This window comes from Mustela nigripes, chromosome 7 (assembly GCF_022355385.1).
Source record: "Mustela nigripes isolate SB6536 chromosome 7, MUSNIG.SB6536, whole genome shotgun sequence".
In the NCBI taxonomy this organism is placed as follows: Eukaryota; Metazoa; Chordata; class Mammalia; order Carnivora; family Mustelidae; genus Mustela; species Mustela nigripes.
In genome coordinates this window covers 56,193,698-56,257,359 of record NC_081563.1, presented here as the reverse complement: position 1 = coordinate 56,257,359, position 63,662 = coordinate 56,193,698, and the positions used below count along the sequence as shown (strand labels likewise).

At 41.4% G+C, this 63,662-nt stretch overlaps 1 protein-coding gene and 1 long non-coding RNA gene across 2 annotated transcripts in view; both read left to right on the top strand.

Moving 5' to 3' along the window:
* MEIS1 (Meis homeobox 1) overlaps positions 1 to 1,205 on the top strand; it is a 133,471-nt gene extending 132,266 nt beyond the window's left edge. The window contains exon 12 of the mRNA XM_059405957.1: positions 1 to 1,205. This exon is cut by the window's left edge and continues 335 nt beyond it. The gene's annotated coding sequence lies outside the window, so the exon portion shown is untranslated.
* Positions 1,206 to 3,245: 2,040 nt separating this feature from the next.
* LOC132022531 (uncharacterized) lies at positions 3,246 to 37,982 on the top strand. The gene is made up of 3 exons (XR_009405606.1): positions 3,246 to 3,916; positions 20,890 to 21,084; positions 37,903 to 37,982. It is a non-coding gene; the product is annotated as an uncharacterized LOC132022531 (long non-coding RNA).
* Positions 37,983 to 63,662: the final 25,680 nt, after the last annotated feature.

Below are 63,662 nucleotides of genomic sequence, written 5' to 3'. Positions count from 1 at the left end.
TTTCTGCAATGACTGTGGAGTTCCATTCTTGGCATCTACTTTGGACCAAGGAGCATCCCTAATTCTTCATAGGGACTCTTAAAAAGCAGGAAAATACCAACCGAAGTCAATTTGGGGGACATGCTAAATAACTATATAAGACATTAAGAGAACAAAGAGTGAAATATTGTAAATGCTATTATACTGTTATCCATATTACGTTGTTTCTTATAGATTTTTTAAAAAAAATGTGAAATTTTTCCACACTATGTGTGTTGTTTCCATAGCTCTTCACTTCCTCCAGAAGCCTCCTTACATTAAAAAGCCTTACAGTTATCCTGCAAGGGACAGGAAGGTCTGATTTGCAGGATTTTTAGAGCATTAAAATAACTATCAGGCAGAAGAATCTTTCTTCTCGCCTAGGATTTCAGCCATGCGCGCTCTCTCTCTCTCTCTCTTTCTCTCTCTCTCTTTCTCTCTTTTCCTCTCTCTCCCTCTCTCTAGCCTGGGGCTTGAATTTGCATGTCTAATTCATTTACTCACCATATTTGAATTGGCCTGAACAGATGTAAATCGGGAAGGATGGGAAAAACTGCAGTCATCAACAATGATTAATCAGCTGTTGCAGGCAGTGTCTTAAGGAGACTGGTAGGAGGAGGCATGGAAACCAAAAGGCCGTGTGTTTAGAAGCCTAATTGTCACATCAAGCATCATTGTCCCCATGCAACAACCACCACCTTATACATCACTTCCTGTTTTATGCAGCTCAAAAACATAGACTGAAGATTTATTTTTAATATGTTGACTTTATTTCTGAGCAAAGCATCGGTCATGTGTGTATTTTTCCATAGTCCCACCTTGGAGCATTTATGTAGACATTGTAAATAAATTTTGTGCAAAAAGGACTGGAAAAATGAACTGTATTATTGCAATTTTTTTTGTAAAAGTAGCAGTTTGGTATGAGTTGGCATGCATACAAGATTTACTAAGTGGGATAAGCTAATTATACTTTTTGTTGTGGATAAACAAATGCTTGTTGATAGCCTTTTTCTATCAAGAAACCAAGGAGCTAATTATTAATAACAATCATTGCACACTGAGTCTTAGCGTTTCTGACGGAAACAGTTTGGATTGTATAATAACGCCAAGCCCAGTTGTAGTAACGTTTGAGTGCAGTAATGAAATCTGAATCTAAAATAAAAACAAGATTATTTTTGTCATGCTGACTCCACTGCTTGAAAAATTTGTTTACTACCCCCCAAATTTTAAGGATTAATGCAGTAAACAGGAAAATTAATTTTAGCTCCCTCAGACGTATTTTTATTGAAAAATTTAACCACAAAGTAAATTATTTGATAATAGTCTCTGATTTCTTTAAGCTGACTTAATGAACTCCTAATATCAGCAAATTTAAGGCCCGAGGGCACTAAACTATCTGTAGAGTCAGACTGCATCCAACAGAATTACTCACCTAATATCAGTGAAATTATTCTTGCGCATAATGGCAAACCTAAATACAGAGGTAAGTCTTTTACTGAGAATGTTACCTAGGATGAGCAGGAGATGTTTATTAGGAAATTAACTATGTGAATTGAAGAGACCAGTCTTCAAAATCTAATTTTTATAAATATACTCTATGTTCTCATTGGATAAAACTGGTTATTAACCAATTTTCCAGAACAGCTGTACAGAATTTCTGCATGGCAGCCAGCTAAATGGTACAAAATAACATGTTTAAGCTGAAATAGCTTATAATTTTATTTAAATAAAATTGCTGCTATAAAAAGTGCTTCCCAAAGCTAAGGGAAATATACAAATATTTTAATTAAGGCAAATTCTCGTTTAAAAAAAAAAATCATCCTTTTAGGAGTGATCGCTTTGTAAACAAAGGATGGGTCCGAGGAGAGCGCCTTAAACTCCAGTCGGACTTTCAGGCCCATGTCAACCTATAAACCCGCCCTGAACAATTCTATTTTCTATTTGAAAAGAGAAACCAGCTGTGGGCTGGGTTTACCAGGTGACGTGTGATTGACTGACTCACCTGCCGGAGCGCAGCGCGCGCGTTCTCACCTTTTGTTTATCGGGCCTTGTTTCTAAACACGTGGATGCGCAGACGGAGTGAAGCCCCGACCCTCCGCCGCCTCCACGCCGCAGCGCCCTCCGCCCCACCCCGCCCCCCACCCCATATATGGGATTGTTTAAATTTCAGATGTGGGCCCAGTGGCAATTCTTTGGCAACATAAATAGTCCGTGTTAGCGAAATCATTCCCTTTTGGTAGCTGGTTACTAGCAGTTAGCAACCATTTATTTACTTTAAAAATTAATAATAAACTTTATAAACTACCCATCCATTCGCCCCTCCTCCCCAGTACATGCCTGGGTGAGTAGGTTATTTTCAGCCTTTATTCTTGACGATGCTCTTGCCGGTTGGGGGAGGGAAAGAAAGGGGAGGAGACAGAGAGAGAGAGAGAGAGACGGGGGGGGGGGGGGGGGGGGGGGTGGAGAGGCACCGGGAGGAGGAGTAGGGTACAAATGAAGAAGAATCAGGAAATATGGAGACTATGAAGATTCAAGATCATTAGTGTCCAATGAATTAGAAAAAAATAAAACAAACTGTTTTCTTTTCGCTGTGTTCCCTGCTCTGTGTGGCGGTTTTGTGAGGGCCTTGCTCTCCTCAGATCCTTTCTCTCCTTGCCTGGACACCCCCACTCCCCCTTAACGCGATTTTAGCTTTTCCTCTTGTAAATTTCAGAGCCAGCTTGGAGGTTATTGAGGACACTTATCTGAAAGATAAAATAATAGAGGTGCTGAGGGTGCTTTTGATGTTTCTTAAAAGGCAAAACCCAAACGCCCTCTTCTAAACAAGGGCACACAATTGTACCTGCTTTTTATTTTTATGGAGGGAGGGCTGCTGGTTGAATGAGACTCTTTTTTAGCATGATTTAAATATTTTTTAAAAAATTAAAAATATTTGACCCTATCATATTTAATCAGCTGTAATTATAACACACTCGAAATGAATGATATGCCTTGACAGTATTTTTATTGTTATTGTTCATTGCATGATGTTCGACTGCTTTAGAAGCACAGGAAAGAGAAGTAAACGCGCTACAAATGGGGAATTACCCTCGTTTAGCATTAAAATTCATTTAGATAAAATTGCCACAAACATTTAAATGGGAAGATTAGTTCCCCCTCACGCCTTATTGCACTCGCTCAATGGTTCCGTTAAGAACATTTTACACGTTGGAAATTCCGTCTTCTCAGACGGCTTGCTGTTTCCTAGTTACCCACATTCAAAGCAAAGGCAGCAGCAAAGGCAGCCGCGGCAGCAGCAGCAGGAAAAAAAAAAAAAAAAAGTTTTGGCAACTGGTCTGCAATTCATGCGCTGCTGGCCCCAGCCTCCCCTCCGCCCACAGCAGTCCGCCCCCCACCCATCACCTTTCCCCAGCCCATCTCTTCTCTCCCCATTAAGTAATTTGCTGAGTCGTGCCCTTCAGAAAACAAGTTGCTTAGTTGTATCGTCTTTGAATATAATGTTAAAATACAAAGAAGCCCGTTTGTCTCTCTCCCGGCCTCCCCTCTCTCTCGCCTCTGCTCTGAGTTGGGGGTTTGGTTCGAAAGTGCTGAGTTTCTTACATCCCCTACTCCGAGGCCACTAGGCACGGTTTTTTTGGCTTTCTCTTCTGCCAGGACATTTCCAGGAAATTCGCCACTGTCTTTTGCTTGTATTAGAAACGTGTGCAAGAATTAGTTTGAAAAGTCCTTGCAACGTCTAGTTTCTCCCTCTCCTTTTCTTTTCTCTCTTCTTCTCTCTCCGCCCCCCCTTCCGCCCTCCCACCCTTCCTTCCTCCCTCTCCCTCCCTCCGCAGAGCCGCAGGAAAAGAAGAATGTCGGCTTCGACTGCCATCTTTTGGGGATTTGGAAAAACGACTCGGTAGGAAACGGAGGGAGGCGGAGGCGCGGGGGGTGGGGGGAACCCCCTTATTATCCTGTGTCGGAACTGGCTCCCTTAATCTGATGCTTAAATATTTGATGTGGAAAAATTACCCATAAAATTAGTTACTAACAATTTCAAATTGAAATCACTTATCGAATTATAAACGCATTAAAGCTGTATGGATGGTATTAGGAGTTCCTCGGGAGGCAGCGGGTGTCTTCTCACTGTACGCCCGGCCGGCGAGTTTCGCCCCGGGGACTGGCACCCCCACGGAGCCCGAGGAGGGCCGCGGAGAGGGAGGCGCGGCGCTCGGGTGCGGGGTCCGGGCCTGGGGGACCAAGCGCGGCCAGGCCCGGGCAGCGGCTCCGGCTGGCTTGGCCGGCGGGGGGGCGGGGAGGAGGGAGGGGAAGGAGCGGCGGTGGGAGGCTCCGACCCCCGGGCAGAGGCGCCTACCAGGAAACTTCGTAGTCAAGTCGAAAGCTTCTGAAAAGGAAAAACGCAAGCCCTACCCGCCCCCTCCCGCCCGCGTCTCCCACGCTGCACGCAGATTTTGCGCTCGGGGTCGGTTGCTGTGTGCAGCGCCTCTCCTCCCCGAGTCCGCCGGCCAGGGATGGAGGCGAGATGCCGGCGGCTGGCGGCTGGGCCGAACTCGGTGCGGGAGAGCAGCTCCCGCGGGCTGCCGCGGCGGCTGAGGATGCCGCTGCCCCGGTGTCCTACAGCGCACAGCGTCCTGGCCTGGACCCTGTGCCTGAGAGGACAGGTCTATGCTTAGAGCCCAAGGCACCTTGGGGGGGCGACTTCGGCATCTGCAGTAGCTTCCTATCTCCTCCCCACCGCAAGAGGAAAGTCAAGTGTAAGGGGACTACTGACTTTGTCTCTGGAGGCGAGGCGACCCCGGTTTGCGCACAAGGTTATGGAAAGACACCTCCTGGGGCACTCGGGGGGGGGGGGCTCCCTTAGAACAGCTCGGGTGTGCTTTGTGAAGCGCTATGGGTTTCTTGATGGATTCGATTTCCGAGTCTCACCGCGGCGCTGGCAGCGCGACTCCGAGAGCTTAGGGGCTCGGAGGGCACTTGGAACCCGGGCAGCGCCCGCCGGGCAGGTCGCGAGTGCCAGGATCGGGGGTCGTAGTAGGGGGGCCGTGGGCAGCACCCCGACGCCTTAGGAAGGAGCTCCTTGGGAACGCTTTAAAGCCTTTGCAAACTTTCCCTTGCCTTTTAGGATTTCAGCAGGCCCTTGGCCCATGTGAACGCTGTAAAAACATGACTTGATTCAAGCTCCCGGGTGGGCAATTGGACGCCGGGTGGAGCGGCGTGGAATTGGATAGTGGTGTGGCCCGCCTGACCGGGCATTTCCCCTCGTTTCATCCCCCTCTTCCGTGCCATCCCGCACCTCTTTGACTGTTAGGCGGTATGCAACACTCAGGGTGGCCAGGTGCAGTCTATAGGGCGTTGGGAATCCCAGAGCCAGGGAAAAGAGCAGTGAGGGAAAGAGAGCGGGGGATCGCCCCTTAAGGGAGACGGCTGATGGCGGGGAGCGGGGGTTGGGGGAGAGGTGTCACTTTTTGGCCCAGTTTGCCCGCCAACGCGTCTGTAACATTCTCTCCCAAGGCAGAGCTGAAAGGAAAAACAAACAACATATTGAGCAATCAGTTCGCCAACATTTGAATTTTCAAGAGCTTTTGCCCTAAAAACAGGTACCCCGGGGGTCTTGGCAGGGAGATGAAGGACATTTAGGGTCTCGGTTGTCGCGGGCCACACCCTGGGGTCGCCCCTCCGCGCGCTGCCCCCTGCCAGCCAGGCTCTCTCATCCCAGCGCGGGGAAAGCCAGGCGGTGAAGCCCTGGAGAAAAGGGATTTAGTTTTAAGCCAGTCTCCCATCGATCGGGTCGGTAATTCCTACCCCTGCCCACTCGCAGACACACTCACCTCTACCCTAAAGCATTAAGTTCATTACACGAGCAATGATCTTAATCTCCAGGCGGAAAACGAGTCCCGGGACCTCGACGATTCGGGATGCAGTGAATAAAGTCACCTGTTCACGCAGCCGCCCAGCCGGCTCCTCCGGGCGGGGGCCTCGAGCGCCAACGCGCGCTGCGCAGGGGTCCCTCCCTCCGCGGCCGGGCGTGCCCGACAGGGGTCAGGGACCCTGTGTCTGCTTTCTTCGGGTTGGCGACCTTCTCGAAGGGTGGGATTGTGCCCGCTCGCTTTCCCCCTCCCCTCCTTTCTGCTCTTTATCTTGGACTCCCTTCACACCTCTGCGCTTTCATCCCCCTCCCTTCTCCCAAAGTGGCAGGTCCCCTTCTCCACGGAAGGCCCCCAGGCTTTCACCTCCCACCCCACGACTCCCCGCAGCCCCAGGTCTCCGAACTGCAGTCTGGGTAACCTTTCACCTTTTCGTGCTCTCCTGCTTCACCCGGCAACCTAGACGTGGGTGGGTGGGGAAAGCTCAGCAGGACCCTCTTGAAGCCACTTGCCGAGGGTACCCCGGGGCTTTATACAACCAGATTCCGCGATCTAGGGGAGATCCCTGCGCGCATTGATAGTTCCACTTCAAAGAAACCCAGCAAAGCAAAGAAACCCACCCCAAAGAAACACCCCTCGCAGTCTCCTGGTCCCCACCGACTCCCTTCCCTCCCCCCACAACCTTTGGCTTTGAGCAGCGTCTGGCACCGCGGGGAGATGGAGGCGAGCCACGCGCCCCGTCCTTACTGGCCGACCCACGAGGCGCCAGCTTCTGCTGGAGACTCTTTCCCCTGGACAGTCGTGAAAGCGGGGAAAACACATTGCAATGGCTGTGTGAACCCATGTACCCTTACCCATACCCCACCCCAATCTGATTTTCAGGAGTTGTATATTCAGGTAGCCCTAAACTGTGAACAGCGAGCTTTGTGTGTTATCTAATGGAGGTGGGGATGGAGGAGAAGGAGACTCCCACCGCCCGCTGCAGTCTTTAATGTCTGAAATAACGAAATGCCTGTGTGGCAGCTGCTGCTGGAGCCAAAACTAACTCTTTGGAAGACGGAAAAGAGTGAAAGGCAAAGAAAGACTGTTCATTTTTTTTCCTTTGGTGCCGTTTGGGATGTCATCTGTTTCCTTGGCGACTGTGTTCAGCCCCCGGAGCCCCTGGGCTCCTGGATTGTTAGGGGGGAAAAAGCATGCTATTTCTGCACCGTCATTTATCACTGTCACCGCATAATGATTCCCCTTGCAGCCCCTTATTGATGTTTGTAATTGCATTATCTCATAAAGGAGGATGATCAATGAAACCGAGCCGTGCATTCTGGGGTCAGAGGAAGCCAAAGTACTGTTTGTCCCCTTTAATACAACAAGTACTCATTATCTTTAGGTCTGCATTCAAAAAATGATCTGATCTGGGGCTGACCCTGTCGGACATCCCAACACTTTTTAAAACGGGGTTTGTGTAACCTTTTGCTTAAATGCTAAATCAAGTACCTGTCTTGCATTTCAACGAAACAAGATGCTAAAACTAAATGGGAAAGGCGCTTCTTCCTTTCTTTTTCTTACTTTCTTTCTTTCTTTTTTTTTTTTTTTCCTGGGAGGGGTGCGATCGTCTGTAGCCTCCCGCGATTTTACACTGCAACTGCTTAGTGATACAATGTAGAAAAAGCAGCGCCCATAAACAAGGGACCCAAGTTATCTAATGAATGAAAAAATTTGGGTAAAAGGTATCTGGGAGCATTTAACTAGGTCGGTACTAAATGATCAGAATAAAACCACATCCGGTTTAATTAATAAGAGCTATAAACCGAGATAATTCCCCATGATTCTGCCCTTGCTTCTCCCTTTTACAGAGTCATATCTCTTCGGTTTAGATAAATGACTTTTGTGTCTGTTCGATTCTCACAACAACAATAACTAAATCAGTTGCACATTCTGTACCTAAAACCGTCTACAAACTCCAGCAAATAAAAAGAAGTTCATTTGTCTATTAAGGGAAGTATTTAGTTGAGCAGAAATGTCCCAGCAACATTGAATGGAGTTCATGTAATCCCATGAAAATCAAGTCATCTTGTTGCACTGAAGTAAATGAAAAAAACACAAAGGAGGAAGGGTCCAAGTGTAATTTTAAACTAAATGCATTATTGGACCGTCACAGTGAAAATGTGATTGTGTGGCTGGGAGGGAGTGGACATCAACTTAGCTCAAATTTAACTTAAAGGTTTTAGAAAGGAAACAAGCACCCCCAGTTTGGTTATCAATTTAATTTGTGGAAAGAGGAGAAATGGAGATAATTCTAGTTCATTACTTCAATAAATTAGGATGAATAACTCCTTCAAAGACAAAGTATAAACAAAGAGCTTATTTTAATCATTGCAAGGTGGTATTACCAAAAAGAAACGTTCCCAATCTTCTGGAGATGAATTCTCCCTATGTTAATGACTACCAAAATAAATAAATAAATAAATAAATAAATAAATAAATAAAATAAAGAAGGAAGGAAAGACTGAGCCCATGTGTTTGTTTTAAAAGTTCTAGAAATCATTTTAAAAACAGCAATATAAATCAACATTTTAAATAAAAAGATCTAAATGAAAAGCCTTCACCATGTGAGAAGATGAGTAGTTAATAAAATAGAGTGTGTTCTTATAATTTGACATCTTGACCTAAAACCTTACATCGAATGATAACAATAACAAAAGGCTGAAATATTTCCATTTGGAAAAATAACTTTAATGATAAAGCAAAGAGAAGTTTCAGTTGTGTCGAACTATCACTTAATTTTTCTCTAGAAGGTTCTCCTAAAAAGTAGTATTTTCCAGGAATTCTGTCAAATCACTTTGAAAAAATATATGTTTTGTATTATTTAAATATTCTGGCACGTTCGTTCTTTGAAAGTGCTCAAAGTGAAATGGATATGCAGCGGTGCATATATTTAATATAAATGGTATCTTGTCGTTAACATAAAATATTAAAGGGAAGATAAAACTTTGGGCTTTGTCAGTTGAGATAGAATTTTTTAGCATAATACTCTTTTTCAGAACACACAAATGAAACCCCTTGATTTTAACCAATCAACACAAGTCTTTCTCTTATTTGGTTGGGGATCTGGCATCGTGTACGTTTTCTATTTTTAATATTTAGTGTTATAGCCCACGGTTAAAATAATGAAAAATTAGTCTCGTTTCAGAAATTATTTATTTATGGAACGAACATGATTAAAACATAAACACACACACAAACTGCAGCTGCAACAGAAAAAAAACCTGATTTACGGTTATTAAATCTTTGATCGCCATGTTAATGTTTCTTTTTCTACCTTTCATTTGCATTTTAATCTATCGAATCTTTACAATTTTGCTGCCTCCTATTTCAATGATTGATTACAGATCTGAAATAAGAAAAACCAAGCCTAGCTTTTCTTTTTTCCTTTCTTTTCTTCGCTTTCTTTTTTTTCTTTTTTTCTCTCCCCCGCCCTTCCCCCGGGTGGATTTCTGAAACTTTCTCTCAATGCTAATGTAGACAGGACAAATTAATTCTGCTCTTTTAAATGTCAGAGATATAAATAAAAAATGTTTTCTGTCCCAAACGTGAATATTTTCCCAGCCGCTTGTTTTCGAGTCGTAAAAGATCATCCCAACAAAACGCAATTAACAGCGAACTACACACACTCGGCGGCGTGGGTTTTGTAAAGAACGTGCTGTTAGTGAGTAAAGAAAGGTGAGAAGTTCATCGTCCCCTCGCCATCAGTAGCCTGGCCGTGGCTCCACTCTCTCTCACACACACTCAGAGATTCGGTCCGGGGTTCTATCTGTGATCTGAGTCACACAAACAAAAACAAGCCTGGTGGGGGCTTGCTTGGTTAAGTTGATTTCTTGAGACAGGCAGTGTAAAGACAAAAGGGGAAGCGACGCAGGTCTGTTTGTTTTCTTTGCCCGGCTTACCCCGGCACCTTTGCCCCTTTTTCCCCCAAACCTCCCCCACCTCCCCCCCCCCTACCCCCCCCCCCGCGCCCCTCCTGATTTCCCCAACTCCGCGGATAAGACGGTCATTTGCTGGCCGCTTTGCCTGTACGCGTCACTTTTCGAGCGGGCGTGAAAGCAAGTGTGGCGGTACTTTGGGAAGGCGCCGGCCGGACGTAGGCTGCTCTCATTCTCCCAGCGGGACTGAGGGCCCCTGGGGCTCTGGAAGGCTCTGGCCCCAAACAGCGAGCGCCTCCCGCCCGGCTGGGGTCGGGGCTAGGCTGGGAGCCGGGTACCTAACTAGCGCGCGGAGGAGGCAGGTCCCAGGTGCGAGAGCGGAGGCCGGGTGGGCGTGCGCGCAGCTCCCACCAGCTCGCGCGACTGGGAACCCGAAAGGAGCGCCTCTCACTCCGCCACCTGGGGGGTCTGCTCCCCGGGCCGACCCCCCTTCGGTGGGGTCTTAACTCCCGCAGACGCATGGGGCCAGCCGCTGAGCGAAGACCGACTTCTCAGGCGGGTCTAGGCTGCGGGCGCTCGCCTCCGTTTGTAGAGCTCGGTGCCTGGGTGGAGGGCGAGCCGGGAGAAGTCTGAGGGATGGGACCCCCGCCCCCGAAATCCCCGAGTGGGCACACACACCAGCAGGAAATAGGGTGAGGGCTCTACGGGGTAGAACTGGCCCAGGCTCTCCAACTGGGCCCTGGGACTCTGTGCGCACCCAAGGGCGTGTCCAGGGCGGGGGCACAGACCATCTCCTCCGGACCCTGTCACCGCAGTTTGCGCTGCTCCCTCCCTCCTAGAGACCCCTTGGGTGGCTGCCGCAAGGCGGGGGGTGGGGGGGGATCTTTATTAACGGGGACGCACGGGGCGGTTAAAATAGAGGGGGTAGGGGAAGACATTTGATCCGGGCCGACCCTTTGTCTTGAAGCAGATTAGGCAGCCTAGAAATAGGAGGAAAAACAGAAAGTCTAGACAGGAAAACTTATTGTGTTCACAAAATATAAAAATGAACCGAGGGCTCTGGTACCTCAAGGGGAGAAGATAGATCCTTGTAGACAAGTGCGAAGACAAGACTGGGAAGATTTAAAGTGAAAGAAACGGCAGATTATTAAGAAAGTAATAGTAAGGTGTCCCATACACTACAGTTTTATTGTTGGGTAGTAACCACCCGATTTATTTATTGCCAGGGCTATATAATAGAGATAATGACCACAAACTCAAGATAAATTCTTAGGCGCCCAGCTGGACAATTCTTTTTTATTTAAGAGAGCGAGTCTGAAAGGTGAGCCTCATCTCCTCCCCTCCTCGAAGATCCGTCTTGCTTTCTACCATATTATAAGCATGACATGTAAATATATAACTGCTGCTGGGTTTGTGTGGGTAGGCCCTGCAGGATTTATTTCAGGTGAGAGAGGAACATACACGGAATATGAATTTCCACAGGAGCTGCGGAGTGATTCCTTTCCTCTCCTTCCCCGCAGAGCTCTCCCGCGGATCTCCCTCCCTTTCTGTGGGAGCAGAGAGCGTCCCCTGATAAAAACATTAATGTGTCATGTCTCAACTCCCTATTCCTTGACATATAGGTCTGGGGAGGGATGAAGGGCAATGAAAAATGCAAAATACATCCCCAAAGTAGGCTGACTTGCTGGGACTGCTTAAAGAGATTCCTGCCGACAAAGGGAAGGGTGAGTTTGTAATTATGATTTACAGGAGGGGGACAGTTTAGGAAGCATGTTAATATCATTTTGAAATCGGCAAAATGGTGCAAAAGTTTCCTGTCCCGGATCTGGTATGGGTCCTCACGAGCTGGAGAGATCCCAAGCGAAGCCACCTGGCTCTTGGGATTTGTCCGCCTTTCTTGGCCCTCAGTTTCTCTCCCTTGAGCGAGCAAACAATCGTACAGTCAGGTGATGGAATTACCGGTGACCTCGCTTGTGGACCGCCAAGGTCAGAAGGGAGCGGGTGGCCTCAGGTGTTGGCTCTCTCTGACGCAATGGCTGCAGGAACAGTCACCGGGCTGGCCTCTAAGAAGGTGGCCTCAGAGAGCTTCTCCCGCCCCACCTGCGCTCTGCCACAACTCAGGCAGACCCCGAGAGCCTGCCAACACGAAGTCAGCATCTTCTGATAGACATTTTTCTGCCTCATTTTGGGGCTAATATTCAGCCATATAGTGTTTCAACCTCACAATAACCACAATATTAAGAACTTCCTTTGATCTATGTTTGGTGGGGGACAGGGGGGACACAGGACAGGGAACCTCGACAACAAAAAGAGGTGCAGAGGAAGCGGGAGGGGTGGTGGTTGGGGCTGAGACAGAAAAGGTGTGCGGGTCTGGGTGGGTAGGGGGAGAGCCAGGCCTAAAGGCAGCGCAAAGTGTGTGTGGGGCCGGCAGGAGTGAGGAGGGACAGCAGAGAGTCGTCTTCGAGATGGAAGAGAAGAAGCTGTTTCTGTAATTTGGTGGTTTGTGTGAGGGATGATATTATAAGGCTGAGAAGGAGGACAGTCCTCGTCAATCTTTTACAATATTGGTGTCATTCAAGCACAACTTTATCTTTGAACGGGAATATCTGTTTCAATGATTTCCATAAGCACATAAATTATAATCTTCAGAGCCGTCAATATTCCTTTCTGTACTTTATTAAGTGTTATTGCAGAGGCCATTTATAAAGTGAATGATTCAACTTTTAATCTTTTGAACATTAAAGTGTATTCCACTGAGTTTCCTTTTCCAAATAATCTAAAATAACAAAAAGAAACTAAGCTCATTACATGAACAAGTGACAAGCGTTTTGCTCTCAGCCTGGCAAGCTGTCTTACTCACTTCAAAGGATGATAAACTAATTGTTTCCAGAGTTTATAAGTAATTAAGCTATTATTCAGGGAATTTATGTAACAGTTTTATTCATGATAGAACTTTCCAGTGAGAATAGCCAAAGACAAGTCTTCAAAAATACCGAAATTTTAACAATTAGAAAGCCTGTCCTTATTGATAATAATGAAAACTAGTTTTACTTTTAAAAGCATTGGAAAATGTAAACAAATGTAGTTTTCTTCCAGAGTATCTGATAGGTGGAGGTCATTATGTGTAATTAATGCTGAAAGGAAAATGAACACATAATGGTTTCCAAAGATTAGAACATCTGTAACCATCAAGTTTTAAAAAGTTAATTTTTAAAATCATTCAGCTTGATTCATCTAAGTACTCCTGGTAGGGGGAAAAAATGTCCTTTTAGGATTCCATATGGAAAGTTTAAAAACTTAAATAATTTGCGTATTTTAAATCAACTTTTGGTGCCTAGACAATAAGAATTAATGCCAAGGAATGTTATGTGCTTCGTGTGAGGGATGATATTATTTTTTAGTTTTTCTGATTTTGCCACAGAGAAATGTACTTATTCACCCTTAGATTAAAATAAAGAGACTACTTTAAAAATCTTTTCCAATATACTACATTCAAAAACTATTTCTGTAGTTCAACTCATGTTTGTCATTTTAAAATAATGTTTGCCCTTAATGAAACAGTGTTCAGTAAAGGAAAAGGTAAGGCTTTTAAAGGAACTGATGAATTATTTTGTAAACTTCAGCAAAATATATGACATTTTAGTTTAATAGACTTATTGTTTATATATGTAGCAATGTATTATTTTAATATATTGTTTTCCATCAAGATGCTTTTTTTATTTTTGGAAAAGCCCATTTTGTTGTCACATGAAGAATTTAGAAATTAACCAAATTTTCATGTTAGAAGGAAACATCCTTGAAGAATAGTACCAAGATAGGAATGTAAAAATCCAAGGATATGACTGTAGAAGCTTGTTTGAAGTAAGATACATTTTCTGGAAGTTATCTGCAAAAAATTAGAGTATGAGCTAGTTCAATATCCATTCCCCTCACCACAAAAAAGTGGGAATTGGCTGTAAGAATCATTACAAGGAGTGGAATCTCAGCATAGCAAAAAATATTTAAGTCATATTTACTTGTTTCAAGTAGAATTCCTCCCAAGCAAGTCTGGAGTTTGCTGGAAATTGTATATAAAATGCTCTGATTCAGGGTCAGGGTCATTTTGTGGAGTTTGTGTAAATTGTGGCAATTTAGATCTGTCATTGTGTCACGATGTCGAACTCAGTGTCTGCTATACTACATTTCTTTATTCTAATAGACTAACATTATTAAAAACAAAAACCCAAAGCAATTGTTAGTAGTAATGTGATCCCATGTCTAAGACCATGCAATAATTGACCTTCCGGATACAAGGCACACTTAGATTCACTTTAGGACACTTAGCTGTTGAAAATGAGTTCATTAAACAATGAATTCTGTTACGCTGAAAAGAAATAAATAAAAAAAAATGGAAAAAAAAAAGAAAATGAGTTCATTACAGAAAGACAATAGTGACTTACTTGCAACTGGCACTTGTGGTATTTCACACGACACATGGGCCATACCTTGCCAAGATAGCCACTACCATGATCCACACCAGAGCAGGAAGTCAACTCTAGGTACATCTTGTAATATGAAATACACTGTTCTGATCAAGGATGAATGATATTTTTTTTTGTACTTCCCTCCATAATCTTAAGGAGGTGATTAGAAGCCTCTTTCTGGTTCCTTTGTAGTAAAGATATTTATATAAACTTTATGTTAAATTTTAATGGTTGAGGACTTTATGGTATGCTACCGTCAAGATGTCCATAAACAATATAGTCTAGAAAAATGCTGTTGTTTCCTACCTATGGCCAGGTTGAAAAGGGTTCTCTAGTAGAAAGACTTAGTGGTGGTTGGGGTGAAGGTGGGGGGTGGTACCAAGGCTCTGTGACCATACTTCCTGGCACTCTGTTTAGTAATCCTGACTCTACCACTTGACCATGATGTAATTTATCTTCGATGGATCTTTTTCCTAATCTCTAAATGATATTAATATATTTCTGTCTTGTAGATCACTCTACATTGTATAGTGCGGTAAAGAATTGCTTTACATTCTATTGAATACAGCAATAAAGCCTGTCCCTCAAAGAGCCCCAGATTTTTCTCCAGAGGAGTCCTGACTCATAAGAGATATTTCTCTCTTCTCAAAGTTCTGAGGGCCTCTTAGAATTCTGAGATGCTTTCCTTTGGTTTCCCCTGTGTGGCCACCAGAGGTAAAATGACAGTCCCTTATTGTTCCAAAGAACTCGCTGAGAGGAATTAATACATCTATTGATTAAGTCGCTTCTCAGAAATAAAAGGTGACTTGTCCATCAATGATTAGATTGTGACCTAGTAGACAGAAAACAGCATGTCAGACTCCAAAGAGAAGGGTGTAGCCCAACTACGAGAGCCTTCCCCTTTTGTGAAAACAATGAATCCACAGATATACTAGTTTTCTTTTAAATTCTGTGGTATTCTGGCCTTACTTCATCATGTATTTCTAGCATAATACAGCAAATCCTTTTTAGGGATGATAAAGTGTGTGTGTGTGTGTGTGTGTGTGTGAGAGAGAGAGAGAGAGAGAGAGATAAAATCTTGAGCACCTAATATACCCAGAGCGGTGAGCAGGACACTGGGGGCACTGGGATTAAGAGGACATTGTCTCTGCCCTCAAAAGTTCATTGAAGCATGGAGCTGATAGGGAAGTCACAATCCCAACCCCGAGTAGTACACACAGGTGCTGGGGAACACAAAAGTTAAACCAACACCCTGGGAAAAGGGAGCCCCCAAAAGACTTTGTGACAGGCCAAGGTAAGGAGAAGTAGAGATCAGGACATGTTTTCATATCTGAGTTCAGTCAAGAAAACAGAAGCCACTCTGAGTGCGTACAAGGGAAAGAATTTAATGCAGGGAATTGGCTACCCAGGGGACAGAAGAGGCTGTGAAATCAACCAGGTGGCAATGAGGGACCGAACACTGAGCAGTCACAAGAAGCTGTTGTCCCACATTGACTAGAGGGACAGAGGGGACAGGTGAATTACCAGAGTCCAGGGTTGCCCGGTAGAAGATATAACTAGGGCAGGCATGCCTAGCAGGGCTGGAGCTATGGGGGGAGATAAGAGAGGGAGAAATAATTCTGGAGTCTTTTCTTTCACTCTTGAATCTGTCATCAGTACCTCCTTTTGGCTAAAGCCAGCAAGAAACCAGCTGACAAAGATCCTGGGAAATGCAAGATCAAGGTCTCCATCCTGCCACAGAGAGCAGAGCAAGGAATGGCTTTGAAGGCAAACAGATCCAGGAGCAACACAGCTTCCAGGCAGATGTTATGCTCCAGTGGTCTTCTTATTTTGTTTTTCCAAAGGAAGAGCACTATTGTTAATTTCTGGGTTTTTTTGTTTGGGACTGTTGATGGAGGAGAAGGATGTTCCAGACAAGGGCATTAAGTTGGGAGAGAAATGGGTTACGTAGAAAATGGCCAGTGTTTCTGCAGGAAAGGGGCGGGAGGAGGACATTGTAGGCCATGAGTTGAAAATCATAACAGTTAACTGCATGAAATAACCAGTGGCATCTATAACAGCTCAACTTGTTGGCAACCATTAAGCCCCAGAGGCCAGGGTAATATGGATTCTGGGGCTAACTCTGTGGAAATAAAGGCATAGTTAGGTCTCCATACAGGTGCGGCGCTGCCTATCAGCAAGTGGCTCTCCTATAAAGAAACACAGGAAGCCTCCCTGACTACCTTCAGTTAACTTATACTGTTACATCAGTCAGCCACGAAACCAGAGGGGGACATCCATCCAGTCATTTTCATGAATATGTTAGAAATCGTTCATCAACTCCAAGGACACATTCTTGTGACCACGTCAGTGTTCAGAGGGCTAACCCCAAGCTTTTCTCTACTCCCACATCATAGGAATAGCTTGCTCTGTGACCTCGCAGATGCCAACTTCACGAGTGACCGTGTGAAGCAGGTGGGAGAAGATTAGGGGGTAAGAGAGCAGCCAGGAGGCTGTTGTGGGGATGCTGGAGACCAAGGGCAAGAGTGGAGCGTAAGACAAGGCACTCAGGAGACAGGAGGCTGGTGTGGATGGAAGGGGGTGAGGCAAAAAGAGAAGATGAAGACAATGACATGATTTGTGGTCTGGAAGGTGAGGCAGATTGTGGTTTCATTTGCTGGGACAGTAAATTTAGAACGAGGGACATATTAGAAAGAGAGATGAAAACATTGCTTTTGGCATTATGTGTTTAAGATACTTTATGGGTTATCAAGGTAGAGTTGCTCCTTAGGAGGATGAAGACCTGGGTCTGGATTTTTAGTAGCGGGGTCTGGAGATACAAATTTGGGAGGAGCTGCTAGAGTAGATGAAGTCATTCAGAATCAGGTTCAAAAGTTTATGGTCACAATGAGGTATCAACTCACACCTGTTAGAACGGCTAGTCTCAAAAAGACTAGAAATAACAAGTGTTGGTGAGGATGCGGAGCAAAGGGAACCCTTGCGCACTATTTATGGGGACGTAAATTGGTGTGGCCACTAGGGAAAAGGGTGTGGAGATTTCTCAAAAAGTTAAGACTGGAATTACCATATGATCCAGCAGTTTCACTTCTGGATATTCATCCGAAGAAAATAAAAACACTCACTCAAAAGGATACTTGCATCCCCACCCTGTTCACTGCAGCCTTATTTACAATAGCCAAGACCTAGAAGCGACCCAAGTTTCCAGAGATGGACGAATGGATAAAGAAGTCTACAATAGAATATTACTCAGCCATAAAAAAGAATGGAATCCCACCATTTGCAACCACATGGGAGGGTATAATGCTAAGTGAAATAAGTCAGACAGAGAAAGGCAAATATTGTATGACCTCACTTACGTGTGAGATCTAAAAACAACAACAACAAAAAACCAAAACAATACCCCAAACTCACTGCTACAGAGCACTGATTGTCATTGCCAGAGGCAAGGGTTTGGGGATTTGCAAAATGGGTGAAGGGAGTTATAGGGAACAAACTTCTAGATCTTTATATCTGGAATAAAATGTGTAAGTCACAGGAACATAATGTACAGCGTGGTGGTGACTAGTTAATACTGGTGGGTTCTGTAACTATGTGCGGTGATGAACGTTAACTAGATTTATTGTGATCATTTCACAATGCATACACATATCAAATCATTATGTTGTGCCCCTGAAACTAACATAATATTGTATGTATGTATTATACTTCAGTTAAAAAAAAAAGGTTACGATGGTGGGAGAAGGGTAAGGAATAGGGCTGTCGATAAAGGGAACATGATGGGGGGAAGGATATGTGATTTTAAAGATGGGAAGGACTTGTACTTATTTGTATAATGAGGGGAAAGGCGAGGAAATGTTGAAATTGCAAGAAAGAGGTGTTAAACAATGGGGAGAGACATCATAAAGGTGGGGAATTGGGCTGCGGATCAGCAGTGGGATATCCTAGCCTCCGAGACTGAAGGCCAGTGGTGGGTACAGATGTTGGGTCCAGGTAAATGATGGTAGAAGAAGGCAAGGTGGCTCACACCTGATAGCCCTTGTTTTTTCTTTTTTTTTTTTTTAATTAGATTTTATTTATTTATTTGACAGAGAGAGAGATCACAAGTAGACAGAGAGGCAGGCAGAAAGAAAGGGGGAAGCAGGCTCCCCGCTGAGCAGAGAGCCTGATGCCGGGCTTGATCACAAGACCCTGAGACCATGATCTGGGCCGAAGGCAGAGGCTTAACCCACTGAGCCACCTAGGTGCCCTCCTTTAAAAAAAATTCTTGTATTTTTACTTTTATTTATTTATTTATTTATTTATTTATTTTTCTTACTTTTCATTTTGGAGATATGAGTCACAGTGTCATTAGATGAAGAGTAAAGAGATAGGACAGTAACCAGTTTTCTGCACGGAACGTCCCACATCCTGCCCAGGGATCCCCGTCTGTCCTGGACAAACCAAGAAGTCTGGTCACTCTCAGGGAAGGGGAAAGGAAGGGGCTTGAGGAGGAGAAGGTTAAATATTAACATCATGGTGGAAAATGGGAGATGGGACTGACCAGAAAGGCAAAGCTTGCTGCCAGGCATCAAAGACTCAAGTGGAACCAGAGACCAAGGGGCAGACTCTCGTACATGGCTGTGTGATGTTCATCTGCAATGCTAAAGAATTTTGAGTTGTCTCTCTAGGACAGAGTGTGTTAGTTCAGCCAGAAGTATGTTGGGAGGACCTTTTTGCAGTCCTAGGTATGTAGTATCGGGGGGGTCTCATTCTGGGGGCAGAAAAACAGTGAAACTCAGTGGCAAGGTTGTCAGAGAGCATCACCTGTTAGGTGGAAAGTGTTGTTGTCAGTGATGTACCATGTCACTCTTTCTTTCTTTTTACATAATTGACGAATGGCGGAGTGACAACATTCCACAATATCTTGAGGCACCTCTGAAAGACAGATAATACGTTATTATCTAAAGCAGTAACTTCGACTGCAGTCATTAAATAGTGTCTTGAGATACGAAGGGAGCTGAAGGTCATCATCCAGCATCAGCCTGTGCTGTTTAGTTGCAGGCTCTGTCCACATGCTCTGCGCAAGGCATGCCATGGGAATATTTTGCCTTTCATGGGCTAAATTATATGCTTTTATACCTGGTAGCTCTTGGACTTGTTGGTTACACAAAGACAAAGGTAAATATATGATTGTCTAGTTGGTAACAGGGCAAATTGGGCAATGAGTTCCAAAAAGCAGAGTCAAGGATGTATCTGGGGGAAAGCCTTTTCTTTCTGAACCAAATGAAATGAGATATCTCCCAAGTAGGTAAAGAGGTGCTTTCTCTAATTTTTGCTCTATAATTAGAGCAAACCACTGCCTCTAAATTTATAGGAGCAAGGGGAACTCAGATGACATGGGTTTGGTGAAAATCTGAAACTCAGCTTGGTTTGGGGAAGCCACTCAAATTTCATCTGAAGTTTGATGCAGCTTGGATCAAAACCTCCCCTTCAGGCAATGGGGGTGTTATGGGTTGAATTGAGTCTCCCTCCTTCTCCCACATCCATATGTCAAAACCCTTAACTCCTAGTATCTCTGGGAATGAGGCCTTTACTGAGACAATTAAGGTTAAATGAGGCCACAGGGATGGGTCTGAACCCAATATGACTGACATCCTTAAAAGAAGAAGAAATTCGGGGGCGCCTGGGTGGCTCAGTGGGTTAAGCCGCTGCCTTCGGCTCAGGTCATGATCTCAGAGTCCTGGGATCGAGTCCCGCATCGGGCTCTCTGCTGAGCAGAGAGCCTGCTTCCCTCTCTCTCTATGCCTGCCTCTCCATCTACTTGTGATTTCTCTCTGTCAAATAAATAAATAAAATATTTAAAAAAAAAAAAAAAAAGAAGAGGAAATTCGGACACAGAAGAGACATCAGAGAAGAAGGACCGTGTGAAAACCCAAGAACAAGGCAGCCATCTGCAAGCCAAGGAGAGTGGACTCAGAAGAAATCAAATCCACCAATAGCTTGATTTTGGACTTTAAGCCACCAGAACTGTGAGAGAATAAATTTCTGCATCTACTTCTCACCTCTACCCAGGCTGTGGCATTTTGTTTCGGCAGCTCTAGCAAATGAATACAGAAAGAATTCCTTTAGATCTCTCAACTGTTTGAGAAAGAGTAGACACATCAATTTTTTTTTTTTAAATATAAAAACAAACATAGGAGAGGTCTGCTAAGAAAATCCTGCATTTACTTCCATTTTATTTATTCATCAAATTTATCAAACACTTTTGCTGCGTTTACCGTGGGAAGTAACCTCATCCCTCTTCTCTGCTCTGGGCCGTGTCTCAACTTCATTCGCCTCCTAGTATGTCTGAACCTGCATGAACTCTATTGGAATCATTCTTAAAATACACCACATTTTAAATGACAGTGCTGCCTTTTTTATGAAGTTGGGTTATGAGGTTTGTAGACCGTGTTTTCATTATGTTTAATAGGAAATAGGCCTGCCTCTGAACACAAAGGTTAAGTTAATGGTTTTCCCTCCCTTCATTCCCGTGAAATGTAGGCCAGTTATCCTATCTGGTTCATTCTCCTTAGTATTTAGAGTATCTCAGATTGATTCTGATGTTTGGCACTTTTAATTAAAAATGATTGTCTAAAATTCTCCTAGGCACACGATGTTGACAAGAGACTCTCCCTGGCATCACGTTGTATGTCTCTGTGAATAACGTGTTGATATCAGATTCTGCCAGAAATGTTGCAGAAGACCAAAAACAGCTCTGGCTTTGTTTTGTGGATCTATCAGTAACTGTTGACTTAGAATAATCTGCCCTGATGGTCACGTCTGCTTTAGAGACAATGGCAGGTGAGTTACCGAACCCTCTAGAAGCAGGGGAAATGTTCATGAAGTGTTTATCTCCCGTGAATTTTCCTATCATTGCTCTTGGGAATAACACTGGGGATTGGGAGCTGGGAAACTTCAGGAACGAATCCTAGCTCCCTCTCTTACTTATTATGTGACTTTGCTGAAGTCAGTCATGGTAAGCATCCATTTATTCACTCATGAGAGAGGGACGAATGCTAGGTTTCAAGCCTGCTTCGCAGGTGCTTGTGAGCACAAAATTAAATAATGAATGTCCTTGTGGTGCTTTTTTAAACACAAGATACAATAGACTTGAATCTTATTGTAACTGCAGTTGCCACTAAATGGTTTCACTTAATGGCCCTTTTAGGTTGCTTTTCCCATTGTAAATGAAGTGGCTCCTGGGCTGCCTCTAGGAGGAAGATCATGGTCAGTGGGAGGATCCCTCCAGTGATGAGGGTTTGTGGCTGGACTCCTGGTTTCACTGTGTTTCAGGGGTGTCTGCTGAAGTTTGATGTCAACTTTTGCTTTCAGTCTTACATTAGGCAGTGATTTTTTTTCCTAGGTATTTCCCCAAGATTTAATTTCTGAAAGATGATATAAATGCTACCTCTGGTGGAAATCTTCTAGAACCTAATGTCAAGTTACATGCAGTGTATGGGGATGTGTCATCTCAAAGCGTGGTGAGAAATTCTCCTTCCCCTATGGCTGCCTTTCTGAAAGCTTGTCAGATTCCTAGGGCTTCTGATTCAAGCCACGCTGTAGGACATTTTTTCTGTTTCTACATAATGGGATAATTACTAAAATCAGGATTTAACATAGCTGCTCTACTATTCTCTAATCCACAGTCCATATTCAAATTTCGTCAATTGCTACAATGATATCCTTTATGTCATTTTTTCTGACCTAGAATCAGATCCAGGAGCATACATGATGTCTCACTTGTCATCTCTCTTTAGTCTCCTTAAATCTAGAACAAACGGTACCTTGGTCTTTCCTGACCTTTACATTTCTGAAGAGTACAGACCCGTTATCTTGTGGAATGTCCCTTAGTTGAGGTTTGACTGCTGTTTCTTAACCCTTGGCTTCAGGTTGTGTGTTTTTGGTGGGAGCACAGCAGATGGTATGGAGTGCCCTCTGTTCATCAGCCGCCCCCAAAGTCTGCCCCAGAAGTGGTGATGTGAACTTTGCTCCTTTGATCAAGGTGTTGTCTGCCAAGTGGAAGATAGTTGGAAGTTATTATGTAATATCCTGTGCCTTATAAAACCTTTATTCACTGGTTTCACATCCATTGATGATCTTCTAATTCCATCATTTAATACATTAGTTAGCATTCTTTTTTTTTTTTTTTTTTTTTTAAGAGAGAGAGAACATGCACTTGTTCCTGAATGCTGTGGTGGGGAGGGGCAGGGGGCAGAGAGAAAGGGAGAGGGGGAGAGAGAGAATCTTAAGCAGGCTGGCTCCTCAATCCCACAACCCTGAGATCATGACCTGAGCTGAGATCAAGAGTCTGTGGCTTAATGTAGGTGCCCCCAAAGTATTAGCTGGCATTGTATTCAAATGAAGGGCTTTTTCTTTTCTCCCTTTTATTTATTTATTCCTTTACTTATTTCTATCAATATGGATTTACAGATTCTTATTTAATGGGTTTGCCTTCATTACTGTGTTATGTCTTTTAATGTTCAAATTTCTCAGGTGTGGCCTGTGGGAGCTCCTCCCACTACCTTCTGTGTCTTTCTCAGGTGTCCTAGAGGAGGCTTAACCCAGTGCCTTCCGTGGTGGAATGGACACTGAGCTTGGTGATTCTGTTCACTTTCCAAGCGCAGGAACAATAGACTTTCCATCCAAATCCTCCCGGGTTCTATCATATCCCTGGACAGAGTCTGAGTTCAGGGATGAGGAGAATGGAGGAGACTTAGGTGTGCTCAGTTATAAGAAAACCCTGCTGAGAGCCTTTCATTTTGGATTCCCCATGGTGGTTTTTCCAGAAATGCTCCCCACAAGAAAGTGAAGCAATGGGTTTCCTAATTTCCGGCCTCTGTCTAAAACAGGTTTCTTGAGCCAGTTAATTGAACATAAATTACAATTGACCTTGGAGGGATTAACTTGCATTTTGGGGTCACTTAGCTGTATAGCTGTATGGGTGCTTTTGGACTGCCTGTGCTTTTATATACTTTTCAGCTAAGTTAGAGATGAAAATGTACCACTAAGGGACATTACAGGAATTGTTGACCTTCTCTGGTCAGTTTGAGGTCAAGGAATTAATGTAGAGAATTACCAGAAGATCTATAAATACACATATTTCTTACATGAGAGGTTTCATTAAATAATGTTCATCTTAACTTAACTATTTCAGGACCACGTATAATATTTGAATGAGAGTCATCCAAAGGAAACTTTAGTTTGGGGCACAATAAAAATAACATTTAAATTAAAATTTAATAACTACAGTCGCAGTAGGTTTTCTAAAATTCCATTGCATTTGAACCCTTTTGACATTGAAAATAAATTGGATGATAGAAAAAATAAATTGGATGATACAGCCCATATTTAAAAGGAGACTTCTTTATGTCGAAAGTGGAAAACATTCTCTTGAGGTCAATTTAGTGCTGAAAGTAATCATTATAGCCTTTGTCCTAAATTTTGCTCTGCCTCTTTGGTGTATCAAGAGGTTGAATTAGAAACTGGAATGCCAGCTTCCTTCTGGTGAATGAGTAGAAAGAGCATGACCTTCGGAAACACAGACCGGGGACCAAATAGCGTTGCTGTAATTGATTTGTTCTCTCTTTGGCAAGTGCTTTTGTGATTCCAAGCATCGGTTTCCTCCTCTGTATAGAAAGGTTCTTAACTCCAGGCACCTGGGTGGCTCAGTCAGTGAAGTGTCTGTCTTCAGCTCAGGTCATGATCCCAGGGTCGTGGGATCGAGACCTGCATCGGGCTCTCCGCTCAGCGGGGAGTCTGTTTCTCTCTCTTTCCCTCTGCCTGCTGTTCTGTCTACATGTGCACTCTCTTGCACATGCTCTCTCTCTCTCTCTCTAATAAATAAATAAAATCTTAAAAAAAAAAAAGAAAGGTTCATAATTTGTAGGATCAGTGGAAGGAGGAAAAGCGATATAAAATTTCAGTATAAAGCCAAGTGCCTGGCTTAGAGGAAGCCCAGGGAGTGTGACTTCTCTTCCCTCTCCTCCTTCCTCCTCACAGCAGAACAATCACCACCATTCATTGTGTACCATGTGCCAAACATTGACCTCAGTGCTCGACATGCACGACTTGTGAGAGAGGAATTATTTCCAGTTTTCAGATGAGAAAACTGAACCCTGAAGAAATTAAGGACCTTTGACCAAATGTTGGTGCAGGAGTTTCAGGTTTGATGCTGGAGTTCAAGATCTTTATCATGACGCTCTCCTTCTTCTTGTAACTACGATTCTTAGAGCATACACTTTTCATAAACTAGGAGTCTATATGGTATTATTTAGAGTTGAGAGCCCTAAGTTGTGGTAAGGGAGCATGAAAAACCTGGGCTAGAAACAGAAGGTAAGAATGCAGGAGAATAGGTAGGAAAAAGTTGAGACATACTTAGTAGGTGAACCACCACCCTCTGTATCTCTGTGCCATTTGGTTCCTTATCTTGTTCCAAATAGCTTTAAAATATGCATTATAATAGCTACTATTTACTGAACATATGTGCTTTGTGTACTTTAATATCATAAGTGACCGTATGAGGCATAACTCTTCCCTCATTTTGGAGGCAAAGAAGCCCAGGACAAAGGGTTAAGGAGTAAGGTAGACTTCCCATTCCAAACCAGGTCTGTGTGATGTCAAAGCCCCAAGCCCCTGTTGCTCTTCTGTGCTGTTTCCTGTGTGTAGCGCAGATGCCAACCGACTCTCTGGGTGTCTAGTGCTGCCACACCTCAATTTTCACCCCTGTAATGTCTCCAGCGAGCTGAAACAATTGGCAACAGATGTACAATTTCTTTTATGGTGTGGAAGTTGGTTTGTGCCAGACTCCAGTGAGGTCCAGCCCCTGAGACTTTTAGCACTCTATCCATCGCTACCCGTGTTCCACATTTGGCATTAGGGCTAGCCTTCAACCGCAAATCTCATCCCCCTTCTGAGGAAAAAAAAAAAAAAAAATGTGTTCTGGAATAGTCCTCGAAAAGTATTTCACACCCTCGTCATTTAAGCATTCCTGTCGCAGAGGCTGCTTCTTGTCTATTCCGGTGTCTACTTCCCCTCGCCTCCCCCGCCTGCCAAAGAGAACTTTAGTCGGGTCTCTTTGCACCCAGACTTAGAGATAGTTCCCAGCCTCCCCTGTAGCGAAGTGTGGTCACGTGACGGCGCTCTGGCCAAATTGCAGAAGGGCTCCGTGGGACTCTGGGAAAGCTGCTTAAAGGGAGTTGCCTCTGCCAGGAGGAAGCCCTGTTGTCCTTCTGTTAGTCTGTCCTTGTTAGTGCAGCAACTGAGCCGCAATAACTCAAGGGGTAGCAGCTGTCCTGAACCATGAGTGGACCTTGAGGATGAAAACCGCCTCAAGGGATGGTAGAGCAGAAAGACAGGAGGCTGAGGCTAGCTTGGAGTCACTGTACCAGTCCCGGGCAGCCGACCTTTATTTTTACACGAGAAGGAAATGAACTTCCCCCCATCCTCTCTCGCGTCCTCTCTTCCTTGGTTTCTTCCCCGTTTCCTTTCCTCCCCGTCGTCCTCCCTCTTTCCTCTCCTGTCCCGCCTCCTTTCTACTCCTTCCTTTCCCTTTTCTTCCCTCCCTGCCTCCCTCCCTTCCACCTTTCTTCCTTTCCTTGCTTTCCTTCTTTGTCACCTCTGTTTTGGGATTTTCTATTATATGCAACAAGGCAATTCTAATTACAGTTTCCAAAAATACGCTTAGGTTCCTTTGGGCACATTTTGATGTCCTGGGAAAGGCTGCAAAGCTCTGAGCCGACTGGCTCAGCGTTTAGTTGAATGTGCTTACCGTATGGATTCTTAAGGTATCGCGGAAATAGGCACAGCGGAATATTTGGGGCCTTTACATACTTTCGTATCTTTTAGAGCTAAAGCACTTTCAGCAGTTAAAACGCATTAACACGTATTCACAGTCTCTCCCCGCCCTTACTGTTTCATTCAGAGAAAGATGCATTTGGAAGAAATTAGGGTCTTCCTGCTCTAAAGCGGTTCCTATCAAGTTCACCAAAGATTGCACACCTTTCAAGGTCATGCTACAAACAGATTTGGAAGGAGTATGATGTTTTTGTGATAAAAATTATTGCATCGAACAAAACTCCAAATTTACTCCAGGTGGGGCTCCCTCTCCCCATTCTTATTTTAGCATCAGGTACAAAACTGCCTCAAGATAGTCCTGTCCCGCTAATGTACTGAGCTTTGGGCACAAATGGAAGGGGTGTTAGGAAGACATAGTTTTGTACTTAAGAACCAGAGTTGGTAGAAATGTGATTCATGTAAAGACAGCCAAATGTCATGGCCTCCTGGTTACCATATTTATAATTATTTTACCTTAGGAAAAGATATTGGTTTGGGGGAAAATATTTTAGGTACTCCTTTGTTGACTGCAAGAGTTTAAATAAATAGACCAAAACCAAAACCAAAACCATTCAATTTCACCCTCAAAGCCTTACAGAGATAAATACAGAGAGAATATTTAGACATCCTGGCAAAAGGAAGTAGAAATTTGAACAATCATCTGAATAAATCACACGAAAATGGGTGAAAATATTAATTCTGTTCTTAAGCCTTGTCTGGCCCTATCATCAATTAGATTGAACTGAATTTTCTAGACAAAAGCTGTACAGCTTCCCTTACGTTTGTGAGAACAGGATTTGTACGTACCAAGTAATCACTTTTGGTTATTAGTATTGAAAATACATCCTTTGCGTGGCAGTTACGTTAGCTTTGGAGTTAAAATTGTGTTCTCCATGGAGTTAAATGAGGACTGTTAATGGACTCGTAAGATCATGCAATTTCCGTATTTGCCAGGAATTTGAATATGATCTATTCCAATTCATTTCCGCTTGCCCTAGCACCATTTTAAAGATGAGGAAACTGGGGCACCTGGGTGGCTCAGTGGGTTAAGCCTCTGCCTTCAGCTCAGGTCATGATCCCAGAGTCCTGGGATCGAGCCCTGCATCGGACTCCCTGCTCAGCAGGGAGCCTACTTCTCCCCTCTCTCTCTGCCCGCCTCTCTGCCTACTTGTGATCGCTCTTTCTCCATCAAATAAATAAATAAAATCTTAAAAAAAAATAAAGACGAGGAAACTGAGACACAGAGCTTTTTCAAAGTCTCATAGCTTGCACAAAAATTCCACTATCAAAGGCATCATGGTTCACACTTTTTATGTTTTAAAATGATCTCATGGAGGAAAAGGAGCTTTTGCCCATCAGTTTGAATTTGGTCCTAATTGCATTTGGCATCATGATTTTCTTTCATAAAATACCCAATAAGAAGATTGTGATAAGAATGTTACAATGTTACAAATACAATATTACAATGTAATAAGAATGTTACAATAAGAAGATTGTAACATCACAACCTTCCAAGAATGAGTTCCCTTAACCTTGTTGAAAGTTACTGATAATACTATACCCACAAGAGACATGGGCTAAGTGAAAGACTTACACTGTTTTAAGCGAGAGCACACTATGCCTTGTAGGAAAACAGAAATAGCAAACTGCATATTGATTCCAAAGCAAATCAAGTTAAGTATCTTCTATGGACATCTAGTCAGATAATAAAACTCAGGAAAATAATGTATGCTCTTCTTTATTTTCCACAGAACTAGGGAATCTCCTTTCAACTTCACAAGCAGTATGGAAATCAGGTTTCTGAAGTAACCATTACAACATGTTTTCATGAGTGTTTATTAAGAAGCCCCAAACCTTTGTTAGTAATAAATCGGGTGACATATCTATAGGTTTAAATCTTTTATTGGGTACTGATTAACTTAACTGCTCTGCCTGACAAACCTTCATAATAAATAAGCCGACCAGCGAGCACTTCGCAATCAAACCAACTTTGTTTAAAGGACTATCACTAAAACATGATTTACGTGGTAATGAATTTTGCAATCAGCATGTGGTGGTGTACAAGTTTCAACATGAATCTAAAATGTAGAAATCCAAAGACACTGAAGTTATTAAAAATCACACCACAATACAACTACTTTTAATTAAAAAGAAATATATCACATTCATATTTAGCAGCGGCCTTGTGGCATATGAGAAGGATAACTCTAGGGCTACTTTTTAAACACATCCTCCCAAAACATGGCTATGCTTGCTTTGAAGGTTAACGATTCCTTTTTAAGATCAAGCTACTTGTCATAATCCCATCAAGAAAAAAATCAAAATAAACTATTTTACATATGCGTGTAAACCATGTAAACAGACAAGAAGATTGATGATGGTATGTCAGTAAGAAAAGTTAATTGTAGATTTTTTTTTTTTCCATTTGACCAAATTCTTCTTAGACAGCCTATATAAATCACCGGCTTCTCTGTCTGTTTCAAATAATTAAGTTGTTGACAGTGAAATTGTAACACAAAAGTAGGTTTGGTATAAAAAATGATTCCCAGATCTTTTTCTAGAAAACTTAAAAAACAAATCTTGAAGAACTTAAGTTTTAAACATCTGTCTGGACAGATGTCAAAATGCAGAGTGTTACACCATGATGCTGTGTAAGGAAGTATCTGTTATTATTACTCTTCAGTTAAATATTCACAGTGAGATTTTATGATCTTTTCAAAAGAAAACTTGCACAAGAGAACAACCTCATCTTGTAAACCATAATAAGCGCTTCAAATGAGGAATTCCAGAGCAAACAATGAAAAATAACTTACTGTGCTCGTTTTTAAATCTTATTTTAGTCACCTGGGATTTTTATATCAAGATTTTACAGATCATTCAATAACACGTAATGGTTGTGATTCTATTAAAAATTATATTATTAATTTTGAATATTTGCCTAGCAAGAGAATTTTAGTGGAAGTCTTACATATAAATAGTGAAGAGAATTACATCTGGAAAAAATTATGGCACTGCTGAATCCTACTTGTTGTGGAGTACATCTTATACAGCACAATAAACCATATTTTTCCAGAAATGAAAGTGAAAACTATCATTATAGCATGAAGGCAACAGAAATTTAGTTAAGTGGGGCTTCGCAGGAAGGAACATTTCGACCCAGGCACTGAGACGTTGAGATGGTACTTTATTCTGTGTTCTCCTCTGTCTCGAATCCTCTAGATTAGATACAATTACTTTACTCGATGAATATTTTCTCATTAGGATCATAATTGCCTGGAAAAAGTTTTTAATGGTTTTAAAGGGATTAAGAAAGCAACACCCCTCTTTTCTCCCCAGAGTTTACTAGCTCCCTTTGCACAAATACATCACACAAACAACCATTTCCTCGTATTGCTGGGAAGAATTCCTCAACCAAACAGTAAATTCTGTGTCAAAGAGACTAACCATGGCACGAACATCTCGCTGTTTACTTAATGAGAAGTGCATGGAAGTGTGAAGGTGCAAAGACAGGTTCTGGGTTAGAGGATGGTGAGAGGAGACGGCTTCTTTAGCACAAGGAAAAAAAATCTCTGGGATCGTCACGTCACGTCTGAAATAGAGTATTTTCCTGCACTACTTTCCTTCCGTTCTTTCCTTCCCTCCCCTTCCTTTTCCTTTCCTTGGGGACTCCTCCCCATTTGCCATAAAAATTCTGAGATGTATTCATTTGTTCTTGAAACTGTCAGATTTAATGTTGATGAATCTTAAGTGGTTTAGCTTTGGAAAACATCAGCTTATGTTTTAATTTCCTTCGTAGCAAATGCCTAGTGATACCTTGGTCTTCAGGTCATGCTGCGCAGTCTAGCTCGTGCCGATGTCCCCGGTGTTGTTTTCATCATTAAATGAAACTGAATGAAGTTGGTGATGAGTTGTCAAGAAATCTCGGGGACGACGACATGTCAGTGCCCCGTGTCTCCTAACTCCTTTGTGCCTATTCATAAAGATCAAATGAGATTATGTCTATGAACCGGCAGTAAACTGTAAAGCGCAAACGGAAGCAGATGATGCCAATGGTGATTATGATGCTGTCCGACAATGTTACTCATTTCTCGACTAGAAATTTGGTCACAGCCTTATGTTTTCTGATTATTTTATGGTCTCCAGTACTTAATTTGGACTGGTATGGACCAGATTTAGCCATTCACTGGGATTGGAAAGCATTATCTTATGTGATTCCTCTCTCACTATATAAAGAGTGAGTTAACACCCCTCCCCAAAAAAGATTTTTTTTAATGTTCTGAGTTTTCCAACCCACACTTCCCAGATTAATTAGGAAATTGTCCCCAGTATCTCTTCTCTCTTTTCTAGTATGTAGCCTTTGCAGAAAGAAAATGCTAATTTGATGCAGAAAGCTGCTTAAAATTAGTCAAAATAAACCCTTGTTCCAGACTTGTGTGCACTAAATAATTCCCCCGGATCAAAATGGGAGTGTGTCTGGGAGGAGGACAGAGAGGAAGTTTGCAGATGGACTTTCTCCCCCGTCTCATTTCCAACCAGGTAAAATGAAGTTCGAAAGGCCCAAATTCTCAGCAGATCTGCGCAGCACAGTAATAGCCTTTATGCTTGGAAATTTATGGGCCATGGACAGTTTATAAGAAACGATGTAGTTCATCAGAGAGCCAGACTGATGGAGCACATGGGAGCATTCTGCACAGGAAGTTGGGTTTTGGAATAATACTTACTTTGATAGAGTTGTTTTGTTAGCTAAGTAAAACAGTAGGGAAGCCAATGGCCACTTAGGCTTCAAACATAAATATATATTTATAAGTCACCCAGCTGCCTAATTGAGAGCTGTTGTGTTTCCACTAAGTATGTCTTCACCAGAAAGCAGTAACAACAACAGTATTATCAGCCCAGCCCCGTCTAGGCGTAGATTCTTTTAATCAGTTTCTGATAGTTTGGAGTAATTAAATGCAGTCTAAATGCTTCTGTCTTTGAGTCAGAGGGTGAGAAGATGGTTAGAAAGATGCTTTTGTATGGAAGGTGCAAAGGTAGACGTTACAGCCTTATATTACACTCTGGGTAGTGGAGGGCGATTATCCGAGATTTGAAATTGTGGTTCTGTGGACTCCTGATGGGGAGAGATGGAGGGTTCGGAGGAGCAAGGGTTGGGCATACAATTGTCTGATGCTTTCAGGTTTCACAGAAGAAGGTTAAGCAGGAGGTGGCTTGTTAAATTTGAGCAGAGAACTGGAAAATAAGATTTCACACTCCTGAGATGGGGAAAGCTGGGGAGTTTGGAGTTTGTCTGGGAGATTTGAAAAAGGTCGGATGTGCTATAGTGTTTCTCAAATTGTATTTCAGTGCCTATGAGCGGAAAGAAAGAGTAGGTGTTATGAAAAAAAGTGAAAGGTCCTTATATACATGCGCTCAAGTCAAGCGTCCTAGGTAAATGGGCATTTTAAAACTCAAATAATTATTTGGCATGTGGAAATAAAATGTGCAGCCTCTTCTGCTTGGCTGGACCTCCTTGAATTCTGGCCACACTAATGACATTTTGCTACTGTGTCTTCCACTCGTGTCCCCCCTTTCTGTCCCCAAACTCCTTTCTCCCCTTTATGGCCAAGAGTTTAATGATTTCTCTCTTTTGCTTTGAGACCTTGAACTAGAGTTGGATTGAAAGTGGCAGCATGGGAGCCCAAGACTTAGGTTCCAGTGTGAGGTCTGTTTCTCTGTGTGATCTTAAGGCAGAACAGTTTTCTTTCTTCCTGGAGGGAGCCGTAGGTCAGACCCCGAGGTCTCCCCTAGTTCAGACATTATGTTATCTCAGATGAGTTCTTCTTCTTTCAATTCTCCCCTCCTCTTCTGGGCCAGGTGCCGCCCTCCTTAGCAATCGCTTTTTATAAAAATGATTCATTTCTGCATTATGACTGGTTCTTTATATCTAATTCTCTTTTTCAATGGTTTCTCTATTTTATACTTGTAGTTTTACTTGTATCCTCTTTGCCTTTTGGTTCCCTCTTTTTGAGACCAGTTTTATCTTTATGTAGCAAGAATGTTCTTCCTCTTCAAGCATTTATTTCCCCCTTATCCTCAGTGTTTGATCTTTTCTTGTGTAACATAACACTAAACACATTCAGGCACTTTATAAGTATTTCTTGACTGATTGGTTTAATACGATTCCCCATGTTTCAGACCTCCTACCTCTCTCTTTTGACTTTGGACTCTGGGTCATCTCCTGTGTTTTTGGAATTGGAGTATAAGTCATTCTTCACCTATTCTAATATGAGTACTGGGTCAAGCAAGTAGCACCTGTGTAATTGCTAGTCTTAGATCCTCTGTTCTCAAGGGGGCGACTTAAGGGATGACTCAGTGTCATTTCCCCTGTCCCCATCCAAAATGAACAGGAAGCATAAAGGACATTCAAGATATTGGATAACAGTCAAACTTCTAATAGTTCGGTTGTGCTAGGAGAATTAAAACTTCCAGTGTCAGAAACTCTCAAACACTTCCTTTTGGTTCCAGCTTGCAGGAATATAAAATGAGAGGTTTCTCTACTAAGAGTTACAAATGTTCTATAGTAATTACTCACTGGAGAGCTCAAGATAAGAATGCTTAAAAGTATAACTTCACATTAGATCCACATTTTCTTGTACCATAGAACACTAAAAGAATTTAATAGGTTGAAGAAAATGTTACTCATTGCCTCTTCCTACTAATGTATGTATTTCTGTGAAGAAATGATAAATTTTGCACTATGTTAAACACATTTTCCCATATACTTAAATGGACTATTTTTTAAACCCAGGAAGGCAAATAATTGGTCTTTGTTAATTAACTTTTCTAAGAAAATGGAACTCACAATAGAGTAAAATAGAAAGCAATTGTTTTTCCCTAACTAGTATTATGGAATTTATTCGAAGATTCTCTAAGAAGCTTCGTGTCTTACAGTCTTACAGTCCACCATACTTTGGTTCTCAATTCTTCCATTTTCAATTTCCCTCAAAGGGTTGGTTGTTACTAGAGGCTAATGCCCTTGCCTTATGAGACCTCAAAAAACAGAAGTCAGAACTCTCTGATAAATTAGGGATTTGTAATTTATTAATAAAAGTTCATTATGACATTTCCATACCGAGTAATTTTCTCCAACATTAGCAATAAGATTTATTTGACTTGCATAAAACTACAGGAACATTTATGCTTGTTGAAAATGCCATGGGTAAATTATGACATCAGCAATATTTAAATAGTTTTTTGTTATTTATTCAATACTCCTGATACTAGGTTAAATCCTCCTCAAAATAAATAGAATAGTATAATCCAAAAGGTAGAGATATTCTAAAATTTGTGAATGGTGAAGAGTGATGAATGGAATTGCTTAAAAAACCCAACCATGGAGCATTACTTGTTTAGAGATATAGGCTTGAAGAAAAGGAACTGATTGAATTTTCCTTCAAGTTGGCTAATGTAGATGTCGATGTTTTAAAGTGCAAAACAAAATATTCCCCCCACCCCAAATCAGAAAACTGTTGCCCAGTTTTGATGCCTATGCATTATGCATTCATTCGCGAGAAGCTGCCACTTACAACAGTGAACCTCAAGTGGCATGAAATACCTTTTAGAGACAGGAGGCAGAATGATGGTTATTTTTGCTCTAGGTAAAAGGAGATTGTATTGTTCTTCAACCATTTTGTGATGAAGGTCTACATTGTGGCTCTTTCCCTTCTATTCAAGTTTGAAAGTACAATAACATTATAAGGCTTAATCATAAATAAATGCATTGCTTTAATGTAGTGCCCTGTTTAGCCTTGATATCTACAAACATTCCTTATGTTGCAGTGTTTTAAAGATACCTTAACAGCTTTTGTTAATATGTGTCCCAAAAAAAGCAATATATTTTTTTAAGATCTTATTCATTTATTTGAGAGAGAGAGAGAGAGAGAGAGAGAGCGCACAAGCAGAGGGAGGGGCAGAGGGAGAATCAGGCTCCCCCTGAGTGAGGAGCCCGAGATGGGACCCGAGATGGGACTCGATCCCAGGGCCCTGAGATCACAACCTGAGCCAAAGTCAGATGCTTGACCAACTGAACAACCCAGATACCTACTCCCTATCCCAAAGCAGTTATTAATGGTAATCTTGGATAAAGCTAGAAATCTTAAAAGGTGCCCTATCCATCAAAAGGGGAGTAGAAATGGTCCACCAGTCCAGGAAAGTGAATATGATCTTCTCATATGCTGGGGCTCCGTGTGAAAAAATATGGAAGAGTCATCTGATGGAAATCAAAACACCATGACCATGACCAGGCAAGAGGGTCTGAAAGTTTCCTGTTCACATGGTTTGGGGACTTGAAGTCAATAAATTTTCCTAAATTGAGTCACAAAATAGGCAATACTCTTAGGATCTTAGCAGGAGCAAATGAAAATTGCTCTGTTAATATACTTCCTTCCTGCCAGACCCCTCAGTAAAGGAACTCCTATAATGGATGACTTCACAAATGAAGATAGGAATCTCCCTGGGGAAGAATCAACAGCTATAACAAATAGGAGATCAGCAGCCTTGAAATTGGAAATTATAGAATAATCTAAATGAGTCCGTATATTCAAAATGTTAATTGACTATAGATAAAAGAAGAAATTGAAATCACAAAGAAACATGTAAAAATCATGGAAGAAAAAGAGTCATATTTGTAAAAAAAGCTGAATAGAAGTTGTAGAAGTAAAATATTGAAATTTAGAAACATCCAATGACTTATTGGAAAGCATATTAATTTAAATGTTCAATAAATAAGACAGTAGGACAGAGTAGGGAACCCTGAAACATACCTGAGCATGGATGGAAACTTGCCAATTGGCAGAGGAAGCATTACAGATGAGGTGGAAAGGACAGAGTACTTAGCAAATGCCACTGTGTCAAATGATAACCATATAGAAGAAAAAAAGTTTGGATCGCTGCTTTATACTAACCACAGAATCAAATTTATCTGGATTAAGGACCTAAAAGTATAAATAAAGATTCAAACTTTCAGGGAAATTTTTAGATAAATATTTTGTCAGGGTCTAGAAAAATTTCTTAGTCACAAAATAAAACCTTTAGGGATAGGGTAGCTAAATACCCGTACGCAAAAGAATGAAGATGGACCTCTACCTCACCCCACACACAAAAACTAACTAAGAAATGAATCATGGGTCTAAATAGAAGAGCTAAGACTATAAACTCTTAGAAGAAAAAACTAAGTACAAATTTTATTTTAAACTTGGGAGTTTAACGTTGGAGTTGGCAATGATTTCTTAGATATGACATCAAAAGCACAAGTAACAAAAGAAACAGATAAATTGGACTTCATCAAAATGAAAAACATCTGTGCCTTTATCAAAGGGTACTCTCAAGAAGGCAAAAAGAAAATTTACAGAATAGGAGAGAATATTTGCAAACATGTATCTAATAAAGTGCTAGTATCCAGGATATTTAATGAATTCTTGAAACTGAATAACAAGACAAATAACCTAATTTTTAAAATGGGCAAAGGATTTGGATAGATGTTTACCCAAAAAAGATACACAAGTGGCCAATAAGTACATGAAAAGATGCTCAACATTATTGGCCATCAGTGAAATGCAAATCAGAGCAACAATAAAATATTATGCCATTTCACACCCACTGACATGGCTACAATAAAAAAGATGACATTTGGAGTGTTGAGGAGTATGAAGAAAAATTGGAACCCTCATACCTGGCTGGTGAGAATACAAAATGGAACAGACACTTTGGAAAGCACTCTGGCAGCTCCTGAAAACAGACTTTCCAGAAGACTCAATAATTCCATACCTATGCACATGCCCAAGATAACTGAAAACATATGTGCACTGCAAACTTTTACTTGAACGTTCCGAGTTGCATTATTCATAAATGAAAACAAACTGAATTTCCATCAGTTGATGAATGGAAAAACAAAATGTGGTATATCTATGTAATTGAATATTATTCAGCCATAAAAATAAATGAAGGACTGATACATGCTACAACATGCATGAACCTTGAAACCAATAATCTCAGGAAAGGCAGCCCACTCACAAAAGGGCACATGTTGTATGGTTCCACTTATACAGGAAACATCCAGCATAGGTAAATCCAAAGAGACAGGAATAGATTAGTGGTTGCTGAGGGCTGGAGGGTGGGCTAGTGGGGAGTGATTGCTGATGGGTATGGGATTTCTTTTGAGGTGATGAAAATGTTCTGGAATTAAATAGTGATGTTGGTTGCATAACTTTGAATATACTAAAAACCATGGAATTCAGTGCTTTTAAAGGATGAATTTTATGTTATGTGAAATGTTTCTCGATTAATAAAGAAGAAAAACTCAGGAAAAGATGGATTAATTTTATGTTAAAATTCAAAGTAATGCCATGTAAAAGCGTAGATAACTACCTAAGAAACAAAATGTCCACCAGTTAATATGCATAAGTAAAAACCAAGAAATTCACAGAAGAGGAAAACCAAGTAACCAATAAACATATACTGATCAATGATATACAAATTAAAACAATAACGAGGGACTTTCCCATGTGTATTCAAGCATGTGTTAATGGCAAAAGTTAGAAAAATATGTGGGGCGCCTGGGTGGCTCAGTGAGTTAAAGGCTCTGCCTTCGGCTCAAGTCATGATCTCAGGGTCCTGGGATGGAGCCCCGCATTGGGCTCTCTGCTCAGTGGGGAGCCTGTTTCCCCCTCTCTCTCTGCCTGCTTCTCTGCCTACTTGTGATCTCTCTCTGTCAAATAAACAAATAAAATCTTAAAAAAAGAGAAAAAATGTATGTTTAACAAAGAAAGAATTGGTAAATAAATTATAGTATAATTGTGCAATGGAAGACAGTAGAATTATTAAAGTGAGTAAACTAGACATATGTATACATCTAGGTAAACCTCAAAATTATACCACTGAGTTAAAGACGCTATTTGTAAAAAGATATGGATGGAATTATAATATATGAATTTTAAAAATACATTAATGAGTAACTTGTTATACAGTGTATTTTTTTGCATGTACATATTTCTGTACTAAAAGTGTACAAATCTAGGTAAGGAGAATACAAGCATCATCAGGATATTGGCTAAATGTGGGGAGGAAGGGAAGTGAATGGATTCGGAAGAAGGAAAAGGAAGCTTCCAGTTTATCTGTTGTATTTTGTTTCTCTCAAAGACAGAAAAATACATAGCATAATAAAAATAATTGTTATGTTTTGTTGTTAAACACGGTGTTTTAGATATTATTCTCTGTACTTTATTGTCAACATGACAGTTAAACACGGTGTCGTGCTTTTATTTATATAATAATGATGATGTAATAAGTTTTGTCACAGACTTACATGACATTTGCTTTTGTTTGTTTGTTAAATTGCCAGTTTGCATCCTTTGCCTGTATTTCTATTGGCGTGGGCCTAGAATTGGTTGAAAATTCTGTTTGGCTGAGAATAATAGAAACTTGGAAATAGCAACTTAAGCAAATTGGAAGTTTTGTTTTTTCTCATGGAATGAAAGTCCAAGTCAGAAATTCAAGTTGGGTACATGGGCTCCATGATGCCAGGGGAGAGATGGACGCCCTGTATCTTTCCACCAGCCATCCTCAGCACATTCTTGTCACCCTTGGCGTCACAGGATAGCCCCTTTGCTTCCCGGTAGGAGGTGGTGTTCCAGGCAGGAAGTCGCGGAATAAGGAAGGACTTCACCCAAAGCCCCCCACCCCTGCAACTCACACCTTCTGCCCCTCTTGAAAATCTCAATCAGAAATGCCCCCTTTTTTTTTTTTCCTCAGTGACCAAAACTAGGTCAGATGACGACCTCCACTGAGGAACTCAGCAGTGTTTGCCTAACCCTTCCCCCAGACTGCGGTTCTCTAGACAGATACTGAGAAGAAGCTGGTAAGCCTTCACAGCTGATAAACAGGAATGTGAATGATGGTGACAATTGTAACAGGTACCATTTATTGAACAAGTGCTATGTGCCAGGTGTGTGAGCTCTGTACGCTTCACCTTGCTTAATCTTCACCGCAATCCTAAGAATTAAGAACCTGATTAATACTCATTTAAAGATGAAGAAATTGAGACTCATGAAGGTGGAGTAACACGTTGAAGGTCATATGGTGATGAAATGGGAACTTGAGTCCAGGTGTCCGATCTCTGGCTTGCCTGGGGCTGCCCCGGTTTTAGCACGGAAAGTCTCACGTCCCGGGACCCACATCAGTCCTGGATCAGTGGGGTCACCCGCTGAAGCTCCAGCAGTATTAGGGTAGGAGTTCAATTCAACTTTGTTGAACGGTTAATTGAAAAAATACTGTTTCGTACTGTTTCTCTTTTTTCATAAATGTTAAAGACTTGCAATATATCAAGAATATGCCTTTTGTATTATATATGTCTTTCTTTTGCCTTGTCGTGTGTAGGACTCTTTCTGATTTACGGCATTTTAAAGTTTTATGTGTCTATCTATTTTCCTTTATGGTTTCTTCCTTTGCTTTTCTGTTTAGACAGTCTTCCCCACTCTACCCAGAAGTTGTATTTTCTTCTGGTTCTTTGAGAGTTTACTTTGTAATTCAAAGTAAAATGGGGAGGTCTGGGAATGGGAAAGGGTTTCATACACATGTTCCATTTCCCAGGTTTGGGTGAGTGTTTTAGAACTTTACACTTAAATGTTTGAAACATTCGTCTCAGGAACTGATTTAAAATCCATAACTTAAAGGAATGAAAACCCTTCCCGATGCATTCCCGATGTGCGGTGCACATGTGTCTGATCTGCAGTCGGCAATCGTGTCAAAATGTGTCAGCTCATTTCATATTCTTTTTAACTAGCCTTTGATTAAGGGAGCGCTGTATCAACTTATGTAAGCCTGCAGTCAAATATACCTTCAAATTATTAGCACCTGGTGAGAAATGTCCTTCCCATTCTAAATACCAGTTCATCATGTCTTATTTGTAATTCACTTGATGATTTTGATATATCATTATAAATACTACATGTGACTAAGTCTTTATACTGAAGCTTTGTTCTTGTAAAAATGGCAGAAAAGGGGAATTGCATACTGTGTCCCTGATCCAGATGTGTGGATCTAGACCAAACAGGTGTGGTGCTAGGCTGAGATGATAAATCACCGGCCACACAAGTCTTTATGTTGGGCAACATGAGGTCATTAGTGTTTATCTTGCGCTGTTGGCTCTAACTTAGTGTTCTGGCCAACAGACTGGGAAAGTATTTGTGAAGTCACTCTTATTGACAAATAATTATTAGAAGTTACTTTATTATAAAGCAAAGTTAATGCTCTAGTCCAGACATTAGCAAACTTTTTGTAAAGAGGCAGACGGTAAATGTTTTAGGTTTTGTTGGTCGTAGGTCTCTTGTGCAACTGTTCACTCTGCCTTTGCGTGGCCGTAGACAGTGCATAAACAAGTGGGCGTGGCTGTGTTTCAATCAGTTATTTACAAAAGCAGCTGGTTTGCGTGGTTTGGCTGGTGGGCTATAGTTTTCCAGCTGCTGGATGGTCAACGGATTCATTTCTTCACAGCTGAGTTTTACCTGAAAGGTGGCAATCGGTTGCTGTTCTGAAAAATACCAAACAAGTGTTCCTATCATTGGTATTTGAAGACTTTGGCTTCAGTGTCTTCAGATAAAATTGGAAAACCCTTTGAACATTTTCTGAAGAGAAGAATCATGATGTAAATAAGAAATTGTTCTTTAGGATCGGTTATATCAATCTCGAGCAAAAAGGTAGTGTCTCAAAGTTTCTTTGCTTTAAGTGGCCTATAATATTCTTCTTCAACACATCTATCTTCTGCCAGAAAGCCGGACATAACTTTTAATTCCAGTGGGGTCTGGGCTGAGAGGCAGGAAAGCATGTGGGTACCATACATTTGTTTGAGTCTGTCTCTGTGTAATCACAAAAATCGAATACTCCGGAACTCTGTATTACAAATGTGGATGGTCTACTTTCATGCACAGTTTCTCTATCATACAGGCAGCAAAGGCAAGATTTTTCCCAAGTATCATTACTTCCTGCTTTACTAAATCAGGATGACTGACAAGAACTTGCTTCTGTTTTCATGGATTCTCTTCTAGTACAGACTGTATTCTGTGCATCAGTCTCTGATTGGATGTAATCACATTTCAAAGCTAAATATAATTATATAAGTATACATATAGCTATATACCTATATACAACCCTCTCTTCTCTCTCTATATATACTTAAATATATATATATTTGAATATGTATATGCATATATATTTAAATCAGTCTCTTATGGACTCCCAAATATCTGTGAATATTTATTCCTGCAAAATTATAATGTTATCAGTGTTTAAAGGAAGTTTCATTCTTTGAAAAACTTCCCAGTCTGTGATAGGGCTTTTGTGGTGGTGGTTCTTGAATTTTGTTTGTTTTTATTCTTTCAGCAAGTTGTTATTCTTTGGTGTTTGGCTTATTTTTGGAGGTACTCCCAAAGCAGCTGGAGATGATATATATAAAATAAATAAGGTAGATGTTCAAGCTGGGGATAGTATTTTTGTTCAAAATTATGGTGTAATATTAAAGAAATGGGACCGATTTTTTATTCTGTCTTAAAGGATTTTCAAATGTCTGGTGTGGCGGAAGCATCACTGGAATATGCTTTACCTCCTGACCTAAAGTTTTGAAGGACAATTTTCCTTTGGTCATGGAAGCCAAGATGTGTTTTAGAAGTCTCATTACTCTGTATTCATACCTTATCAAAATAGCCCTCTTAACTCTCCCCTGGAAAGAGAATTCAGACAAATGGAAGAAACGGTCAGCACATTTGTAATTTGTGTCTCCTTCAAGAAATCTAGTTAGCATTAGTAGCGTGCTTTGCTACTAATTCCCCTCAGCTGCCTGACATGATGAACTTTCATCACGGGAGTTTTCCTCTTGAGTAACTGAAACCTATGTTGTCCTTTATGGGTGGTATTCTGGGGGTAACCAGTGAGGGGGCAGGAAAAATAGTTCTTTATTTTTCTTATAATGGAGTCAAGTGTTGTAGGAGAGCAGGATGGGGCCCATGGTGGGGGCAGGGTGGTGGGGAGAGAGGCGTAGTCAGGATAGAGGGGACGTGTTCAAAGGGACAATACATGGAATTATTTTTATTTCAAATACATTTAACTTGAGAGGATAAAGCCTTGGAAATAGAAGCAACAACAAATATGTTTGGACTGAGACTATGGAACAAGTCTTCCTTTCCTGTTTCTCTTTCTCTCTGTTAAAATCCGTATGTGCCACCTTTATCCCACATAAATACAAAACATTATTTTTAATTTTCTAATTGCAGAATACATGCATTCTTAATGAAGAACACTTTTAAAACAAAGACACAAGCAATAAAAACTACCCATCATTGGCCAAGAGACACATACAAAGATGTTCAATATCACTCATCATCAGGGAAATGCGAATCAAAGCCACAATGAGAGGGCACCTCACACCTGTCAGAATGGCTAGTGTTAAAAATACAAGAAACAGGGGCGCCTGGGTGGCTCAGTGGTTTGGGCTGCTGCCTTCGGCTCGGGTCATGATCTCAGGGTCCTGGGATGGAGCCCCGCAGGAAGCCTGCTTCCCTCTCTCTCTCTCTCTGCCTGCCTCTCTGCCTACTTGTGATCTCTGTCTGTCAAATAAATGAATAAAATCTTTAAAAAAAAATACAAGAAACAACAAGGGTCAGTGAGGACGTGGAGAAAAGGGAACCCTCACGTGCTGTTGGTAGGAATGTAAATTGGTGCAACATGGGAAACAGTATAGAGGTTCCTCAAAAAACCAAGACCAGAAATGCCACATGACCTATATGATTCCTACTACTGGTTCTTTATCCAAAGAAGATGAAAACACTAATTCAACAAGATAGATGCACCCCTATGTTTATTGCAGCAGTATTTGCAATAGACATGAAAGCAACCCAATGGTCCATCAATTGGTGCGTGGATACTCAAGAAGACTGGTGTGTGTGTGTATAATATATATTGGAATATTACTCAGCCATGAAAAGAATGGAATGTGGCCATTTGTGACAACATGGATGGCTCTAGAGTGTATTATGCTAAGTGAAATAGGTCAGACGGAGAAAGATAAATACTGTATGATTTCACTTATATGTACAATCTAAAAAACAAAACATATGAACAGACAACACCCCCCCCCCAAAAAAAAACCACAGACTCTTAAATACAGAGAACAATCTGGTGGTTCCCAGAGGAGAGGTGGGGTGTGTGAAATAGTTTAAGGGGATTAAGAGGTACAAACTACCAGATTTAGAAAAGTAAGTCACAGGGGCACCTGGGTGGCTCAGTGGGTTAAAACCTCTGCCATCAGCTTAGGTCATGATCCCAGGGTCCTGGGATTGAGTCCCACATCGGGCTCTCTGCTTGGCGGGGAGCTTGTTTCCCCCCCTCTCTCTGCCTACTTGTGACTTCTGTCAAATAAACAAATTAAAAAATCTTAAAAAAATAAAAAAAAATAGAAAAGTGAGTCACAGAGAGGACTAGTACAGTGTAAGGAATATAGTCAGTATATTATAATAATATTATATAGTGACAGCTGGTGACTACTCATTTTGGTGAGCACGGAGTAATGTATACAATGGTAAGATCAATGTTGTGCACCTGAAACTGATATAACATGGTGTATCGATTATATTCCAATAATAGTTTTTTAAAAACCACAATGAGATGTCACCTCACATCAGTCAGAATGACTAGTATCGAAAAGACAAGAAATAACAAGTACTGGCAAAACAGTGGTTAAGAGTAAATGAAACGTTCAAGCATGTTGGTGGGAATGTTAATTGGTGTAAACACTACACAAAAAATTGCCTATCATTGATCACACAGAAATATTCACAGTAAAACTTGAGTGTTTGTGTCCTCCCAATTACATCCTTTCCCTCCTTCCTTCCTCCCCTTCTCTTTTTTCCCTTCTTTTTATTTATTTCTATTAATTTCTTGTGTTTATAAAAAGGAGGACCTGTCAATTAAATACGATGTTTCATAAAATGCCATGTTATATAGCAGTGTATCTTTTACTGTATCTCTGTCATTTTCCCCAACATAATTAAAAAATAATTTTAAATAGCTCTATTTTTTAATTATAAAATGATACATATTTGTTGCAAAATAATTTAGGAAATATACAAACATGTATACACACACACTTTATAGTTTAATTGACTCATATGTTGTCTTGTAAACATTAAATTCCTTTAAACCTAGAGATCTTAAAAAAAAAGCAACTAATGATCAACTGTTACCTATTATGCTTAATTTGACAACCATGATAAAAAGAAATACTGCTTATTTCTTTCCTGCAAAAAACCCCCAAAAAACAAAAAAACAAAAAAAACAACAAAGGTAAAAATCATCTTCAATACTACTGCCTAAGGTTGATGACGTTTGTTCTGAAGGGCGTTTAAAGGAACGTATTTAGGGGCGCCTGGGTGGCTCAGTCTGTTAAGCATCTGCCTTTAGCTCAGATCATGATCCCGGGGTCCTGGGATGGAGTCCCCCTTTTGGGCTTTCGGCTGGGGGAGGGAGGTAGGGTGGTGGAGGAGGGGGTCTACTGCTCTCTCCTTCTGCCCCTCCCCCCTACTTGTGTTCTCACTCACTCTGCTCTCTCTCTCTCAAATAAATAAAGGGAAAAAAGAGATCTTTATGCCAAATGAAGCTCGGAAAATTTTGGATTAAATGCATTTAAACAGGGTTTCTTTGCTGCGGGACTCCTCAAAGTTTTTTTTTTTTTTTTAAATTTTTTCAATTTATTTATTTTCAGAAAAACAGTATTCATTATTTTTTCACCACACCCAGTGCTCCATGCAATCCGTGCCCTCCACAATACCCACCACCTGGTACCCCAACCTCCCACCCCTCCGCCACTTCAACAGCTGAAGGGTGTTATGGTCCTCACAAAAAGATGAAGTGTAGAATTTCTCAAACTTATTTGACCCAAGAATGCTTTATTCCAAAAGTTTTTTTTCTTTGAAATATACTTTTATCAATGATATTCTTTACACATGCACACTCACATAGAGACACACACACATACAGAGGCATACTCAAAAATCCTCATTTACTGATTTCTAGGTGATTGTTTTAACAATTAGATAATGAGCTAAATTCTAGGTCGTTATTTTAATAATTAGACAATGAACTAAATATATCATGGGAATCTATTTACACCAATAAATGGGGACCCACATCATTGTTTTTGGTGCTATGAAGTATTCCACTGCTTTTATCGTAATGCTTTTATTTTTTATTTTTTAGTTTTTTAAAGGTTTCATTTATTTATTGGAGAGAGAGAGAGGGAGAGAGCCGAGCACATGCAATCAGGATCTGGGCTGAAGGCAGACGCTTAACCAACTGAGCCACCCAGGTGCCCCTACCCTAATGTTTTTAAACAGCTCCTTATTGGTGGATATTTAGTTGTTTTTTATCTTTTTTTTGCATTTGTAAGTGATGTGGAAATTAACATCCTTGTACATTTCTTTCTGTAGGTTTGCCCAATTATTTCCTTAGGACAAACTCTCAAAAAGAGTTAGCACAAGCCTTTTAATTAATCTATATTCCAAGATTAGTTTCTTTGCTCAGAAATGTAAGATTTTCATTAAAAAATAGTTAGGCTGAGGATTTAGTTCAAGTGTGTCTACTACTAAAGTATGAACTAGTAGCAGCAGAATAGGCTGTCAGAAATATAGTTTGCTGAATACTTGAAATTATTCATAAGATTAATATGCATTTATAAAAGAGTAGTTATCAAGATGTTTTTTCAGTGTGGAAACTGGGGGCTGCCCTCATTAGAAAATAAGGCAAAAAGGCAAATTCAAAATGCACTATTTCCTCGCCCCCCCATAGAGAATCAAAAAGCTTAAGGGGAGCAATACCTTCTGGTTTTAAATGAGAAGGAAACACATTCTAAATTCAAGTTAAGATGTAGAAATAGATGCCTACTATTTCTATAAGTGATTTGCCTCTTCTCAGTAAGTAAAGCCTGAAATACTCTATCTAGCGTTTCCTTGGAATTATGATTCCATTCTACCAGAGGTCCCATACGATATTTCACTGGACTTTAACATAGGCTGGGATCTCATCCTGCTTAGAATAAAAAGTAAAAAAGCACATCTGTTTGATAAGATTTTCTCCATCTGAAATCGGAGTCTGCATCGAAACTTTGAACAGTTATACACAGGATGGAGCAAAGGCTATTGTTTGCTTATGTGGTAGATTGAGATCAAGAATGTTAATGTTATCTCCAAGAACGCTTTTTAATTTATATCAAAATTGTATAAACAGGGTCACCAGGGCTAAATGGAATGTCAATGACCTATGAAGATCAGAAAGTAAACAAAAGATCTTAAAATAAGCATGTAACCTGAACACCTCGAGAGTTGTTGTATATTGAAGGGCAATTGTTTACAAAAAGAAAGGGAAAATTACTTAGTGCTAATTCTGTGTGTGACAAGCCCCTTCTTCCTCAGTCCATCAGCAGATTGGTGGTAGGTCGGAGTTCACGCTGCCTGTTTGGAAAGGCTGTGCAGAAAACCAACATGCGCTGTCCTTTAGGATCATGATGGTACTCAGAAGCCTACCCATTTCCTTTATGGGGTTGGCTAGCTTCAGGCTAAGTTCTTTCTTCACAATAGCTGTTGCTGAGGTAGGGGCTAGCCAGGGGATCTGGGTAAGATGAAAGGATTAAAATACGGCCGGCAGGAAGAGATGGGTAGATTCACTAAGGTACACGTTTGAGGATCTCTTTGAAGCCCAAACCTCCATCTTCAAAAGGAATTCCAGCCAGATGGGGAACAAATGGGAGGAGGTTTCTGGGTGGATAACCCACAGGGTTCGGGTTCAAGGGTGGAGGAGTGCTGAGTCCGGAAGAATCTCGTGAGAAAAAGACAGTGAATTAAGAAAAAGAAAGCAAATTTTTCATCATAGCTTAATAGACACGTATAATTCTGGGCCTAAAACTGAGGCAAATTAAAAACTCACCAGAGTAAATAGTTTTTCCTTAAGGAACAAAAGATATTTTAGCCCTCCAAGCTGGCCAGGCCGTGATTCAAGGGGCAGTAAGTATAGTCTAGTGATTACGTATATAACTCTGAGGTCACACCGTCTAGAATTGGAGCCAGACTCCTTGTTACACTGTGTGATCCAAGGGAAGTAATTTGATCTCTCTGTGCCTGAAAATGGGAGTAATAATTGTATCTACCTGCTAGGTTACTTGTGAAGATTAAATAACACGCAAAGTGTTCAGAACCGTGCTTGATATGGAGTAAGCACTCAATAAATGTTAACCATTAATTTCAATATTTAAAGGTGCACCAAGGTGGGTAAAACATAATTATTTCATGGCCTGTCATTTCACCTGATAGCTTAATTTATTTGGTTTTTAATGACTTTTTGAACATTTTTTTAAAAGGGGGGTAAGGGATAGAAGAAGAGGTAGAGAAGGAGAGGGAGAGAGAGAATCTTAAGCAGGTTCCATGCCCAGTGTGGAGCCCGATGCGGGGCTTGATGTGGGGCTCCATCTCATGACCCTGAGATCCTGTCCTGAGCCAAAATGAAGATTCAGATGCTCAACTGTCTGAGCCACCCAGATATCTGAGTCACCTTTCTAGGTGTAAATCATCCATGGAGTCCTGTCCAAAGCTGTTATCCCTTAATAATGGATAAAGATGTGGCACTTATATATATATATATATATATATATATATAAAATGATACATTACTCACCCATAAAAAATGAGATCTTGCTATTTGCAATGACATGGTTGGAGCTGGAGCGTATAACGCCAAGCAAAATAAGTCAGTCAGAAAAGAACAAATGTCCTATGATTTCACTCAAATGTGGATTTAAGAAACAAAACAAACAAGCAAAGGGGGAAAGAGAGAGAGAGAGAGAGAGGGGCAAACCGAAAAACAGACTCTTAACTACAGAGAACAAAAAGATGGTTACTAGAGGGGAGGTGGGCAGGGAGGGGGGATTGGAGAAAGGGATAGTGGGGATTAAGAGGGCACTTGTGATGAGTACCAGGTAACGTTTGGAGGTGTTGAATCACCATATTGTACACCTGAAACTAATATAACACTGTATGCTAATTGGAATTTAAATAAAAACTTAAAAAAAAAAATACTACAGGGGCGCCTGGGTGGCTCAGTGGTTTGGGCTGCTGCCTTTGGCTCGGGTCATGATCTCAGGGTCCTGGGATGGAGCCCCGCATTGGGCTCCCTGCTCTGCAGGAAGCCTGCTTCCCTCTCTCTCTCTCTCTCTCTCTCTCTCTGCCTGCCTCTCTGCCCACTTGTGATCTCTGTCTGTCAAATAAATGAATAAAATCTTTAAAAAAAAATACTACAGTAAAGGTTAATAGACCTCAATATTGCCTGGATAGGATAACACTTCAGGAAGAGGAAGAAGGCTGGGGCGCGGTGGGTAGCTCCTAGGACAAATGAAACCTACCCGTACTTTATACCAAACTCAATTACAATTTTGCTAATTGAAGTGGAATTCTCAAGCTTATAGAGCTTTGGTGGAAAGTACCAGGAAAAGAATGTGCCCATATCATTCTGGGAGACCAAACTGATGGCTGTGATAGCTTCCCTGGTTCCTTGCCTGAACCTGGTTCCTTCCCTGGTTCCTTGCCCTAGGAAAAGAAAGCATCCCATTCGAAGGAAGTCATGAAAGAGGAGGGATTCATGAGAGAGTTGTGCAGGTTGCTTGTGAAAAAGAGCACGTGGAGGAGTTCGGGAACCTTTGCTTTGGATGCAGGCTGTGGAAAGACAAGTCGGCACATGGCCGAAGCTGCAGGCTGGCCAAGCACATGCTTTAGGCATCAAAAGACAGGAGAGACAGGAAGGGAAGGAGACACAGACAGAAACACTCACACACAATCAAAGGAGAAGCTATTTGATAAACGCATCTTATTGAAATATCAAATTATATCTTATTATTTAGTATTTTTGCTTTTGAATTATATAGGACAGAGTAGGACATTATAATCTTCTCTTTGATCCGATCTTACAGTGCGGGTCTAATCCCAACTGTAAGATTTGTTCAGTGGACGAAGATGTGTGTCTTTAAAATCAAAGGCAGTTTTGAAGCATTGTTTTTCCAGAACAGTGGTTTTCAAACTTTTTATCTCAATATTGCTATACAGCTTAGAAGTGTGGACTTTCATTTTGTCATTATGTCCATCCATATTTACTGTAGTGGAAAATAAAGCTGAGAAAAAATTAACTATTAACTATTAATTCATCTAAATAATAATAATAAACCCATTTCATATTTCCATAAATAATATTCCTTTTTTTTAAATAAAAATACACTTCCAAAACAAAAAATATTAGTAAAAAGAGTGGCAAGGTGTTCAGCTTAAAGACCACAGTTCCTCATATCTGGTTTTGTGTTGAGTTTGTTGTGGTATTTCATGACATGTAGCCTCTGGAAAACTCCATTGTACTCTAAGGACTGAAGAAAAACCAGGCAAAATACATTTTAGTATTATTGTGAAAATAGGTTTGAATTCACAGACTTCCTGAAAAGATCTCTCAGGTCTCCAGACCACACTGACAAAATATTCTAGAATGATGTCGTGGGCCTGGTCAGGACTGCTTGACCTGATTGTATTGTTGTTTCATTACTATAGTTTATGGATTCTGTGAGGCCCATTTCTTCACACTCTGAATTTGGGATATGTCTTACATCGATAGTGTCCTACAATAGCTGTTGTGACATAGCTGTCATTGCCTGTGCAGGCATGAACTTGGGCATGGTTATTCATGTTGTCACCATTTTTTTGAATTATGTGCATTGTTGAGTTATGTGTTGAGTTTAATTGCTGTTTAAAATTTTTCTTTTCGGAACCTATGGTATTATTTGGTGTTGGAATAAGGAGTTACTGTAGAAAGTTACTGTAGAAAGGCAAAGATACAGAACAATGGGACATAAATTTGATATTAGAGAAGCAATTTTGGAAGGATGAATGGAATCAAGTATTATCTTGCACAAGACTGGGAGTGTTTTATGGTACACAGTCAGGGAATAAAACCACAAGTAGCTATGGCCGTATTGTATGTTGTTACTGAGAAATGTGCAAAGTGATTACCTATCACGTGCTAAGCAATGCTCTTGAAGACACAAGACATTGCCAAATCTCTTGGTACAGAGGGAAGATGTATCACATTGAGACGATGGTGTGGACAATTTATGCATCCTGCAGGGTTATCATTAAGGAGAAGGGGTCATAGTTTAACTAGCAGTATTTTTTCTTTCTCAGACATCCATGCAATAACTTCTGTCTTACTGATGATGTAATCTTAGATTCAGCAAAAATTTTGTAACAATGTTTCTTAGAGCTATCGTAATAAAGTTACACACATTAGGTGGCTTAAGATCAGGGAATTGTTTTCCTTCCTAATTCTGGAGACTAGGAGCCTGAAATCAAAGCCTGGCAGCAAAGGTCATGTGGCCTCTGAGGCTTCGGTAGAACTCCCCCTTGCCTCTTTCTGGTTCCTGGTCGTGGCCATCAATCGTTGGCATTTCTTGGCTTATAGCTAGCTACGTCATTCCAACCTCTGCCCCTGTAATCACAGGGTATTCTATGTGTCTCTTTTCACATGACACCAGTCGTATTGAATTAAGGGCTCCCCCTGCTCCTCCAGTATGCCATCATCTTAACCAATTACATCTACAATGACCCTATTTCTTAATAGAGTCAACATTTTGAGGCATTGGGGGTTAGCCCTATAGCATATCTTTTGCGGGGGTGGGGGGGGAGGTGGGGGACACACACTTCAACCCATAACAAGGGGGAAAGTATATACAAAGTCTATGGCAGAGAAAATTCTATGTGTTCACAAATTCTGTTTCATATTCTTCCCTCCTGGGTATAATACAATTTGGATTTTCTAGTCCCCCGGTGGCAACACAAGACCACGTGATTAATTGTGGACAATGAAATCTGTGAATGAGAGACATGTGTGACTCGGGCTGAAGCAGAGAGAACGGTGTTACTCACAGTACATGGCTGTCCTTCAGGGAAGCGAGCGTGAGAAAAGTGTGTTGGGACCAGTACAGCCAGGATCTGGGTCACCGCACGGATGGGGAACGCAGTCCGCGATGGAGGCTTGTCCCGCAGACAGCAATCTTTGTGTCAGTGAGAAACAAGCGCGTATGCATTAAACCACTATGATTTTGCAGTCATTTCACGGCAGCGTTATCTAGCCTATCCTGACGATTACAAGAGGACGGAGCAAGAGGTGGGAGATAATGAAACTGAATTTCCAAATCATTTTCTATAAATACCTCCGGTTCTTTCAAAGGATGAAACACTCCTTTCAATATCTAAACATCAATTAATATAACAAACCATATCAGTAGAGGGCAAAAAACCCCACATAATCATGTCAAGACATGCAGAGAAAGTTTTCAAAAAAAAAAAAAATTTGACACCCTTTTATGATAGAAACACTCAACAGATTAGAAGTGAACTTCTTCAATCTAATTAAGGGCATTTATGAAAAACTCATAATATGATAAAAATATGATTCAACCTGAGGTCCCGAAGGGTGAGGTATTTCTTTCCCTTTTTACTATTTTATCTCCATGGCCCAGAACAGTAACAGGCTCATTCACACTGCTTGTCAGAAGAGCAACATCTCTATTTTAAAGATTCATTTATTTATATTAGAGGGAAAAGGAGAGAAAGAATCTGCGACAGGCTCCCCGCTGAATGTGAAGCCGGATGCAGGGGTCAATCTCATGACCCTGAGATCATAACCTGAACCCAAATTAAGAGTCAGTGGTTTAAGTGACTGAGCCACCCAGGTGCCCCTCGGCATCTCTATTTTAAAGATAAAATTAGAAATGCTTACTTGTCCTGGTCAGGTTAAACTAGGTCATTCTTCATGAGCAGTTCCAAAATCTTTGAGGTTTATAAATAACAAAGTTTTATGTTTTTTTTTTTTTTTAAGATTTTATTTATTTATTTGACAGGGAGAGAGAAATCATGAGTAGGCAGAGAGACAGACAGAGGTGGGGGTGGGTGGGAAGCAGGCTCCCTGCTAAGCAGAGAGCCCGATGCGGGACTTGATCCCAGGACCTTGGGATCGTGACCTGAGCTGAAGGCAGAGGCTTAACCCACTGAGCCACCCAGGTGCCCCCAAAGTTTTATGTTTTGCTCTCATGTCATGCCCTGTGGGTTCACTGTTGGCTCCACCCACCACTTCTCATTTAGGACCTATGCTGAAGTCACTGTGCCAAATATTGCTGTTGTTTTTTTTTTAAATTTTATTTATTTATTTGACAGACAGAGATCAGAAGTAGGAGGAGAGGCAGGCAGAGAGATAGAGAGAGAGAGAGAGAGGGAAGCAGGCTTCTTGCTGAGCAAAGAGCCTGATGCGGGGCTTTATCCCAGGACCTGAGCCTCGGAGGCAGAGGCTTTAACCCACTGAGCTACCCAGGTGCCCCTTATTGCTGGGTTTTATGACAGAAGAAAAGAGCTCTGGAACAACTGGATGTTCCAGCCTGGAAGGACACACGCCATTTTTGCTTACAATTAATTAGACAGAGCCAATCCTATGGTACTACCCAACTACAAGGAGTCTGTGGGCTCCCAAGACCATGAACTTCAACTATGTGATGAAGGGATTAATGGATTAGTTTATTGTAAAAAAATTCGTATAGTAGAAAAGTGATACCCCATAGATAGCCACTGTTAGCAAGTTAAGTCAATATATACTTTCTAGACCCTTGTAGACATACACATATGTGTCCACACATACTTATAATTTAATTTAAAAGCATACCACTAGAAATTCTATATAATCTGGCTATTCTATAATCTGGTTCCCCCTGTCGTTAACCATACAGCAAGGTCGTACTTCTCCATGTCCAGACTTTAAGTCTACCCCACATCTTTTTTTCTTTTCTTTAAGATTTTTTTCATTTATTTGACAGAGAGAAAGAGAGAGAGAGAGAATAAGTAGAAAGAGTGGCAGGCAGAGGGAGAAGGAGAAGCAGGCTCCCCCAGTATGGGTCTCTTTCCCAGGACCCTGGGATCATGACCTGAGCCAAAGGCAGACGCTTAACCAGTTAAGCCACCCAGGCACCCCATCTCACGTCTTTCAACTGATGCATACTATTCCACTATATGGATGGACCATGGTTTGTTTAATTGACTCCCTGTGGGGAACATTAATGTTCTTTTTAGTTTTTGATGTTAGCGAACATTCTGTGATCAATATTAGAGTTTCTTTTGCAGTCAGTATTCTTGAATATACATCTTAGCTAGCAATAAATATTGTGACAACTGAATAAAGAAGACCAAAAAAAAAAAAAAAAAAAAAAAGAAGAAGAAGAAGAAAAAAAAGTAAATGAATGAAGATAACCAATCACTAGTGATTTAGGACTCCAAAATCATAGTGACTTAGGAAAAAAAAATATTAATCAAACCCTTTCACATAGTTCAGCCTATTTCAGAATGGCAAAAAGGCATAGGAATTCCTATAACTATGTTAAAGTTGCAGGTTATTCACATTAGCATTCCTTGAGTTCCCTTAAACTCCTGGATTCCTGTTCAAGTAAAACAATTCCTTGGTTATGAGTGTAACATCCCCTTTCTGAGTCTGTGGAAATTAGGGATTTGGCAGTGCTCTTGCCCTATGTGAGAAGTCTCTGGAGAAATGACCCTGAGGGTACTGTGTCTTCTCATTTATTTTTTGTCTTCCGATCCAATTCTTTAACCATGTATAGAGAATGACTAGTGATTTAAGTAAGAAATCTGAGTCTGAGGATAGTCAGGGTTTTAGCAGTTTAAACCAATCAAGAGGATGCTAGCTCGCAAGTCTTTCTGATTATGGAGGTGTTTACGATCCCAGGAGGAGAGTGGCTTTGGTCGGCTCTCAGTTTTGATGGGTTAAGTAGTTTGTAGTTGGTTGAGGGGGTGTGTGGGGGAGGGTCCCGCGGAAGATAAATGAGCTCCTCCATGTTTGAACTTACTCCCCAGGCTACTCAACTGGGCTCTGCTCTCCTGGCAGCTGCCTGCTGGGGTCCTCACTGTGAGACACTCAGCACCTCGCTTGGAGCCCTGCAGGAAAAACAAACCACACTGATCTAGCCCAAATAGTGGGGAGGGCTTGAGTAGTTTTAGTACCTTCTGAATCAGAGGAAGAAAGCAGAGGGGGGAGTATTGAAGATAGACTGCTGCCTGATGTTCATCATTATCCACATGAGCTTTATAAGGAATCCTAACAAAAGACGACTGAAAGCAACCAGAAAAAAAAAAAAATTATTCATGTGCAGGCCAAACTATTTCCTTTCTAGTTCAAGCTGCATAGGGTATGCACAGTGTATTTAAAAAATCTGTTCTATTTCAGCAATTTTGTTTATGTAGTTATTTTCTTAGTTTCTGTGTGTGTGTGTGTGTGTGTGTGTGTGTGTGTACAAAGAGAGAAAGGGGGGGGAAGGGAATGTTTTTAAAAAGCATTTATTTATTTATTTTAGAGAAAGAGTGAACATGAGCCAGGGGAAGGACAGAGGGACGGGGGGAGAGACTCCAGCAGACTCCCTGCTGAGCATGGAGCCAGACACGGGGCTTGATCTCTTGACCCCAAGATCATGACCTGAGCTGAAATCAAGAGTTAGATGCTCAGCTCACTGAGCCATCCAGGCATCCCTGGGGAAAGTTAATAGAATCAGGAATTAGAGCAAAAATTATTATTAAATATTATTTCTCAGAGCTCTAGAGCCTAGGAAGTCCAATATTAAGGTGCGCACCAAGTAGGTTTTCATTCTGAGTCTTCTTCTTTTGGCTGGTGTTAGACTGCCATCTTGTTGTTTGTTCACATGATCTTTTCTTTGTGTGTGCAGATGCAGAGAGAGAGCCAACATCTGGGGCCACTAACCCCATCACGAAGGCCACCCCTTCATGACCTCATCTAATTTAAATTACCTCCCAAAGGTGCCATCTCTACATACCATCACATTGGGGGTTAGGGTGTCAACAGATGAATTTGGGGAGGGACACAAACCTTCAGCCCATTTATAAGGGGTGTTAAATTCTTTGCTTGCTATTTAGTCCCCAGGAAGCTCCTGGAAAATTGAACGTAAAATTTCGATTTGGATATTCTCAAACCTAAACACCTCCATTCTAAAAGTGATGGACATGCATATGTTTCTTCTTTGCCCCTTCATTGAACACTGGGTAGAAGTTCTCTACCGTCAAAGCACCCTCATCCTTCGTATAAAATCCTTGCATCTATTTTTCTAAATGGTGGATTCCAGCAAAGATGAAAGGAAGAAGCAAGGAGAAGCAGTGAAAGACATACTTGTGCTGTGGATCCTACGGGCCAGCCACCGGATACCCTCCTGCTTGCCAAGTAGCCTCCTTCCTCTACTATCCAACTCTGTAATTCGACTTCATTTTGTTATCTACCTGAAATCCCGCAATTAAAGGGCCATTTGGGCAAATAAGTATTAGCTTTTACAATGCAAATGTGTGTGTGTGTGTGTCTGTTTTGGGAGAGAACACCATGTCAACCAACTATTCTTTATTCTGGCAAGAGAGGAATATTGGTCTATCCAAGTCTTTTCCTTCCTGGCAGATGGCCGATGCTAATTCCCACTGAAATTACAGAAGCTGTTTGAAGGGAGACGAGATCTAGTGTGGAGGAGTGGATGTGGGGAGAGATCAGACGTGGCACCAAGGTGTTCACCAGAGTATATCTAGCACCCTGAAAAGGACTTGTCCCATAATGGGCACTCTAACTATTTGTTGGTTGCGTGAAAGGCAGAAAGAAAGCCTCTTGAAATACCTTTGTAGAAGATACTAGAAGGCGAGTCTTGAGTCTTTAAAAGGATGCTAACATAGCCTAACAACTTCCTCTCACCTTTGCCACGATAACCGGAGTGTGACGTCATGTTTTTCTTTTCTTTGTCAGTCCTTGCTGGTCTCACTCCTGGAGCTGCTTAATCTGCTGCTATCACTGTAGATAAACCATTTTAAAATCGAACAAGGGGAAACCTCTTGAAGAAAAAGGATGTAATTTCAGGAATATAGGGAAGGCAACCCCTGACTGATGCCTGGAATCTTCCATAGATCTTCATTTCTTAGCTCAATGTTCATCATATCTGGAAATATAGCAAAAGAGCCCTAGATGCTTGGGCTCAAGCATCTACTTCGTCCTAAATTACTGAATAATGTCCTAAAGTACTTTTCATACCTTGCTTTTCTTTGAATATTCCGTTTGTCCCTTTTGAACCTAGCAACAGTCCTTTGTGTACAAAGCAGCTATTTGGAACCTTGAATTATCTTTATGCAGAAAGGTTTCAAGTGATGTCATTCCAGACTACATTTACTATAAACATTAGTAACAGTGTTATACTGTTTATTTTGGAAGTAAGAGGCAAATATGAGTAGACTGTTTATTTCATATCTTTTTCTTTAAGCTTGGTGGTCCATTAAATTGGAATAATTATAAGTGTGCTTGGAGAGGAAGCTAAGAAGACCGAATAATTTTGATCAAACAAAGAGTTACTTATGACCTTGCTCAACAGGCAAGGAGGGGTCCATTCTCACCTCCAATGCTGCCACATTCTGATTTTGTGGTGGGGAAAGCCATTCAGTCTCTCAGGGTTTCAGCGTCTTCATCTATAAAATAACAGGTTTGATCTCTAAAGTCATTTTTTTTTTCTTCCTTCTAACTTATTCACTTATTCAAAAAAAAGTTATTGAAGGCACACCATGTGCCATGCATTTTTCTGAGCCCTGGGGATACAGCTGTGAGCAAACCTTCTCGACGGGGAAAGACCCAATAAAAAACGATGAAATACACCTGCATACAGGTACATTTCAGAGTGTGTATCAACATGAGGATGTGCAGGTTTGTCCATGATGCTTTGTGTGTTTTGTACTTTGTTCCTTTTCATTTTTTATTAGCATTCCAGGTATAAGTTTACCTGGTTTTTAAATAGGGGCCTTGCAGAAATGAGAGCCCTTTAAAAAAATGTGGATCAGAATCTTGCTACTGAAAGGAGTGTGTAGAACTAATGGATTGGATGACCAGCACTTTTTGTCCGTGTCAGTGGGTTTCTTCCTTCCTCTGGGTGTCAGCGAGAGACCCCATCCTTGGCAGGGCATTCGCCTTGGCCTCCAGACACTATTAATTCTGGGCTCCTACTCCTCCGAGTCAGACCCACCCACCCTCCCGTCACCCCTGCACAGAAAGCCTCCCTGCCAGCCAGTTCCTTTGCCTGATCTCCTCTGAGCACTGAGGGATGGTCCACATCCTTGGGGCAGGAGTCTGGCACACACATGTCACTGTGTGCACCTAGTTGGGTAGACGATCTCTCCCTGCAGTGGGTGAGGCTCCCCAGCTCTTCTATTAGCTCACTGCTCTTTGCCTCATCCTACCACTTGCTCGTTTGAATGTTGAGAATGGCAGGGCTGGGTATCTGTGGCTGGGGTGCCAGGGAAGCTACTCGTGTCGGGGCTTGTCTTTGAGAAGCCACTGGTCTTGCTTTCAGTCAGTTACTGGAGGAAGCCTGGATCACCCAAGGAAGTGATTAGGGTAGACAAGGAGCAAACCTTCCACGTGTTTCGGAAAGACAAACCTCCAAGTACCCAGTTTTAATGAAGTAACCATGTACATGATTTTCCTAGAGAAGCAGAAGCTGATCTGGCATGGGATGTCCAGTCAGTTACTGGTATTACTTCGCATCGCTGGGGCCATCACACGAGGGAGAGGCATGGGGTTTGTCAGCGGTACTTCCTGTCACCTCCCGTCTTACACCCTGTGTATTCGTTTCCTGAACACTTCTGCTTTAGCCCCTTCCTCAGGCAGCATACCTGAGCCGTGAGGAGAGAAGACTCACAGCTAAGCCCTGGTTTGGAGCATGGTGTATACAACTGAAGTGTTGGTTTTACCTGATTGTTCTTTTCTTCCACGTGGTACAAAAGTTTCTTCTCCTCTTTTGAAAATCGGGCTTTCCATGGTTGGCTAGACTGTGGAATATTTATATGGCAGAATAATATGTGACAATGAAAAAAACGAGTGAATTAACATGTTATCAGTGCAGATATATTTTTAAAAGTCTGGATTAAATGCAAAGTTTAAAAATTCTTCCATTTGTTGGCTAGAGGCATTCACTTATATATGAAGGTATAAAAATATGCTTAGGACAACAACCACATCCACACTTCTAATACTTAACTTTTTTAACCTGTATGGCAGTTCCGAAGGCATTCTATATCGTTACTCATCTCCATCTCTACTTTCAAAAACACTTTACAGTAAGTGAATTAAAATTATTATAATGCGATTATTACTGGTTTTTTATTCCCTGACTTGTTAGACTTCTAAAGGTTTAATATGCGTTCTTTGTCACCAGCTGCCAAATTTTATAATTTGGCAAAGAAATGAAGTTTAGGAGGAATGTTCTTCGATTTCAAAACTTCTAAATGTCAATGAATTTTTCTTAGAAGCCAGTTTTACCCTCCAAAGCAAACACATGGTATTCTACCAATCCAATAAATGATGCGGAACACAGGATTTTAAGTAAATGTTGTAACCCCTTTTTGCAAAGAACTCTGTCGTTCATGTATTCACTGATGAAGTCTGTTCCCTAGGCTGCTATGTCTATCATGCCAGACTAGGTATCAGGGGGTTTGGGAGTGGAAGAAATTTCAGTTTATAAAATGGGGAATACAAAATGAAAACCACCACAGTGAGTGAGTTCCAGCTGGTGTCCAAAGAGGAAATGCGGCAAAGCACCGTGGACATAAACCCATCTGGACCAGAACGGGTGAGTGGGGTCTGCTGAGTCCCTTCAGCCTTATATGCATCTGTAATGGGGTGGCAGGGGCTGGATTTGGGTCAGGGGCTGAGGCCGAATCTCTTAAACTCTGTCCAGGACCGCCGGCATTCTTGTTGCCTAGATTCCCCAGGTCCTGTAGCTGACATCCCGTGAGAGGAGCCCTTGGTCCCATGAAAATCTGTAAAAGCCACTCAGGGCCGGGGCCCCGCCGGCCCCCACTGTGGGCCACGCCAGTCCCGAGCACGCTGGAGGATGCACGTGGAGATGTAAAGGCAGAGAAAGAGAAATGATGCAATTTCTTCCCCAGCTGGGGAGAAGGATAGCAGAAATGAACGAGGTCTGTGAGGAAATTTATATTAGGGGGTAAACAAATGAGTTTTGTATCCGCCTCTTTAAGTCTCTTCAATGCCATGTTCATTTCTCTTTTTTGATTACCAGGTAGTGCTGTCCTCAGTCTCTGGGGGCATACTTCTTTCCCGATCTGGCACAAACTACCCCTCAGGGCTTAAAGACAAGCAGATGACAGATGATCCAGCCATGCCTCTCTTCATCAGGCTGCCGTATTCGCCCATCTAAAGAGCTGTTTAAAAAACACATCCAGCGGATCTCAGCCTCCAATGCTCACATCTTATTTAGCCCAACTTTCACTTTTGAAAAATCGAAGGAAATTCTCATGCACTGTTTGACCAAAGGAGAGGGCGAGATAAAAATTTCCCATGCAAGGGAAGGACATTTCTTTATTGTGAATTCTGTTGCTGCGGTTTTATTCGCTGCTGTCTTGACCTTCCGGCCAACTTAAAAGATCGCTTAGGTTAACACTGAAAATGTAATCTCGCATGGTCGTAGTGCTTTCCTAGAGGATGCTCTTTGGAGAGCTCTACTTTTGTTGGATGATAAAGCCTATTGTCTCCTTTGACCTTAAGTGGAAGGAAGACCCTATGGCACGTTTTCATTCTCTGTGTACTTACACAACACCTACTGCATGTCTGGCCCTCAGCTGGGTCCTTACTACCCAACCCCCACCCCACTTCCCAGAGAGCAAAGATCACATTCAAAAATGTTCTTTCCACGTATCTACAGAGAGAAGAGTCATTGGGGACTACAAAACAAACAACTTTGCTCTGGGAAAACAAAACAACTTTGGTCCTGACGATTTGGAAGATTCAACTTGTTTTACTTTTGCCGATGTTTTCCTTCGGAGGAAGTAATTTCACGGTGAAATGCTACAGATACAGGATGGGACTCTGTAAGAAGAGATCAGGCCCACAGATTAAAAAGAACGAAAAGCTTTACCTAGTAAATTTCCAAGTAAGGACCTCTAGAAGCCTTCTGGGTGGGGACGGCTGTGCTCCGTGGGACATCTCCCTCACATATCCCCCTGCCAGATGGATCCCCACCATGGGAGCCACTGTGGGGTCCCTCCCCACGCTGCACTCCTGGGAAATGCAAAGTACTGTTCCTCTTGCACCCGAGGTTGGGAGATCTCACTTAGAAATAAGGTCATGGAACAAAATAAAGTAGGTGTTTCGCCATTACCTACCATTCTTTTCTTTTATTATTAATTTTTACATTTGAGTGTAGTTGACACACAATGTCACATTCGTTTCAAGAGGACAACATAGTGATCAGACAAGTTTAAACACTGTGCTGTGCTCACCCCAAGCGCAGCTTCCATCTAACTGGGAGCCTGTCGCTTCCTCTCCCCCCTCACCCATTTTGCTTGTCTCACTACCTTTGGCCCCTCTGGCAACCATCAGTGTGTTCTCCCTGTGTACAGGTCTGAGTCTGCTTTTTGTTTATTTGTTTATTTGTTTGTTTTTTAGATTCTGCATATGAATGAAATCATAGAGTTTTTTTTTCTCTCTCCTGACATTCTTCCCAGTTGGAAAATTCCAATCTTCCTTGCGTAGTGATGAGACACCAGAGTATTAAGGCAGATGTCTAGCTTACTTGGTGTTGTGTATAATGTGCCTTACTGAGTATCGCAGAATCACTAATATATGCACAGAACTCTCCATCCAAAGCCCATTAATTATCTACTGAGACCAAGACCGAGTGATCTGCTCCATCAGAAACCATTCATATCTTTTGAAAAATAAAATTTACTACTTTAAACATTTAATAAGAATTCCCCCCTTTTGAGGAGCTGATACATGCCAGGCCCTTACAAGTGTTTTTCATATGTTATTGCTAACTATTCCAACAATCTGGAGAGGTGGGCATTATCATACCCATTTCATGGATGAAGAAACCGAGGAGGCAAAACCTTAACAGAGCTGCTCAGACTTACGTGCACAGACAGCAGCAGTGCTGGGGAGGCAAATCCCTTTCTTCTCTGATGCCGGAGTCAGCTGTCTGTCCACTTTACAAGCTTCTCCCGTGTTCAAAACCATCAGCATGGTCAGTGGGTGCCTGGTAAGCTAGACGTGGTGGCTGAATCTGCTTGTCTCCTTTGGAAGAACCAGAGAACAGAGATGCATTCCGTTGTCTAGGTCAAGTATGAGTACATTAGGACAGATGCCTTTTATGTAGACTGGGTCTTATCTTTGGAGAGCATCCTTTCAAGGAAATTACCTTTTCTATAAAGCTTATAATGAGAGGGATTCTGCCGTAATAATATGCTTTCTAGTATTTATCCTTGGCAGGGAGTTTTGTTTGTTTCTCTTATCATTGCGTGGGATATCAACCTGGAGTATTTGCTCTTGTTGCTAACGAACCCTTGGACACAGTGAAGGTTTATTTTTCAATCTCCCCAGAGATGGAGTGGCGATAAGACACATAAATGTTACATCTAACCCTGGTAGACCTTTCCGTGGTACAAGAGACTTCTATCTGCTACTTGGAAAACTTGTATAAAAGGAGCCCTGATTTGGAGTTGTTTTTGGAGGGCAAAGGGTGATGCTGCCTATCTGATTGCTCTTAGTGATACATTTTAATCTATGATTTATGCAACCCGACATTGACATTCATTTAGCTCAGATTACAAGCAAAGTAATTCACTCCTTAATGAAGTGTACCCTGCATGACATATTGACCATGTGAGCTGACAATCATTGCTTTAAAACAGACCTAGGTTACATTTTCTTTTGCACTGAAAGTAGGTTGTCAGTTAATAAACTTAAAACAAGGCCTGCTGACCCGCTATTCTTCCAGAAGTATTTGATTGGAGCATCAGAGAAGACATATTAAAATCAACTCTTGTAATGTAGGGAAAGAGAAAAAAATGCATGTATTCAATGTCATTCAGATGAAGAATTTCAATGCATGCATTGAAACTAGTTTTTGACTTTTTTATCTTGAAAACATTTCAAACCTATAGCAAAGTAGAAAACATAATATCATGAACACCTTTCATGATATTTTCACCTGGATTCACCAATTGTTTATCTTTCGCCTGGATTCACCAATTGTTAACCTTTTGTCACAAATTTGTGTGTTCTTTCTCTTTTTCATGGGTGTGCGTGAGTGTGTCTGTGCCATTTTAAATAAATTACAGGCATCATGACACTTTACTCCTAAACCTTTAGCATGTGTCCTCTAAGAATTAGGACATTTTCCAATATGGCTGAAACGCCATAAACACACCAAAGAAAATTAACAATTCACTAATATAATCTAATATATAGTGCATAGTCCAGTTTCCCAAAATGCATTTTAGAGTTACCTTTTCAAATCCAGATTTCAGGGGTGCCTGTGTGGCCCAGTGGGTTGGGCGTCTCTTTTCTGCTCATGTCATGGTCCCAAGGTCCTGGGATTGAGCCCATGTTGGGATCCGTGCTCAGTGGGGATAAGTTGGGAGTCTGCCTCTGCCTCCCTCTTCCCTGCTCATGCTCTCTCTCTCTCATATAAATAAATAAAATCTTAAAAAAAAATCCAGAATTCAGTCAAAATTTGCATCTTGCATATGATGGTTAGGCATTTATATAGAATTCTATGAGTAAATATGAAAGCACAGGAGTATTGATTCAAAATCCTCAGGAGGGGCTAGTGATAAAGTGCTCGTCATGTTTCGTACCGAAGTATTTCTAACTGATCCCACTGGTAAAGTGTATATTCCATGTTAGTGGTCATCTTTTCCTAAAGTATTTCTTCTTTTTTTTTTTTTTTAAAGATTTTATTTATTCACCTGACAGAGATCACAAGTAGGCAGAGAGGCAGACAGAGAGAAGGGGAAGCAGGCTCCCTGCTGAGCAGAGAGCCCCATGTGGGCCTTGATCCCAGGACCCTGGCATCATGACCTGAGCCGAAGGCAGAGGCTTTAACCCACTGAGCCACCCAGGCGTCCCTTCCTAAAGTATTTCATTCTTTTTCCCGTTTCACTATATTTAAATTGGTAGGGGTGTGGAAATATTATTCCCTACTTATAAGTTTGAAAAATTTCAATCTCATAAAACTGAGTTTTATTTTGAGATTTCAAAATAGTTGGAGGATTCAAGCCCCAAATCTAGAGGATTCATGCCAGCTCCAGTCAAAAAGAAAAAAGAGCCATGAACTTTCCTGCCTTAAGCACTGTGTTTAGAATGAATTGTAAGTTTCAGATAATTGAGTTTTCTTCTAATTTAGACTTCTACTTATTCTCTTGAAAGCCAAATGTGTTATAATTAAAAATTGAAAGAAAAATTAATCTCCAAGCACATTCACTGGGGCAAATGATAGTTTATTACAGCCATGGACATTCAGAGATCAAGTTTAAAAGAATGTGGTTGCATTCAGTGCTGCAAATGCACTTCTCTTCTGTAATTATACGTGTCTAAGGTCTTGTAAAGTGGCTGTGTAACTGCTTAGAGTTGTGTTTAAAGGAAATATTGAGAAGCTGCATTTTGTGAATTACAGTTTGTGTGGCTCTTAGTACTCCATTGGATATCATATTTTCATTAGCAGAACAAAAACTATTGCAGAAAATTCTGCAGAGGGGAACTGTGACCTTTTATGTTCACTTTGTAGAAGACAAAAAAAAAATCTTTTTTTAAAAGATTTTATTTATTTGACAGAAAGAGAGAGCTTGCAAGAGAGCACAAGTGGTGGGGGCTTGGCAGGCAGAGCGGGCAGAGGGAGAAGCAGGCTCTCCACTGAACAGAGAGTCTGAGGTGGGCCTCCATCCCAGGCCCCGGGGATCATGACCTGAGCAGAAGGCAGATGCTTAGCCGACTGAGCCACCCAGGAGCCCCAACAGCAACTTTGCTTTTAAAGAAGCAAAACAATATTTTCCTCTTTCATATTTAATCATAAAAAGGCAATCAATGCAATATATTTAAAAACATCAACCGCCTCCCTCCCCCAAGAAACTTGTCAATTGGCGATTGCTATTGAATTTTAAAATTAGCTGGAAGTTTCTTCCTACATTTTTTTGATATAGGAAAAATGTATATTTCAGCACAATTAAGATACATTTTTCACCTTTTAATATCTGAAGTAAGGCTGCTTCTTAAGAGAGATGTCATGAAATTTTGGAAATTAAGAGTTTTTTCCCCCTTTCTTAGTGATATTACATAGAATCATTGTGCCTCTTTTATGCTAAGCAAAATAAGTCAGATAGAGAAAGGCACTGCGTGAGAACACTTAGATGTGGAATCTAAATAAAGGCAAACCTGTACAAAAACAGGGAGTAAAATGGTGGTTACCAGGGGATGAGGATGGACAAAATTGATGGTGTTTAAATTTAGGTACAATCTTGCGACCAGTAGTAAATAAGCCCTAGATATCTAATGTGCAGTATAATAAAAAT